We start from the raw sequence: 72,089 nt of genomic DNA on the forward strand, positions 1-72,089 counted from the left end.
TTATTTTTTTATTAATGCAGTCTAGTCTGTGTTTTAGGCAGTCAAGGTAGAAAGAGCCAAATATTTTGTCTTTGCAATTTCCAAACATTTTGCCTTGTTTTGCAAAACTACCCAATTATTTAATTTTTGTCATCAAATTTGCACACACACACACACACACACACACACACACACACACAAAAGAGACAATTGCTTTGTGTTTGCTTTAGTATTGTGAAACAGTCAGAATTCAGAATAACAGTCAGAATACCAGAATTCTGATAAATATTCTTACAAAGTAATTTTCATAATATTAAAAGTTTTAGTATATTTATTTAAAGCAAAAAACATGATAGGATAAAGCCATGTGAATCGTTAGAACTACTCTTTTGCTGTGTGAAAAATACATATATACTGACCATATACACAAAAATAATATTTGCCAAGGTGTGCCAAGGTTGCCAAAATAATTTTGGTGTGTCAAATTCAAAGATGAAGTCAGATGGAATGCTACACCCCATCTTGATTTGCCCATGAACAATTTGTACAATGTCATTAAATTAATGGTTCTCCACAAATTGCTCTTTCATTTTCAGATGAGCTAATCAAATAAAGTCATACAAAGGAGGAAAGGGACTCCACATTCCAAAGGCCTTTGAACTTTTCACAATGAATCCATGAGATTACATGCCTGATTATATCCAGGTGTTGAGTCATAACTTCAGAGGTTCAGAGCATAAAGTAATCTTCGTCTTTAAGGCCTGCTAATTTTTTTTCAAAAGCAGGTCCTTTAACACTATATGGCCTGCACTAAGTCATAAGATACGAATGCCCTTGCTCAACTTTCTCATAAATCCAGAACTAGCTTCTACATATCATCTGCAAAGGCTTTTGACTCTCTGACACACATGGCTATCTGCGTCCAGTCAGATGACTTATTTCTTGCTCTTAACACAAGTTAAGATTTTAGTCTTTGTGAGAGGTGAAGAAATGGGAGAGGGGCACAAAATTTTTTTCCAAAGTGACTTGTATAGTTCACAGAACAAAAACTTTCTTGTGTATAAAAAAGGATTATAAAGATGCATACCTCCTGCTGACATGCTTTTTCATGATTGAAAGAAAAGAACCATGTGTAAATCTCCTGCTTTCTTTTTTAAGTTGCTTTCATCTTCTGTCAGTTGGAGAGAAATTGTGCCTTGATTCCAACTTCTTCTCTCACATTGGGAGAGTTGTGGAGGGTTTTTCATAGTTAAGGGGATAATTCACCCAAAAATGAAAATTCTCTCATCATTTACTCTCCCTCATGTCATCCCAGATGTGTAAGACTTTCTGTATTCTGCAGAACACATATGAAGATTTTTAGAAGAATATCTCAGCTCTGTATGTCCATACAATGCAAGTGAAAAAAATAAAAAAATAAAACTGAAACCAAAACTTTAAAGCAACAAAAAGCACATAAAGGCAGCATAAAAGTATATGACAACAGTGGTTTATACCATGTCTTCTAAACTGATCCACTTGGTTTTGGGTGAGAACAGACCAAAATGTACAGTAACTAATTTTTCACCATAAATCTTGCTATTGCAGTCTCTATGCAACATCTTGATTTCAAGCTTGATTACATTTCCACATACCACTGAGCACCTTAAATTTACACCACACTTTTGTAGCACTCTCTACTGTTGGATATTTTTTAAGTGAAAATTGATTTTTTTTTCTAATTGCTAAATAGCAAAAACTGTAACACAAATGAGCTATGCATATGTTTCACATGATTTTACATCCATACTAAGACTGCCTCAATACACCTGTGCTGAACCAAAATCCAAATGCTGGACCTTTTTGCTGACCAAGTCACTTATAGTATAATGTTTTTGAAGTCCAACTGTACTAGACAGTACTTTATTAACTTGTACTTGTTATATAGCAGATGATCACCAACCATCCTAAGAAGTCTTCACTTTAATACCAAAATTTCAGTATTCGATATACCAATGCCAGTGAAATATCTCTCCATACCAAAAGTAATAATGTATGTATGCTCTTTTATTTAAAAAAAGGTTAAATTTTTATATAAATATTACATCAAAACAATGGCATTTAGCCACAACATTGTTTCAAGTTCTCAAGCAATTATTCAAGACAAAAGGTAATTAATAAAATTAGACCAAATAAACAAATAAAAGCCTTTCAGGTGTCTAACAGCAATATCAAGTATTCCAGTTAATTCAAGTAAATAATATATTAATACTTTAAGCTACTAAAGTTATCCAGCCAAGGGCAGAGAGCTGTTTTCTTTTTTTCTTTACAATATTGTTGTTTAAGTAAAAACATATCAGATAGTGGCAGGTCTGTATAGCATAATGCTGCATTTGCACTGCAAAGCCTAATGCATCCCGTGTTTTGACACACATCTGATTTTTTTCCCCAGCACGTTATACAATCCGACTCTGTTTACATTAATACCTCGCCAAGATGGGGATTTTGACCAGATTTTGTCCAGATTTGATGTATGCTAACCTGTCTTGAAAAGAACGTCTTGATAGACTGGACTCCTACAGTTCTCCTGGCCTCCCGCTCATTCTTTTCCATTCATTTCTGGTACCCAGAATGGTTTTGTTTTTTTCCTGATTCTTTTTAGTGTGTGTCTTTCTCAGTCTCAGCGTCAGACTCGCAAAGCAGAATCGCCATAGTGAAAAAGCTAAAACTGTTCTCAGAACAGCGCCGATGTTCTGAATGCTGATAGATAGTGTTCATTGGTTTGGGAGGCACTTTCCAGTTTGTTGGGCGTGCAGCTGTTTGGCATCCTGAGGTAATTTATATTAGTGTGAGCAAACCATCGAGACTAATCAATTTTTAGGGAGGGGAGGGGAGATGAGTGACTTTGATTTGGAGACTTATTTCACCAATATTGCATGTTTTTGTGGTTTAATTGAACTCTTAGGCATACAAGCTGTATCTATATGATCATTTAGTCATAGTATATGGGCCTATAGCGTAACTACTGGAGTTTTTGTGTCCTTCCCGTACTGTGGGTCCCTAGAATTGTCACCACCTGGCCCTGGCTGTTATCACCCAAAACCGATTACATCACTTCAGAAGATATGGATTAAATCATATGGATTAATTTTATGCTGCCTTTATGTGCTTTTTGGAGCTTCGAAGTTCTGGTCACTTGCATCATATGTACTGACAGAGCTGAGATATTCTTCTGAAAAATGTCATTTGTGTTCCACAGAATAAAGAAAGTCATACGCATCTGGGATGGCATGAGGGGGATTAAATGGTGGGAGATTCAGCATTTTGGGGTGAACTGTTCCTTTAAGCTTGTTATGTTTTACTGTGTTAAGCATGGGCCAAACAGTGCTGTAGTGGATAAAGCTTGATATCTTAAATCAAAACCAGATTGAATGACAAGACAAGACTTGAGATCATTTCATCAATGTGATAGTCCTCTGTGGATGTACAACCAAAAAATATTCATGCATCTGTGCACAGTTGTAGCCTCAAAAAAAAAAAAAAAAAGTATACAGACTGGCACATCAGCATGAAGATTATAAAACGGTGGCTATTACAGAGCTTTATTTTCGACTGTAGTTGAAGTGTACTGAAGGCGCGCTTCGCACCCCAGGGTTTCCTCGCTTTTATTTCTTTCTTCAGGCGGCAGTGTTATTTCTGGCCGTGCGCGGCGCTGCGCATCTCCTGTTCCTCTCTCACTCACTCACTCGCACACGGGCACAGGAGTGTGAGAGTCAGCCATGGAGAGGTGGAGAACCGACTGTTTTCTTTGTTATTTTTAAACTCCGAGATCCGCATCGATGACACGATTCACATCTAGCCGCGTACAACGCTATTCCCGATGCGCTCGAAAACGGAAAGTAGGTTCTCACAGGTATAGTACGGAGCACTTTTTTTCCTCCTCTTGGCTCGGGTGTAATGGGGGAGAGGGTTTGCGGTAGCGGAGAGAGAGAGAGAGAGAGCGAGAGAAAGAGTGAGAGAGAGTGAGAGAGAGAGATGAAATGTGCTGTCACTTAACGCTGCTCGTATTTGAATCCTATTCGAGGTCGTGGACGCGCTGATAAATCTGTCGCGCTCGGTTTTTGATGTTGGATTATCTGCGCGCGAGGTCGGGCGCGTGAGCATTGATCGAGATGCGCGCGTTGGAGTGTGCAAATCAGTGTTGCAAAGTTGCATACTAGTCGCTGGGCTGCGGAAGGGCCTGGTTTATGTGTGTGTATGTATGGAGTTTGTTTCTTACTTCCCCCTCCCCCATCCGCTCCTGCTGCTGCTGAGGCCGAGACATGAATGCGATGAATGTGGGGCTCACTTCAAAGCAGATCGCGAGGGCAGCGAAAGGGGTGCTGTAATGTCGTCAGGAAAGAAAAAAAACCGCACCGAGGGCGAACGCGATCTGTTTGTGCAGTCCTGGGGTTTTTACATGCTGTAGTAGTGCTTAATTGGGATGATCGGTTACATTGGTGTTTATAGCGGTTAAAGATGGCTAAGCGTGCTATGACAACGTGTTCTCACACTAGTTGAGTCGGATCAGTTCAGTGTATCAGCAGAGCAAGCTAACTAGCAGTGTCGGCTAATACACTTAAAGATGGTGGAAGTCTTTTTTTCCACCATATATTTTCACTTATTCAGGAAGGTCTCGCACCGCACGTACGTCCTTTCCTTGCTCATTATGCTCTTTGATGCGTTTGTTTTCCGTTGTGTTTATTTATTTATTTTACTTATCTGTTTTGGTTTGTAGCTTGTTAGTAGCCTCTTAATATCCGCTTAAGTAGTTATGGTTTGCAGACCTTTGCTTTAAAGCAACAGTGCAGTTGTGAATTATGGCTTTAAATCGACTTGGAGTGTGCAGAGAGGTAATGCTTATAATTTTGTGTCGAGTGTATTTTGGTGCCGGGTTAGCCCGTTTACAATCGCCATTGTAGCTTCCCTTGAAGTTTGAGCTGTTAAAGTTATTGTTTGGCTTAGACAAGGATAGCGCAAGGTTTCTTTTCCCTTTAGCTCTATTATCAACAACATCAGACGAAATGTAGTTGGCAGGCAGTCACAGGTTTTAGGGTCGGAACTTGAAAGTGTTGCATTTATGGTTGGAGTCATAAAGCTGGTCACAGGAGAGTTTTTGTGCCACGATGGGTCGCCTTTTTGCCCTCTTTTCTTTAAGATAGATATGCCTCAGACCTCTGCAAGATTTAATGGCAATGTTGAGCATTGCAGTGTTGAAACTAAATTTCACATGCACAAAAGGTGAACCAAGACCCTCTTCACTCTTTGGACCATTATTATTACAATGTAACTGACTTGTGGTAGCTCTTTAGACTCTTGACAATATTTAAATTCCTGTACTTGTCTAATCAGAAAGGTCTTGGGTGTATGGTTGGAGTAAAATGCTTCCTTTTATTAAACTTATCGACTCTAGCCAGAATGTGAATGATAAGTAATCATAATTTGGCTTGATATGTATGATCTAACGGCTGGTAACAGGTCACAGTTTTTACACAGCTTTTGAATTGATCACATAAAGGCAAGCACAAGGTGACATGTGGAATTTCATTTAAAAAGCTTAGATGACAGTTTAATCATTAGTAAGTATTTACTGATTTGCTTGAGTAAAACGAGTAGATCAGTTTTCCTTCAGTACAGATTAGAATTATAATGTCTTTGTAGCTAATACAGGTGGCCTTCTTTAAGGTTTTGTCTCGTTCATAATTTTATTCTCTTGTTATAATGTAATCATGTGTTTATAAATCAGGATGTTTACATTTAAATAGGGATGTCCAGATACCGATTCTGGTATCGGAATCGGGTCCAATACAGCGCTCATGTACTTGTGCTCATGCTCGTAAAAATGCTCTGAAACCAAAAACTATACCATCTTATGTATGAATGTCATTCGGTAAACAGCGTACAAATTAAAATCACATTATGTCCAAAGGCTGCGATGTAATAAGATAAATATATAGTTTGCATGTGCTGCTTGTTTCAAAGTGAAAGTGTGGAGTCAGTGTTGTGCCGACGCCGACTACTCGTACCTTTTGGAGCTCCTTGGCTCATACACGGAAGACACCATCATGAGCATTGAGCACGTTGTTACTAGCAGATGACAGCGAGCAGAGCGCTAATTCACTTTGTTGCGTGAGGCACATACAGACTACATATTTATTGAATGAAATAACAGCCTTTAAAAGTTTAATAATCACTTTGAGTCATGTAGTGACATGCTTTTCCGGAAGTAAGAAGCTACCATCGAAAACATACAGAAACGAAAAAATTAAAGCTTCCGGAAAAATAAAAGCTCAATGTGGCAAGCAGGGCAGGAAGATAAGTGGTTAATGAGTTTCACCTGTGTGCCACACTCAATTACAATGGAAAAAATATGTTAGAAATATGTCACTACTGTATATATATATATATATATATATATATATATATATATATATATATATATATATATATATATAATGTAAAATTCATTGTAATACTACTACTACTATTAATAAATCATTTGTAATTGTATTATATTTAAGCAATATCTCACATCTTTGGTGCTCTGTTATGCAGCACTTTATTTGACAAAAATAACTCCAGTGTTGTATTTTGGGTTGTAATGTGAGGATCTGTATAAAGCGCTTTATTTGTTAAAAATAATACAATATTATGTTGAAAATATTTTAATTTGATTAAAATCTTAATTCCTTTATTATTAATAAGACACCATTTAGATGATAAAATTGAAATAAAATGTTGATATGGAATACAGAAAAAAAAAAACTATTGGTACTGGTTCTCAAAAATGGTATCGGGACATTCCTACATTTAAAATGTGTTATTCCCAAGTTCAGTGGCTTTTCATCCTGAACAATGAGTTGTCACCTCTGCTTACCAATTTCTACTTCTTGGAATTAGCCTCACTATTTTACACAAGGTTCAGGAGGTTTTAGACTGTTTTCTGCAAAGACTGACCCTCTCCTTTGATAGTGTCAAGCCTTTATGAATGTTTTTTTTTCTTCCCTTCTCACCTTCAATACAGGAGGCATTCTTTCGCTGTGGCATTAATAGAAGTCCGGATATAAACTTTCTGCCTTGTGGGCTGTACTGGGACTGGGTGCATGGACACTGTGAGCATGAGTGTAAAGGAGAAGGGATGCTATCTGACAGACCTGGGTGGCAACTTCACTGAGGATGCCCCCAGACCCCCGGTCCCTGGAGAGGAGGGCGATCTGGTGTCCAGTGATGGACGGCAGTATGGCCACAGTTTTTACTCCTCCAAGTGCGAGAGCCTCAAGAATGAGGCCTCCATAGCGACGCCCAGAAGACCTGACCTGGATCTGGGCTATGAGCCCGAGGGTAGTGCTTCCCCAACGCCACCCTACCTGAAGTGGGCAGAGTCCTTACATTCTCTCCTGGATGACCAAGATGGCATCCACTTGTTCAGGACTTTCCTCAAACAGGAGGACTGTGCTGACATGCTGGACTTCTGGTTTGCCTGCAGCGGCTTCCGGAAGCAGGAGACTAACGAAGGCAATGAGAAGATGCTGAAACTAGCAAAAGCCATTTACAAAAAGTATATCTTGGATAACAATGGAATTGTCTCGAGACAGATCAAACCGGCCACAAAAAGCTTCATCAAGGACTGTGTGATGAAGCTTCATATTGACCCTGCCATGTTTGACCAAGCTCAAACTGAGATACAGACTATGATGGAGGAGAACACCTACCCTTTGTTTTTGAAATCCGACATCTATTTGGAATACACCAGGACAGGTGGGGAGAGTCCCAAGCTGTTCAGTGACCAGAGCTCAATGTCAGGGAACGGCAAGGTCTTGCCAGGGTACTTACCGACTCTGAATGAAGACGAGGAGTGGCGGTGTGACCAGGAACAGGAGCAGCATCCTGAAAGTGACCCCACCCCCAGCAACATGCTGACCCAGAAGCTGCTCTTGGAAACTGTGCCTCAGCGGGTGGCCAGCAGTAAAAGATATCAGGACAACCGTGAGTACAGGTAAATCCCTGCAGCTTTGAAAAGCTTCTCTCCCTTTCCCGTCTCCCTCCTTCCTCTTCCCCCCTCCTGGTGCAATCGCAGCTAGAAGAAAAAGATAAAAAGAGTATCTGAGTTAAGCACAGCCTTCCACAGGAGATGAGAGGAATGCAGTATAGGCAGAAACCTCTAAGTACCTGTGACTGTGGTAGCAAGACAGATAGTGGGTTGCAGTGGTGCCTTTACCTACTGCGAGTTGGTGCAAGTGGGTACCCTTTGTGTTCTCCATGCAGGTGCCTCTTGAATGGCAGGCTTTTGTAGTCGAATAAAGGTTTCTTCAGGAAAACCACAACATGAGTTCTCTATAATGTGCACAAAGGAAAAACTGGATTTGCAAGAAAGAAAAAATGCACACTGAAAAAATGATTTGGCATAAGTATGGATTTTACAGATGCCTTCATATACACTTATGATCTAATGCACTTTGAAGCCCACAGGTGTATAGATTTGCTCTGTATCTGAACGATAAAATGTGTTAGTAGATCTATATCTCTGTTTGTCTCATACCACCCATAGTTTGCCCGGAGAACAAGCATATTGGAATGTATGTTTCAGGGATTGTGTTTTGTAATGAATTTTTATGTTCAGACATTCCAAAGGCATTCCTCGCCACCAGTTGTGATGGCCCATTGTACTCTTTTAGTGCAGATATTTCTCGTTCACATTGTGCACCATACCAACATCATTTAATATGCAGAGACCGATTTTTAAGCCATGCTGTGAAAGTTACAGCAAATCATTTGATGCATCAGAGCCTCAAGTCCTTCCATATGAGCAAAATGGGATTTAGAGATGTGACTGCTAAATACTTTAATCCTTGTCCTGCTGGAATAGAAAGCTGTGCATGTGGGCTTCTGAACAGTCTCTGCTGAAGATTACAAAGCTTTTTCACTCGTGATTTAAAAGCAAATATCGACAGGTGCATTCGCAATTACATTTTAAAGCAACAAGCCACTTGAGGCTGTGCGTTACAGTGATTTTACCACAGGTAAATGGTAATTTTGTGCATGCGTCAATAGTTATAGCATTAGCAACTAATAGTTAAATTCAATCATAATAATTGTGAAAAATTATTCTGCCAGGAAATAATTTAAGCTAATGTCCATGCCCACATAGAATTTTTGCCCACAGAACTCTTCAGAATTGGAATGCCAGTCATTCATAAAATTCTACAAATCTGCCACCCCTTACATTGTTTTGGCAAATATTTTGGCTAATTTGATCTAGGGCTGGGCGATAGGACGATGTAGTCAGATATAGACGATATCTTACAAATGTCCTGATGACGATTGCAACAGATGATGATGAACAATATCAGGAAATGGCAAAACCATGGATCTGGGAAGTCGGCAAATACAGTATATTAAACAGAAGCCCAGGGTGTGAAACTAGCACAGGCACCTGCCAAATGCGACGAGGCTGAATCCAGTTTGCAAGCTCCTCGTCCAAACGCAGGTATTTCATGCGCAGGTAATTTTGCTGATCTACCCGGAACAGGTGGGCAACCTGTAAGACAGGGCTCCAGACTAAAAAAATTATTGGCTTCTTAACTGAAACATTAAGGAGCCAAATGGCTGTTTTCAGTCACCAAATCATATAATTGCTCTATTTAGATAGAAAGCAGAAGAAAAGGAAGACAGCTGATAACCTATTAATCAGAGGTCTAATAAACAGTATATATAGTTGAGAAGATAGATACATTTGCATTCCCCTTTTGTCTCATAAATGTTCACATTTGCGGGACTTTTAATTATAAAGAAGCCCGAAATAAACATGGGACTCCTATTTTGAAATGTCTGCGCTCCCAGTTGTGAACACACTGACGGATGATTCGCTGAGAAAGTGACTCTGATTCAGACTGCTAACCTTAGCTCCTGAGTTCACACCCTCAGTTCTTTTCGGGTGATTCATGAAGAAGACCCGGTTCAAAAGAGTCATTTGGTCACGGATCTCTCGCCATTTTAGTCGCAGTCTGGAGCCCTGTAAGATGTCTTGGAGTGACACATGACAAGAAATGCTGTTAGACACAAAGAAACACACTTTATGTAAACATGTAAAAGAGTTATCACTCTGTTTTTCTCTTTCATTCATCTGAAAACTTTTTGCAAGACTAATGTCATCTATGAGAATGCTGCAAATGATCTCCGATCATCTCAGGAGGTGCTGTGAGTTTAGTTCGTTTTATTTCCACGGAGAAGTTCGTGGCATGCATTGTGAACGCAACTCTGCAGCTTCAGTAATATTTATCTTTGTATTAAAGAAACAAAGACGAAATTGATTCAATCATAAAATAATACAAGACACGTTTACCTTGAACATAAAATTGAGTATTATTTTCTTTTCTTTAGGCAGCATAAACTGTATTACCAAAATGGAATACAAACACAAATTCGATAAGAACACACATTTGGCAGCATTATTTTGGGAACACAAGGGAATTTATTAGGCTTATTTATTATGATTATTGTTATCTTTTAATTTATGATTGTCTTTAATTCTAAATTTGTAGGCTATTAGTAATTTTCCATCTGTTGTCGTTGACTGATGCTTGTGTGATGGCAGACAGTCAATGTTTGGATTTGGGGAGGTGGTTATACAGTATAAGATTTTTTTTGATCACTTCGTTATTTTAATAGATTTTTTCGTTTCGTTTAAAGTGCGTTTTGAACTTAGAAATGTCTTGTAAGTTTTTCATGTTTCAATAAATCAATAAAGCAAAAATATTCACCGACCCTGATGATGTAATCGGATATTGCAATATTTTTTAAGGCGATTATTGATAAAATATTTTTTTACATATCACCCAGTTCTAATATGATAATGCTTTCAGTTACCAATATAAGTGTAATGCTGTCACTTCCGATTAACAAAATTTTACATGTTTAAATCTATTCCGCAGAATTCTTCAGACTTTGCCCCCCAAAAAAACAAAGCTAAAGCTTAAATTCTAAGCAGGCATGGAGGAGCAGGAGGAGGATTTACACAGCCTGATTTAGCCTCTGTAAAATGCTCAAGCATACATTGTGTTTTGCTGCTCTGATGTGCTCAACTACACTGTTAACTGCTGGCACTTCTCCCGCAAAAAGATGAAAATTGCGGAAATCTATCCCTAGAAGTTGACCCAGTTTCTCTCAACTGTCTCAGGCAAACCTTGACATCTGTTGATGATGCAGTAACCCTGTTCTGTCCAATATCTCAGCTCTTTAGATGCTCTTTCAGGTGAGGAATAAAAATGAGAAACATCCCCAGGAGGTTTACAAAAGGAAATGCATCTGTCTTTTTGAGATTGTTGTGCATTATCTTCTCCCTTTGCTACTTTGACTTGTGTCTTCTCCTGACAGTTTATGTTTAGCATTTGGAGGGCTTTGTGTGGCATTTTAATTTTTGAAAGCTGTTAAGGGGTACCTCTTTTAACAAGCTATAACATGACAAAATGATAGACTTGATATTATTAAGCCACAAAAACGGCCTCCACATTTCACCCAGCCGAATGTCTGTTCCATTGCCTCTGGACCTGATGTGTTTTTAATTAGCGGGAGCAAAGTATTTGTGAGGTTGTTTTCAAATGATTTTTTCATTAGGCCTACATGAAGTATTTGGCTGGAATTACAAAAAGACACCACGTTTATTTTTTAAACAGCCTTTTAGGTCTATGCTTTAGGGTTTCAAGCATTTAAATTTTGCAGAAGTCATATGTCTTTTATTTGCTGACAAGTAATGAGAAGTGAGGAATTTCAGAAGTTTCTTACTATGGAAAGATACTACCAGTTAGCTTTCTAATAGGACTGCAGTTATTTTTTGTAATGGGCAACCTTCAAGTCTTTGTCCCGTAATCAAATCAAATGAAGTCTATACGAGCAGTGGTCAAAGTAATAACCGTTTTTAATCTAGTCATCAATTTTGTGGAGAGGAATTTGTTCCAGTAGGAATCAATATGAAAATTATTTTTGTTATTTTCTGTTGTGATTTTGATCTCTTGCACCAAAACAATAACAAGAAAAATAGATAAACGGTTTCTGCCTTGAGATTGAACCAAGTAATCTTAAATAAATGTATCAAATAATATTTGTACTTTTCTGGCTTTAAGACCCCGTGAAATCAAAAGTATAGTTTTTTTTTTTAAATTTTAGTCTATATCTATTAGCTTTAAGGTAATCTATCACTGATTCATGAGATATGATGCAAAACATGTCCTAAACACAAGTCAAATTTATGTTAAAAATTAAGAATTTTATAACAATAGAAATAATAAAGGAAATGTGAATACTCGAGGCATTCATTACTTCATTTATACTATAATTAAATTTCTATAATTTCATTTATAATTTTTTTAAATGCATGCTCTATACTTGGAAGCACATGTAACTTAACCTGTCCTCCGCAAAAGGTAACAATTAGGACTGTCATGATTATGAAATTTGATTATGATGATTAATTGTCTCTTTTAGGGCTTTCACGATTAATTGTCATATAAATTGTCATATTTCTTAAGGTGTATGTGTGCTTCATACACCTTAAGAAGTAATTTTTACATATTTAAAGGAATGTTATGGGGTAAATACAAGTTCTATCAACAGCATTTGTGGCATAATGTTGATTACCACAAAAATGAATTGAACTGTTAAGTTGTGTAAATTGCCATTTTTTCAGTCATTTTAAGGTTTGTTGACATTACGTCATCATGGCAAAGAAGTTGTAAAACTGGCTATAACATTCCACAGAAAAGATTATTAAGCAATTTTATCACACAAAAATCATGTTTACACGTGAGTATTTAAAACATTGGCCTCACTGTCACCTTGATTTTTGCTTTTTTTTAAAGAAAAGGAGGGACGAGTCAAAATTTTGTGATAATCAACATAATGCCACAAATACTGTTGATTGATCTTAACTTGTATTGAACCCGGAATATTCATTTAACTTCAAACATATAAATCAAATAATAAAATAGGGAAAAATGAGGGGAAGTGACCCTCAATGAACACCTCAATGTTTACCTTGTTTTTAGATTTAGACCTCAAACATCAAAACCAGTCAATTAAATGTGTGTGTGTATATATATATATATATATATATATATATAATCCTGCAAGCTTTAATCACATTGGTTTCTGGCTATTCATTTTCTCCCTGCAGTGAAAATCGATTCAGTATGTAGACTATGAATTCAGTTTAATATGAGGTTCATTGGGTTATTTGCTCAGTGGGCTTATTAGGAACAATAGGGGTCAATGGAAAATAAACCTTAATAATTTAAAGTAGAGTCAAAGTAAACACGTAATATCTTTTTTTTCATGGATAAAAACACCCTATATTTTACAATGTAGAGCATGTTTGTAATTGATGTTTAAACAAATGAAATAATTATTCTGCTTTTAAGTTATGAGCAAACAGGCTTTTCAAAGGCACTGTTCCTCATAAGCTCACATGAAAACAAAGTTATATTTCTGGATTATAATTGCAGATAGAGCACTAAATCTTGTTTGTGCTCCAGAAACTTACATATTTTCATTTAATGTGGTTATCAGCAGTTTTTATTCATTTATATTCTTTTACAGCATCTATCTTTGTGAGCGTCATTCAGGCAGTGTCCTGCACTAGCTCCAGATACTCATGAAATCCATCTATTCAAATATGAAGTATTGCTGTTAAATAAAATAAATAATATCAAGTATCGTTTGATTTGTTAATCTCTTAATTGTACAATTTTTATCATTTCTCACCCGGTTTGTTAATCTGACTCCAGAAAAATGTTGTTGTTTTTTTTTTAGGTCATCAAAAACAGTGACGTTTTGGAGCAAATTCCAAAATGGCCGCCAAACAGTGGTAGCACATTGGCTCCAAATAAAAAGTAAAATGATACCAACAAATATGTGCATTTCCTCTGCAACAACAATTTGTTCTCCTGCTTTCTGTCTTTTTTATATTTCAAAATGAAACCGTAAGTGGGCTAATATGGTACGTGGGCTTAATAGGGTCACTTCCCCAATTTCCTTTTAAGGCTTTAAAAAACTTGTGAATGACATGAAAAATGATGTTTTAAATATCAAAGAAATACTTTAAATATATCTCTCCTTTTGGTCAACTTTAGTTTTAAATGACAAGAAAAATAATGTTTTAAATATAGAAATATTTCTAAATACTTCAAATATGTCTCTCCTTTTGGTCAACTTTAAGGGCCGTTGACACGACAACGTTTTCAACTAAAAACGGAAAACTTTTTATGCGTTTTGGCTGTTCGTTTACACGACAACGTCGTTATGGGGCCTGAAAATGCAAACTTTTGAAAACGGGTTTCAAAGTGCAAGTTTTTGAAAACAGTGCCGTTATTGTCTCCGTGTAAACATACAAAAATGCAAATTTTGTGAAAACGAAGATGTCATGCGCACGTGTATTACGTGTTCAGTCTATAGGCATGCACGCGAGTACTTCAAAACAACGCGCGAGACATTCAAAACTACGATGGCGGACTACAGGACTATGTTTGTGCTGCTCAAGATTTTGAGTTTATTGACGCTTCTCCAGCAAAGTGTAGATTTACTGCATCACTACTATGACCAGCGATCGCCATCTTCATTGTTTGTATTCACCGCTCTGTGGCAGAATGCTTATGTGCGCAGGCGCGTAGTGTTTCTTTACAAAGTGACATCGCTAACTACTGGCCTGGCATGCATAATACAGCGTTTTTAGTCATTTTCGCGGATCTGTGTGAACAGGGATCGTTTTGACAACGTTGTCGTCTGTACGCGAAACTTTTCAAAAACGCAATGGAAAAACTTTTCCGTTTTTAGTACATCGTTGTCATGTAAATGTAACCTTAGTTTGAAATGACAAGAAAAATTATGTTTTAAATATAACAATATTTCTAAATACTATAATCTCTTTTTGGTCAATTATTAATTTACACTGTTGCTTATTAAAATATTGCTCATAAAAATATTATATAATAAACTATATTATATTATGCAATAGTAAAATATTTCTGTCCTAATTTCTTCACTTTCACATGTTATTTTAATGCTTTTTGATTAGACCCAGGAGCCCTTATATGTCATGAAGCAATACCTTTGCAATTTAGTTTCATCATTTATCACTTCACAGAAATAGAGTAAGCATGCGTCTCCTCTGTGCCACTGTGTCATTAACACTACGTGTGTGAACCTGCTGTGAACAGGATCATTTTCCATCACACGATCGTTAAAGTGAAACCAGAGGGCTTTGCTTTCACTATCAAAGTTTATATTTGTTAGTTTATATTTTCGCGGGAGTTTGGCGCAAGCCTCTACTGACGGCGCGTGCATCAAAGCGCTTGAGAAGCATTTCACGTTCTCTTCCGGATAGGAGCTGCTCTGGTTGACTTCTGCGGTGCAGCTCAGTGACTCACAGAGTTCAACAAAATGACACAGACGCGCCGTTCATGGCATTTATACTGTATATTTGCTTAAAATTCCCTTATTTGGTCATTAAAATGTGATTGGAATTTAAGTGCATAATATTCGCGGTTATCTCAAATAAGCACAATCAGATATTTATGTAATAATCGCGACAGGCCTAGTCACAATGTTAAACTGTCAAACAAAATGTTTAAAAATGCAACAAATTCATAAATAGAAATATCAAATGAAAGGTTGGGACCTGTAAGATATCAAGCATTACATAAAGTATACTTAAACTTATAATTTTCATAATCAAATTTGTGTCCTCACTTTGCGTCAACTCCGCCAGATTGTTTTTAATCCTGAATAAATCAGACAATGTCATGGTCAGCTGTAACTCTTGAGTACCCCTTTTCCCACTTCATGCTCATTGTGGATGCAACAGTAGTACACATGGTCTGGTAAGTTTTAAATTTTTTCATATTTTAAACAAACAATGTTTAAGTCTCTGCAGTCAGAGCTTCAACATGTCAACTCCATCTTCCCATTGTGATCATTTCTGTTAAGAATTGTAAAATAATTTTGTCATTTTAGTTTAGGTTATAGATGCAGCTTCAATTGAGAAAAAACAAACAAACAAACAAAATAGCTCCTGAGTACAACACATGTTTAAGATAGAAAAATATAACATTTTGTCTGAATAGTGTGAAAACAGAAACAAAAATGATAGAATGTATTTTATCACTTAACTCCTTTACTGAACACCATTATTAGATAATTAAAGACTTTACACTCTCGTTGGATAGATCAAATTAAAACAGCATGCTTTTAGTGTGTCTGACGGAGTTGACACAAATTACAGTAAGATTTAAGTTATAAAGGGAATAAATGTAAATTTTCATTTTTATAAAAACCTGTTCCATTACATGATTTTTTAGTGGAGACCTTTGTCTGCAAATATATCCATTTAAAATTAATTTAGTATTGAAAAAAAAAAAGAAAAGATTTTTAAACATTGTCCCTTATCTCAAGAATCAGTGCTATATGCTAGTGTACTTCTAAAAGTTGACAAAACTTGTTTTCAAAAGAGATAAGCATTTAAAATCTGCAATCTCTCTCTTCTGGCTAAACAGACCCAGAAAAATGTATGACTCACAACTTACTGCATTAACTTCGTCCTATCTAATGCTTTCTAGAATGAGAACGCACCCTCCCCCTACTATTTAGTGTGTCTGGCTGTGTTCTAACTGGTGCTTATCACGACTTCGCAGGGCAATTTGTGTTGTTCCAAACAGATTTTCCAATAAGAATCACTTATAAAAGTGAGTTGTAAATGACCGTTATCACCTTTCAACCATCTGAAGCTCTCTTAATGGAGGAAAATTGTCTTTGAAGGGAATAGGGCATAGGGATGATCACTTCTGAATGGGACGCTCTAACGTGGGAGTTGGATGCGAGGAAACTCGCTGGAGTTTATTCATCTGTTTAATGAAGCATTTTTTGGAGGTTTCTTGGGATATATAGAACAAGTAAGTGTTCTTAATTCTTTGTTTGTGTATCATGATGATGTTTTACTCGCTTGATTCTCATTCATCTGCACTGACGTTCACAACTGCTCGACCCTTGTCGTAAGCAAATATCGTGATGCGCTGTGTTTGTTTGTGGGCTGGTTACATAGAAACGTATTAGTTAACATCATTTCTTGGTCCTCAAGTCAGTCAGACTCAGGGGCGGACTGGGAAGAAAATTCGGCCAGTGATTTTACACGCCGTTGCTGTCCTTTTCTGCATATCGCTGCCCCCTTCCGCATATTACGGCGCCGTTTTGTGGCGCGTTCTGCATAACACGGCGGCCCATGCAACCCCATTTTGCAGCCGGCCCACGGGGAAAAGTCCCAGTTCTCCCAATGGCCAGTCTGCCACTGGTCAGACTTGATCCTCAAGGCCGTCAGACTTTGTTAGATTGCTTTCCTGGCTGAACACCGGTGTCATGATAAATTGTGTCCGCCCATGGAATAGTGTCCCCAGGAGGTAACCGCTCAGGACACAATGGTTTTTCCGTCATAATTGCTGGTGGTCCTATAAGATTGTAAGGTGTGTAAATAAGTAAAATATTTTGTAATATTGTAGTTAAGTAATTCTGTAGCAGATAGCTTGCCAAATGGAATCTAACTGAAAAACACACAGAACAAGAAATGTTTAATTTCACAATCTATAGCTGTGGTAATATACTATTATGTGTAACAAATCAGTCATTTGTCATTAAATGTCGTATTTACAAAGTTATATTGACACATCATAGAAGGATTTTGTAGGATTTTTACTCAAGCAGTGAATATAGTACTCATTAAAAGTCCTATGAGCTAATGGAATTGCTAGGAAATGCTATGACGTCAGATTCAGTCTCTATTTTACAGGCAGACAATTCATCATGACACCGGCTCTCTCTGGCATGAGAAGCAGCAGATGTGTGTGCTTGTGTGTGTGTGTGTGTGTATTGTTTTGCTGGGTGCTGCAGTGTAAACTAAAACCTATTGGCTATTTTTACAAAAGACACGGGCTGTTCGACAAGTCCTGCCCCAACTTCATTTTTTAGTAGGAAATACGTCAACAGGCTAAAGAAGAAAAAAAAAAAAAAGAGTTTTTCAAGGCACTTCAGGGGGACTTTAAGTGTTCCTCAGTATATTTTTGAACTTATAGTCAAATAGCCATTGGGTCAATTTTGACTCGTTAATGGAAATCCTAATGATAGTTCTGTTATAATTAAGATTTTTCTGGTCATTATTACTAATTGTAGTCCTATAGACAGTATGGTGTTGGTTCTTGTAAATACAAATCTTGTAATACCACCATTTTTATGAATTTCATCGGAATGTCACTATCACACAGTATATAGGTATATTTATTTATACATTTATTTTTACTATTGACTTTGTGTTAAACGCAAATTTGCTAGTAGCTGTATCAAGGGTGGCAGTCACTCAGAAGCCAGTATATGCTCTTTTGTTTTGGCCGATTATGTGGGTCTATTAGAGGTAATGTAACGTGTAATCTGAAAGCTAGTCTCTTACCTGTACTCTCAAGCACAGAGCTGCCTTTGAGGATTTAATCTGTAGGTGTCTGTAGTCAGCTGTGATCACATTTAAAATGGGATGACAAAGAGCTCATCATTATTCCGAGTGTGGGGAGGTGCATAAATCTTGGGAGCAGCAATGCAGCCTGTATCCAGGTAATGGTTCCTTTCAAATGCACATTGTGCTTTTGTCCCAGTGGAGTTGCTTTTAGATACAGGGATTTTTAAGTGGTAATGGGCTGCAAGGGGAGTCAGTTAAATCCTAATGTGCCTACAGTATGAGTTTTTTTTTCTTTATTTTTAAATGAGAGATGTCACAGTAATTAATGTGGTTGCACATATATCCAGGCATGTGTGTGTTACTGAGGGAAAAGAAACGGATTGATTTATTTTGAATCACAGTAATGATTCAGAGATTCCAAATGCCCCCTGCCTGTTTTGGAGCCTTTGTTTAGTAAATAATCAAATGGAATGGGGAATGCTGTTCATGTGGAGAGAGCTGCTGAAGGCTGGTGAACGTCTCTGAAGGCTTTTGGCCTATCTCTAATACTGTGAATATTGACATGGCTGCTGCTTGAATCATTAGAAGACCATGAATGGGTTGAGAGTGAGGTATAGTCACTGGAGACTGCAGAAAACCTGGGTCTCTCTCTCTTTCGCCTTGTTTTCTCCATCTCTTGCTTTCTCTGTATTTGCCTGTCTCCATTTCATTTTGTCTCTCTGTTTAGACTGGTCATAAAGAGATGTTTCTGTCTCAGTTGCAGTTGGTTCAAACAGTGCCTGGCCGTTCCCAAGTGCCAGAAATTAAATGGGTCTTGTATCACACTTCTAAACAGAGTGAGAATACCACAGCAGAAATATGCAGAAAAAATGTACATACTTCCTGCTCTTAATGTGGTAAGCTTAGGTGCAACTCTCATTTATTTATATATATATATATATATATATATATATATATATATATATATATATATATTGGAATTATTACAGAAGCATTTTGTTTGTACTGTACAATAGTATACCTTATTAGACACAATTGGCACACCAGTATAGGTATGCAAACATTAAGACTGCATCTCAGTGTTGTAAATTGTTGTACAGAAAGATGCAGATTGAAGTTGCCGTTCTTCCAAGAAGGAATCTGTTTTGCAGGGTGGACTACCTTTTTCATTGCCTCTTGTTTTCATCATCTCTCCTGTATGCTCATTTTGTTTATCCTGGATTGTGTTATATGCCTCTGTTGGTATAGTGTATATTAGCAAGATAAATTCTGTGGGAAGGAATAAAAAAATGTTGTCATTAAAAAGTCAAATGTTGAAGTAAATCTTAACTTATTTGTAGTATTAAACTGGATTTATTAAGGAAGGGACTTTGTTAACATGGAATATTAATGCCAGTTTCTTTAACAAGATAATTCCGATTCATTATAGCTTTAGTGTAGCTGTTTGTTGGCCAAACAAACCACTTGTTTTTAAGTGATCTACACCTTATTTTCCCATCACACCTTTACAATATCTTAAACTAGCCAGCAAAGTTGACCAGTCTGTTACAATGGTGATTCATCAAAAACAACATCTGGGATTTAGGGTAAATAACCAGGACTCAACAAGGTTATTATACAAATTATTTGTCTGCGGCCTGGCCAAGGCTGTAGTTCAGATTATACTTGCCCTGTCAACATTTTCACTGGCTTCACCACAAAGAATTATATGTTTTATTTTTAGTAGCATATTTTAAATGCAGTCGAACAAAATATAGTCTATTTATATTTTTTACACTGTTTTCCTTTATTAAAAAATAATTTAGTACAAATAATTAGGATTTGAGGATTTTTCAGTTACAATTTTGACAAAAGCTCATCTATGTTAGCCAAAGATAACAATACCTTGGTGACATTCTTAAATAAGCAGAATTCACAACAACTATGTTATCACACAAGTACAAATGTTCATGGATGAATGGGGGCAATCTGTAAATATTAAATACTCACTGTTTCAAAAGTACAGCCACAAGATGTAAACATTATGCATATTAACATGATTATAGTGTGTTAAAATTGTTTAACTTTCTGTGTAAAGTTATATCCAATTTTACTTTGTTACAACTTTGTTGCCATAACAATGTAACACTGTAAACCCTAAAACACTGCAACGACCATAAAAACAATGATTTAATATTTACAGCTCAAATAATACACGAAAAATTGCCAACATTCACTTCCATTGTAAGTGCCTGACTGCAACCTCATTTTTTGCTTTTGTAAAGAAAAAGAGGGACAAGTCAAAATAATGTTTTGTGATGATCAACATTATGGCACGAATTCTGTCAATTGAGCTTAACTTGTATTGAATGCAGAATATTCCTTGCTTTCAAAGAGATCAGCTAAATGTGAATCATTCACCTGGCTAGATTTTAAGAACAGCTTTTAACACTTGATTAATCAGCCTAACATGTATTCATGCTGTGGTTCTCATATGAGTAGATGATGTCCTAAACTGCTTGGAATGTTTTCTTCGTCAGCATTAACTAACTGCAAACTTACTACATTTTCTGAGAACACAACTGTTTGCATGTTCCCTCTGCCCAGCATAAAGCTCATTTTGGAAATGCTTTAGGTTAATTAGATGATGAAGCTCTTTATTAGTTGTTTGCCTTCATTAATGCTTTTGATTAGTTTTGACAATATTAATGATGCCTAATTCACACCCTAAGACTTATAATTCCTTTTGTACATTACGATTAAAACAGATCAGGTAGAGCACAGAACAATAAATCAAACCTGTTAGACATTGGTCATAATTGTTGTCATTGACATTATGTTGTCTGATACTTAAAAACTGATGATTGTAAGCTTACATAGTATCTATACGTTTCACTTGAATGTCCAATATTGTTTTCTTAAACCACATCTCTTAACTGGAGTCTCATCAGTCCTATTCTTCATCAACAGACATGCATCATGGAGGGAGCCCATCAATCCATACTACGTGAACACCGGCTACGCGCTGGCTCCCGCCACCAGCGCCAACGATAGCGAGCAACAGAGCATGTCCAGCGATGCCGACACTCTCTCCCTTACTGACAGCAGTGTGTACGTATACATCTATAGATGCAAATATACGCACAACTCCTCACAAGAAACCAATCCATCCTCACTATCCCAAGCTGGTGGAACATTACATCTCATAGCTTACAGAGAATCAATTTCACTATGGTGTCCTCAAGTCAAATTGGCAGGATTTTCCAGCTCAAAGGAAATTTGCAACCAGTTCTGCAGAAGCCTAGACATTCCAGCAATCAAACGGAAGACATGCAGACAAAGCTCAATATTACTTGTCATTGGAGTGTCTTAAGCTGAGGCTGTTCTCAGAGCAGTAGCTTTTGCACACAGAATTAGTGCCATTTTCCCTCAGCTCTGCTCTAGGAACAGAAACAAATCTGCTCTCCTCTGAGGAGGACCATCTGCTCATTATCCACACCAATGAAAGCCTCTAAATGTCATTACTTATGCTAATTATAGAGCTTCAAATTGGGAGGTATGAGGCGCTGCAGGCTGTAATTTGTAGGCATTGACTTGTTTCCCTTCAAATTAACTTTCTCTGAAAACAAAGGAAATGGCCTTCACATTGTACTGTAGACAAGCAGGTTATAGGAAGAACAGGAAATGAAATATTGAAAGCAAACAAGGTCTCAAAATAAGAACTCATAAAAGAATAAACAGCATTTTGGCCTTAGGTGTAATCAGATTTGTCCAATCATTTCATGGTTCCAAAAATATTTCGCCCTTATGCAATTATTTCAAATGGTTGCTTTGAAGCAGCACGAGAGGACATGGGTGGATGGAGAAAATATTGCAATATGCAATGATTTTCTGTTGCTATCCATTTATATGCCATCTGTAATGAATTTAAAGTCTTTGAAAATTAATATTTTTAAACCAGCTAAAGCCCAAAGTATACTCTAATTTTGACGTGAATGCTTAGCATCTGCATACAGTCGAATGCTAGTCTTTCAAAGTATACTTCTTTTGACTGTGCGCATACACAGGCGGTTGGCACTTGCACGCTACAACTGCTACGTGATACTGAACTATTTAAGGGCCTAGACCTATAAAGATGTCTTTATAGTCCTTCAGACTCGAGTTAAACAGATGCTGGTATCTTCTGACCTCCTCACACACGTGCTCTTGACGTGCACATACACTGTTGTTGTTTCTACCTTCGCCTCCTGTTGTTTTTCTGGCGATTACATCTTCTAGTGCTTTTTTGTGACAGCAACTGCTCAACGGTGAGTGTTTCCACTTTGTGGAACAACTTATTAGTGCAAATAATACCCGGCGCAATGCACATTCTGCACATTCAGAAAACATTGCGGTTATAAAAATCGGGCCGCACACGCTGAGTGCGCGAGCGTTCTTCTCATGACAAAATTTGTGTCACGTGCCCTGTATGCATACGCCTAGTGTTCGTGTCTGATAGAAGTATACTTTGGGCTTAATGCAGCCAGCTCTCATTTGCCCTCAGACTGTTTTTTAGCAAATTATTTACTTTCTCCTTCACAGGAAGTGGAGTCCTGTTTTTTTTTTTTTTTTTTTTTTAAGTGTTTTGGGAGGATTTGTGGGACTGGAGAACTAGAGCAGTTCTAGGTAGAAAGACGGCAACAGAGAGTGTGCTACATTCAGAGATGGCACCAGTGATCCATGTTACAAAAAAAACATATTAAAAGCACATCAGGAAAAAAACGTGTATGAAGTGGGCTAGATTAGAGGCTGGTTTGCCATGTGGAGATGCAGGGGGTTCCGCAGCAGGACCCAAGGGGATTAAAGACTCCCTGTGCACATGTCAGAGAGAGACCCCAAGCACGCTCCGCTCTGAAGCTGCTTGTGCCGCCGCTGCCCCAGGGATTCAGTCAGACAGGGGGAGGGCATGCTCCCGTTTTTAGTTCAACAACAAAAACTTGAATGCCTGGAAACACTTTAGGCTTTGCAGTCCGAGTATGTTGATTAAAAGTGTCCTGTTCTCATACAAGGACTGCCACACAATCATTGGTACAAAGCGACAGTGCCATATTGTTCCCCATATGGCCGACATTATTTTAAAGATGCACTCAATAATATTTTTAAGTATGTCGATATATGGCGTACACTGACACCTAGTGGCCTGGATGCTGCATCTTTCAAACACAGAAGTTTTCAGTTACCAGTGCCATTGTAGAAATTCACTATGCACAGTAAGGCAGGATTGATTTAATCCATGAATGAAAGTGTCCAATAAAAGGGCACTTACTTAGATTAAGCGAGAGGTATTTAGCTGGTCATGTGATGCTAACATGGCTGCCCCCATTAGGGTGCCGGTGCTCCATGTAGAATAAAAGAGCTGTTATAAGGTTACTGGTATGACTGAACTCTTCATCTCACATGAGTGGTCATGATTTTATACATATGTTTCAAAATTACTATTCATTTCTTTAGAAGTAGAACTTTTTAAATGAGGAAAAAAAATTACTGAGTGCACCTTTAAAAGCCATACAGGGTAGAGAGGTAACAACTTTTGTCAGCAACTCCTTTTGCATTTGCAAGCTCAGTTCAACCCCTCATGTTCAGCACACATTCATCACAATTTTACTTAGAATATCAAAGAAACACATATGAAAATTTAATTATGTAGTCACCCTCGTGTCATTCCAAACCTGTATGACTTTCTTTGGGATGTTAAGGCCAAAATATACTATAGTTTTCCGCATTTTGCTACTGTGTGAGATGCAAATGTCTAATGATGGCCTCAGTCAAAAAGAGCAGTGCCTCTTCTTAAAAATGTCCCCTTATGTTTCATGGAAGAAAGAAAATCTTATGGGTTTGTAACTACATTAGGTTGAGTAAATGACAGAATTTTCACATGAGTAAAATAACACTCTAACCTGTCATGAATTATCAGGATGTGTTATGTAAGAGATGAACTTTGTTGTTCATGTATTGACACAGATTGAGAATTAAAATCCCTTTATGCTTCTCCCCATCAGAGATGGTGTCCCACCTTATAGATATCGTAAACCACATCGACGTGAGATACACGAAAGTGCCAAAGTTAATGGGCGAGTGCCACTACCTCATATTCCTGTAAGTATGCTTTGTGTTTCCAGAGCACCTTGTTGACTCTACACCACTTTTTTTCTCTCTCTACCTTTCTTTCCATCACTCCCCCCTCTCTCACTCCCCACACCTTGGTTTATTTTATTCTCTGTGCCTTGTCTCCGTCCATCATCTTAGGGTCTTTCCCTGTCATTCTCACTCTCTCTTTTATTCCCCCTGCCTTGTCTCTCCCATCGCTCCTAAAATGAATGTGCATTCTTAAGATGCACAGCGGTGGCTGGGGAGCTTTGATCATGTGCCGGCGAATAGCTGATGGAGAGTGAGCAAGCGTGAGTGTGCTGTCTAAAGCGTTCTTGATGCTCTCGTCAGCTCTGCCTGCACTGCCCCAGCAGATGTGAAGCCTCCCTTCTGATGGTTCGGCTTTCCCACTGCACCAGCTCCAGCATAATTGGAGCCTCTGAGATGGAGCCCAATTTAACAGAGCAAACATACACTTCCTCTCACTGGGGCCTTTCACTCATCCTATAGAGACTGAGAGCTGTGGAGGCAGCGATATATGTCGACGTTCCGAAGCCACTTTGCCTATTTTTCCATGTTTGCACCTAAATCTTATTACCGAAACAACAAGTCACAGATGTACAAACTTTCCTAACTCGAATCAACCTTTGATTCCTATGTCTATCTGTTTTACTCTATTTGTCTTCCTTTAACATTACATTCACATTATGTTTATGGAGTGTCTAAAACGTTGCTCCCTCTTGCCTGGATTTTTATTCTTTGCTCGCATTCCCCCTTTCTGTTTTACTTGAGTTTAAAAGGGTCTCTTATATTCTGTAAGCGTGCTCTGCAGCAGGGAGGCAGTGTTAGTAACCAAAACGCCTTGTCAAGACTTGACAGATTCTGCAGTTCCACTGGGCATGTAACCGTGTGGGCTGTGGAGGAGACTGATGAATCTTAAGCAAACAGTAGGCCAGAACAAAGAGAGCTGAAACAGACTTTAGATAAGATTTGGCCCTGTAATCAAAATTTTAACAGTTCCTTTAAGGTTTTATTGGACCTTATCCAGGCCCTGCCTGCAACTATATTTCTTCATATGTCTGTCCTCCTTCCCCACCTCTCTTTTTTTCTTCCCAGACTTTTGGAATAATACATTTCCTGGACTCCCAAAGGTTTAGAGCACAACATGGTACATAAAGTCCTTTAGGAACAATTAAGTCCTATATGCAGATTTCTCCTAAGCCGCATAAGCTGCTTAGATGCACAGTTATTATCCAACATATCAAAGATAGTGAGCTCTTTGTTGTACATTTTCAGTTCACATTGCAAGTGCGAGATGTTATGGTTAAAGACTTGGGATGCATCTCAATCAGCTCCCTAGTTCAGTAGTCAGGGCACTTATGAGGGAGCCGTCCATTTCTAGGGCTGTCTCAATTGCAAAATCGTTTGTTAAAAGAAGGTTAAAAATACTCTTTAATATTTTTATTTCTTTGTCATTTTTCACAATAACACTGTACGTTTAAATGTCTACAACGAAAAATCATGACAGTGTAATTAATACAGTGATGTTGTTAATTAATACAAGCTGTGTTTTAATGCGAGAGCTCGTAAACGTGTCGCAGATAATTGAGTCAGAAGTGTCCCAAAGTTCAGTGGATGAACACCCTTGCCAGTGCCATATATACTGATTCACGACATAGGGATCTATGGGGCTGATTGAGACGCACTGCTGGACTTGTGGATCGGTTTTTGGAGTATTTAAGACTCCATAACTATTTTGAATCTCTATAACCATTAGTCCCTTATACACAACTGTATTGGACAATAGGTATGTTTGCGTCAGATAATCCAATAACCCCACAGATAATGCGATTTGTAGCTCTGCTACAAATTTGTTGCTCTGCTTCGTCCAGCATGTACATACGTCAATCCGACCGCAATTGGCTTCGCCATTGTACACATGCTTCAAAAATCTCGGCACTTATTTCCGGCACTTCCTCAGCTGATGTCCTTCCTTTAAATATTCGATTACGCATTATGTGTACTTGGACAAAAACCTGCTGCGGCTCAATTATAACTGTGCATGGAAACTTACTGACAGTTATTTTCGTTGCTTTCATTCTCAATGGCACATTGTCCAAAAATATGTTGTCTGTTTGTCTGTTCGGCCTCTATTAATGCTCTTCTGCTTTCACTATTGTGTTTTACAGTGTCATGCAATACTGTTTTTTGTTTAGAGCTGTCTTCGCATACCTGTGTAATTGGCAGCTGTAGTATCTTGTGTTAAATGAGAATGGTGACCTTGAGGACTGACTGGCATTCTTCTCCCATCAGCGCACAAACCGGATACCAAAGGATATTCACGTTGAGCCTGAGAAGTTTGCAGCGGAGCTGATCAGCAGGCTTGAGGGGGTGCTGAGGGAACGCGAGGCGCAAGAAAAACTGGAGGAGAGGCTCAAGAGGGTTAGACTGGTAAGTGCATCCGAACACGCTAAGGAATCATCCCCTTATTACTATATATTGAGCTAGATTAGATACATTTAATCTGTTTTTTCAACTGTTTCTGTAAACCACAAAGCTACTTTTACTTTGATTGGTCTCAATCAGTAAAGCTTGTCTCACTGCTCTTTACGTGCAAGGCAATCGGATGTCTTTTGAAGACTTCCCAACTTATCAAGGGGACTCTGCTCATTTCTGTAGTCATTCTCTTCAGTGTCAGGTGAATCTTCTGCCGAGATTGAGCTACTTGCTAGTCTGCCTCAGTGTAATGACTTTGTTTGAAGTCAATCGGGGCATGAAGAAATGCTTGCACAAACCGCAAATGGGAATCTTTTTCCCGACTCAAAGCCAGGTGTTAAGTCTCAAGGCAGATTATTTATGTAGTTTGGCCTCCTGTAAGAAGAACTTCCATCACGGAACAGTGACTGTGAGTTATTAAAAGCTCGCAGGAGGAATGTCATTGTCTCTTAATTGATATTCTTATCGGTGCCTCACTAAGCTCCCTGTTCAGCACTCAGCAAACTTGTTTTAAGTTTTCTTACCCCATCAGCTATCCGGCCTTCTTTATATCCAACTCACCTTCTCTTGGTTCTTCTTCACTGAGCAGGGGCGGCAGGGATTCTGACAGTTAAATATGCCTTTGACAGCAAATGTGCCTTGACAAGGCTGAATAAACTCTGATATGCCGCTTGGTTGTAACACAGTCATTTATTATTGTAGCATTATTCAATTTAAATTCAGAGCAAGTCACAGTGTCCAGTTTTTAGAGGTCGAATAAGCCACAGAGGGCAATCATAAATTGGCTGGTTTGCGCATTGCGGTTGGATTTGTGGGCTGTTTCCCACCTCCACTCCTGGTTTTTGGCACGATCTGTGTCAAAGATCATCTAGAGCCCTGACCTGCACAGCTGCTCAGTAAAAATATAAATATTCAGAATTCCTTTATCTCCTTGGGCTTCACTACCTGGGGAGAGAATTAAAGTATTGCACACAGAGTACCCGCTGCTGTTTCAGTGGTCAAACGAGAAGACAACTAAATAAACATGCACATTTGGTGGAAATTTGAAGGCAAAATGTGCTAGCATTTCTGACAAACAAAAGTAATATGTCATGAATCATGAACTATAATTAAGAATAGTGCAAAAACATGCAAAATTGTGTAATGTGGGCTGCTCACCAGATATATTTTATAATTGGCAGCAAAGAGACCAAAAGAAGGGAACATTGTGTACAGTTTAGCCCACATCAGCATAAAACACGTTTACACATGTGACATTTAATGCATGACTGCATTGAAACAATGCAATACATTTGTAATACCTTAAAACACACATTTACACATTAACATAAAAATGATGCTTAAACATGTATTTGCTCAAACTTATTTATTAACTCCATATTCTGGGAATGACCCTTTCTGGATTGACCTGTGGCCAAAACGACAGTATGTTGATTACTATTCACATTACTGATACAGGACTCCAGACTGCGATTGAAATGGTCACAAATGCGACCAAAAACAAATGATTGCGACAATAATTTAATTCTATTTGCCACTGGTGACAGTTGGGTTGTGTGTGTTCATGCGGTTTCATCAGATATCATCTTGTGAGTCATTGAATACATTTTTGGAGCATGAACCAGTGTGTCTCGTGCCACTTTTCACCCCTTCTGTTGTGACTAGCTGGTTGCACGTAAAACAAAGACAGCAGGAGCCATGATGTCCGATTCTTGAACAAATGACTCTTTTGAACCAGTTCTTTGTAATGGATCACCTGAAAAGAACTACTACAGGTTAGCAGTTTCAATCAGATTCACATTCTCAGTGAATCAGCTGAGAAATAACGCCGTTTGTGAGATCCAGCTTTTGACACTTAGAACAATTGAGGGGCACCTACTCAACTATAACACAAGGTGCAAACATTCATTGGTGCTCAAGAAGGGAACACACTACTGTATGCATACTATACTTTATGTAAATTTCTGTTATGTAGAAAAAAAAAAAAAAAAAGATCTCTTAGATCTTGTTTCTGAACAACAAACTAAATCGAGCAATTCTGTGATTTGGCAACTAAAACCAGCCATTTGGCTCCTAAATGTTTCAGTTTAGGAGCCAATGGCTCTGAAGTCTTTTTTTTTTTTTTGTCTGGAACCCTGTGATATTATATTCAGTTATTAATATGCATGAAACAGGACGAGACTGCAAGGTGTCAGATAGGGATGTTAATGATTAATCAAAAATCGATTAATTGTCATTAATAATTTGATCGATTAAGCTTATCAATCATCGATTAATTAATTTCAGGACAAATGCGTTGAGTAATCATCCAATCAGACATTGATAAGGCTGTCTATACTGTCATCCGCTGCTAGAGGGCGCTTGATGCTGCATGCCACTTATCCAGATCATAGAAGAAGAGCCGCACAGCCACAGATCAGAGATGAAACGGGCTCAATGTAAACAATGTTGGAGCGTTTCTTTAGACCTTATTCACGCTAGCGCCATCTTTGATTTTTAATGGGAATGACAACGAGGCTGTGAGGGATAGACTTACATTCTCTTCAGTGGGTTCTGCAGTTAAAAGTGTTTTTGGATCATTCCGCTCACAAAACATTGCTAAAATATCTGTCCAAGAACATTCAGTATACAAAGAACTCCAGACAACATGAGTTGTGGAATATCAGATGTAATCAAGGAGCTTTTTACAGCTTTATACCGTTCTTGTCAAGTCCTGTTTATGCAGCGTGTTATGATTAGACTTAATCTTTTCAAATAAAAATATAAGTCCAAAGGACTGAAATATCCCACGATCCACATCGTGAAGTTTTAATGAACTCAAATATGTACAGTATACAAGTTATTTTAGCAATAGCCTAAATCATGAACAGTAATTAAACTCACAAATTTGTTCTAAACACAGCCTAAATGTATTAACATACTGAACTAAGAATATTTTAAGAGGACAATGCCAATACTTGCATTACTTAAGTGTAATAATTTAAATTAAATTTAAACTGTATGCTACATGCACATATTATTTTGCGTCCTCCACATGCGTTTTGCGATATTAACGTTAACGATTTATAGTTTAATTGATCGTTAATTTCCACGACGATCGATTATGAAAATGTCTGAAAATTGACATCCTTTGTGTCAGACAGTATGTATGCCAGACAAGTAAACTTCCCGTCACCTTTGAAGGAATGCAATGTGAATGTTGTACAAAGTAGTAACGTACCTTTAACAACGCTATCAAAGTGAATATCAGATACAGCAGCGCCACTATAACACGGGCCGCCCATCAGATTGTTTTGGTTGAATGTGACTGTCACATGACAAATATGTCATAGTTTTCAGATATATCTGTTTTCCCAGTCCACACTATAACATGTATAACATTAACATTAAATGCATTCACTCAGGAAAGTGTTTTCAAAAAACTGTTTTTACTGACAAAAATGCAGTCTCAGTGTAGACGGAAGGCCAAAACGTAGAGAAAAAAATTAGTTTACAAATGAATATGTATTAGTGTCTAAAGTGAACTTTGAAGTGACCTAAATTAAACTTTATGAAGTTTAATTACAATCAGGTTTTCATTTATAAAAACGAATTCAATTTTCATTGGCTACACTAAAATGGCAGAATGTGACTACTGCTGTATTTAGTTGCAAGACTGACATGATTTGAAAAAACTCTAAATTAATACTGTGTTGCTTGCTACTGATTAAAAAAAAAAAAAAAAAAACCTTGAAGGCCAGAACTAACCAGTGACTAACATGTTAAGCAAGTCGTTATTAAATCCTAAGAAAACACTTGTCTGGTCACTTCTAATGTGATGAGTAGAAAACTGTGATTTTCATAATTTCCTTGAATGTGAAAGTCATGTTTTGAGCCATAAGGAAATTCCACCATGGCTCTGTTTCAGGTCATTGTCTGTTTTGAATGTGACCATAACAAAGACGTATAAATAGAAGCCTAATCTGGTCAAGCCTGTGAAATGAGGACATCTGCGGGTTAAAACCTGTAACTGCACAATGATTATTCGGAGCTCATTGTTCTCTACATTAGGCTGTTTCAGGTCAGATGGCATTCCCTTTGGCATATTAAGAGGCACAATATTTTATTTTTTTTATTGAATGATATCAATGAGTTCAAACTGAATGGCTGATTTTACAGCCGGTGCTAGCCAGACATCACTTCAGTCTTTTACGATGGACTTCAGAGGATGAACTGATGCCAACTCCAACTGTAAGACATCAGATACTTTATATGCCACTGCTTGAACCTTGGATTTATGTTGGACCCCACCGAACCTCACCGAAATGACTTGTTGAACTGTGATGCACCTCATTGATCTCTGCCTGCATCACCTTTGTCTATTGATGGACTACACTCTTGAAATGGCATACATAGACTATCAATTAATTGCCAACAAAACCTTTCATCAGCTAACTAACAAAGGACAATTGCATCTATTCTGCAGTTAATCCAGGACAGACTTCAAAGACATTAGTCATTAATTAATCTTAAAGTTCATAAAAAATTTAACACTTACTCAGTTTACAAATTTTAAACCATGACTTGCACTTTACACAAATAACTAATATTGGCATTATATTCATGCTGGTTAGCCAGGGGGAACTGGTTGGTTTCTCCCAAGGTTACTTTTCTCCATTAACCAACATCTTATGGAGTTTTGCCTTCCTTGCCACAGTCGCCTTCAGCTTGTTCACAAGGGTTCTAAATACAATTATTATTTAATTATTATACACAATTTACAATCATATTTAATCAAACTACACAATGATCACTTTAAGACTTTATAAATATTACAGTTTCATTTTTTTGTTAATGAATGATTTTCTGTAAACTACTTTGAAACGATGTGTGTCATGTAAAGGGCTATACAAATAAAAATGACTTGACTTCTTAAAATGTATCTTGTCATCATTGTTAATCTGTGTCCTGTAGGAAGAGGAAGGCGATGATGCGGACATCTCCACTGCCCCCTCTCTGGCCAGTCACCGGATGCCTCCTGCTGTCCAGGTGCAGCATTATGGCGGTCGCTACTCTGAAATGAGCTACAATGGGCTGCAGCTACGGGACGCGCATGAGGAGAACCCCGAGAGCATCCTGGATGAGCATGTGCAGCGTGTCATGAAAACCCCCGGCTGTCAATCTCCGGGCACAGGCCGCCACTCTCCGAAGTCCCGCTCGCCAGATGGGCTGCCCGCGGGCAAGATGTCAGGGCTGATGATGCCACTGTCTGGTGCACAAGGTAAGCACCAGGTTCGGTTAGGTCCAAAGGGCGAGGCAGCGCACCTGCACCATCACAAACACCTTCACCATACACACTATGCTGCTGGGGGAAAGCCCAAAGAGCAAATGGAGGCGGAAGCCATGAGGATGCACGGCGGATTCGCCTGGAACATGGAGCAACACCACTATGGATCCAAGTTCCGCAACTACGCAGACGGAATGAGCATTGGTCCCAGTGCCATGGACCCCATGGGTTATGGGTATGCTCCTTGATGTTGGCTTTTGGTGTTCTTATATATTGGAGTCATTAAAGGGACAGTTCACCCAAAAATTATACTACTGTCATTGTTCTCTCATTATGTTGTCCCAAACCTGTATGAATTTATTTCTTCCATAGGACATATAAGGAGGTGTTATGCAGAATGTGGGCCTCAGTCAATCACTTTCATGGAATTTTTTTCCTTACAATGAAAAAGAATTGTCACTGAGGCTAACACTCTGCCTAGCATCTGCTGTGTTTTACAGAAGAAAGCCAGATGGGTTTGGAACAACATGAGGATGAATAAATGATTGAATTTTCTATTTTTGGATGAACTATCCCTTTTAATGAAACCATATCACTTAACAGCTTCAGTGATTATGTCATGGTCTCTTATTGTAGCAGTAAAGGTAGCACGCTGTCAAAGCGACCTATCAGAAAAGATGATGCACGAAACCATGAGCTACGAGAGCCCTTGCCCGTTGATGACATGGAGAGGAACCAGAAGATTTTGCAGTGGATGATGGAGGGAGAGAAGGAGACTGGACGCTCCAAGAGGAGTCCTTATGGGTGAGCATCCTTACTGCCAATGAACCTCTTAGTGCATTGATCTAGAAGGTTTAGTATATTAATCACTCATGGAGGTCTATTGTCAGCAGTTCACAAGAATTTTTTTAGACGTTGCTCAGAGTGTTTGGAACTGTGTTTAAAATCCTAAATCTTGTTTGTCATTTCATTTTAGTGTTCATGTTACTCAGTAATTACACATATAAATACACAATAATACAAAGGAACTACTTGTAATTGCAGTGTAATTATTTCGTCAAGCTACTTGTGCTTACATATTATTATTATTATTATTACTATACACCATTTCAAGGACGTAATCAATAACACAGGAATTAGAACGCTACTGTGCATGTCTTGCCCTGAAGCATTTCCGGTAGCTGCATTTTTATAACCCAGAACTGTCCAAATAAAATGACTAGTGCGTACATTTAGAGTTTAGAGAGAACAAATGAGATATGTGCAAAAACTGAAAATAAATGATGAGATGCCATTACTGGATCCTTTAAATAAGACTTGAGTTAACATATTTTCTCAAACAACATCAAATGTTTGCCTGAAGTGATTTATCCAGATGTGTTGATTCTGTGAGCATCTACGCGAGAGAGGCAATGGAGGTGTATCGTAGTTTAGATGCTCACAATTATTTCCTCAGTGGAAAGGTTGGAAACATTGGATCGCTCCTATTATAACCAATGAAGCAGTTAATGCTCTAAGCATGTGACTTGCAGACAAAGTAAGGTTTTTTTTTTATTGTATAAAAAAAAAAAAAAAAAAAAAACCTTCTTCATCTGTCTATTTCTTCTGCACTAGCTTTTATACTACTCAAGCTATTCTGAGAACTTGTCGGTGCAATACTGCAGACATTGTTGACTTTTGTATGAAAAAAAGTGTGTTATGTTCCTCATTTGTAAATTTGAATAAAAGTGTCTGCTTAATGACTGAATGTAAATGAATTGCGCAGCTTCATTCATTATAATGGGAGTGATCTATAGTCACTTTTAGAGCCCGTAAAGAAATACGCTGACTTCACTAGCCAGCTAAACTCTAGCTATCAAAGTTACAATTAGTTGGCAAAAATTTTGTTCACCTACCAGAGATACAGTGGGGGAAATAAGTATTGAATGCGTCAATTTTTTTCAGTAAATATATTTTTAATGAGGCTATTCACATGAAATGTTCACCAGACATCAGTATTAACTCAAGAAATCCGCAAATGTGAAGAATTCACAACATTAAAGTCCATAAATAAAGTTATGTGTAATAAAGTGGAATGACACAGGAAAAAAGTATTGAAGACGCTAAGAAATAGCAGTTCTCCAAGGCAAGGTAAGGCAAGGAACCAGCTGAAATCTGTAAGTAGTTAGAAAGTAATTATACCTCCTAGCTGTGCAAATTAATATCAGCTGGGTTAGTAAATTGACGGCTTTTCGTTACCAAGGTGTCACACAAGAAACATCTCATGATGGGTAAAAGCAAAGAGCTCTCCCAAGACCTTCACAACCTTATTGTTGCGAAACATATTGATGGAATCGGATACAGACGTATTTCAAAACTTCTGAATCTTCCAGTAAGCACCACTGGGGCCATTATCCACATGTGGAAGCAACATCACTCCGTCATCAACTGGCCACGCACTGGAGCTCCTCGCAAGATTTCTGACCAGGGAGTCAGAAGAATAGTCAGAAGAGTAGCCCAAGAGCCAGGGACCACTCGGAAAGAGCTCCAGAAACACTTGGAGGCAGCAGGTACAATTGTCACAGAGAAAACAATAGGCAATGCACTCCACCGCAATGGCCTCTATGCACACTCACCCCGCAACACTCCATTACTAAAGAAAAGGCATGTCAAAGCTCATGTAGTCTGTGTAGTCTGGTCAGACGAGAGCAAAATTGAACCTTTTGGCTGCCATACTACACACCATGTTTGGAGAGGAAATGGCACTGCACACCCTAAAAGCACTATACCACCAGTGAAGTTTGGAGGTGGAAGCATCATGGTGTGGGGCTGTTTTTCATTGCATGGTACTGGCAGACTTCATATAATTGAAGGAACGATGAATGGAGCCCTTTACTGGGAGATTCTTGAGAAGAATCTGCTGCCATCCACCAGGATGATGAAGATCAGATGTGGGTGGACCTTCCAGCAGGACAACGATCCAAAGCATACAGTAAAGGAAACTCTCAGTTGGTTTCAGAGATAAAAAATCAAGGTGTTAGAATGGCCCAGTCAATCACCTGATTTGAATCCAATTGAACATTTGTGGAAAGAGCTTAAGATCAAGGTTCACAAGAGGACCCCCAGGAATCTTCAAGATTTAAAGACAATATGTTTAGAAGAATGGGCCAAAATCACACATGAATACTGTGGCCGATTAATTTCTTCATACAGGAAGCAACTTGAAGCTGTCATTACAAACAAGGGCTTCTCCACTAAGTATTAAATAAATTTCAGTTAGCGTGTTCAATACTTTTTTCCTGTGTCATTCCACTTTATTACACATAACTTTATTTATGGACTTTAATGTTGTGAATTCTTTACATGTGCGGATTTCTTGAGTTAATACTGATGTCTGCTGAAAATTTCATGTGAATAGCCTCATACAAAATATATTTACTGAAACAATGACGCGTTCAATACTTATTTCCCCCACCGTAAGATGTGCGCTGCTACATATCATGACACAATAAATTGTCAAGCCATAAAAGTGATCTCTTCCATGTAAATCAGAGTTTTTGCTCTAACCAGCAGTGACAAATTATGAACAACAGAGCATTTTGTTGATGGCTTGGTTTCTATTTCTGCTGCATTGGGCTGGGTAGTCCCGCCAATAGTGAAATCTCATTATTTCAAAATCCCGCTCTGCATAACTGTATGTAAAGCATCAGATATCTGCTGGGTGCCATCTAGTTGCAGTTTCACCTTCAGACAAATTACTTAGAGCAACTTTGTCTATTACATAGTGTCTGGTCCTGGTGTTGGACCCATTATTGGACCTGACTGATGGTGTTAAAGCTCATTTTGGTCATGCTTATTCCTTAGGAGTATCTCAGGCTCCAAGAAGGCCCAGGGACACGAGGTGTCGAGGCCCAGCTCGGTGGAAAGGCCAGGGGCAGTGCACCCTTGGGTTACCGCCCAGCTCCGCAACAATGTGCAGCCCTCCCATCCCTTCATCCAGGATCCAACCATGCCCCCCAACCCTGCCCCCAACCCCCTTACCCAACTGGAGGAGGCGCGAAGGCGGCTTGAAGAGGAAAGGAAGAAGTCTGGAACTTTGCAGGCCAAGCAGAGGTGAGAAGTTGCATCCACTGAAAATGAGAGCTACCAAACAGTATCGACTCAGTATCGGCATGATAATTTATATTTGATACATGGTGGCCTGTTTTGTTATTGTATAGCAATAATCACAGGCTATTTGCCTCCAACAGGAACGTGGTAACATTTTAACACAATATCAGTGTGACCTAATCAATAGCAGCTGATTAATGCAAGGCTGGCTCCTATTTCCCCCTCTTCCCTTTTCTAGTCGACATGTTTCAACACACATTATGGCTAGCTTAGGTGCATGTGTGTATTAAGGTGTTTTGAGTCTGCAATAGCAGCTGGTGTGTCTAACACGGGGTTGTTCCTCAGGTATGTGATGGAGGTGATCCAGAGGGGTCGCGCCGCTGTCAGGCCCGCTCTGTTTCCCTCGCTCAGTGTGGTGCCCGCTGTTTCCGACACGGAGCTCTCCGAGTCCGAGTATGTGCCACTGTCCTAGCATTCCCCCTCCCTTCATACTTCTCCATAGACCATAACACTCCCCTTTACATCCCATGCTACTAGTACATTGCACCCACATGTGTACGCCAAGCCTGCAGCAGGTCTGTGGAGCATGTGCCTTCATGTAGTTCTTTTTTTTTTTGGTTAGGAATGTAGAGCTACACTTCCTCCTTTCCCGTGCTTAGTTTAAGAAGTAGTTCATCCAAAAATAAATTCTGAATAATGAATTCTGTTCTTATGTACTCACAAATGTGGTGTTCCAAACCCTTATGCTATTATTTTCATGAAACACAAAAATACATTTGAAAAAGCTACAAAAAAAACAAAAAAAAGCACTGCCAAAGTATTTGATACGACTTATGTACTAAATTCCAAGACTTCTGAAGCCATACGATAGCTTTGTGATGAAGAGACTGTAAATCTAACTCCATATGCAGCTCTCAAATCAAATATGGCACCTATGAGCAGATTTGATGTCATGACATCTGGTCACTCATGAAACACTCTAGAATGAATGAGGTTTGTGCCATATTTTATTTGAAAGCTCCATACTGTGTTGCATCAGTGATATGATACGAGAGTGAATAATGACTTAAATTTCAATCTATTCATCACACAAAGCTATTGTATGGTTTCAAAAGGCTTGGAATATAATGAATGAGTCTACTTTTATGGTTCTTTTTCTTGACAATAAATGGTCATCTTTTACTGTCACATTATGCAAAAAAGCTGTGTGAAAATCATTGAGAAAAATGACAGCATACGTGTTTGGAATGACATGAGGGCGAGTAAATAAATAACAAAGTTTTATTTTTGGGTAAACTATTCCCTTAAAAGAGTATACAGTAGATTCACCAATCTAGTTTACATGAGGGAAGTATTGCGTGCCTGTTACTGCATGGTTAACTTGCATCTTTACGTCTTTTTTAAGTCAATGAGTGAGTATTTCGGTACAATAATTTATGCTGAGTCATAAAAGCCTTTATTGTAAAAGATTGTGTTGATAAATAGGTTTATAGTGCATTTTCAACATGTTGTCCACTGAGTTCAGCGTGAGCTCCATGGTTAAAGTGCGCTTTCGCTGCCTCATCTCATCTCTCACTCTGGCTGCAGTATGGAGCACTGCACGCGCGGCTCATGTGCCCAATTTAAACTGCAACCTGAAGACACAGACTGTGTCCGAAAACTGGGAAATGCTGCTTTCAGAGGTTGTATAAGGATGGATGAAGTTAGGGTGAAATAAGGTGTTTTTGAAACTGTTCAGAGAGCTCCATTCATCCACAAACACTGTCATTTAAACCATTAATTGATTAGGCAGCTGCCTACATTTTCAGATGCAGCCAAAGTTTGTATAAAACAGCCCAAAGAACTGATCCCGGCATCCTCCGTCAGCGTTGTTGTTGCTATTGAATCGCATGCAAATAACATCACAAGAACAATGGTTGATACTATATGGCGAATGCAACAGTCTCCTAGTGTGTCCCGTTCCTTGTAAGAGTTCTGATCTAGAAAGTTACTAAGGGAAAAGTACCAGGACTGTAGGTGGGAAAGGGCCTAAACACTCTGGTTTAGCACTGTTACGGTTGCAGTGAAGTGTCAAGTGGCAGTATTGTTTAGACTCGTAATTTATCCAAAGGCAACCTTGCTTGTGTTAAATTCTGATCGGTGGAGGAGAGTGAGGGTCCATTGATGTGTACTGTCTGCCTGCTCCTCATGTACATATGCAGTTTAGTCACATCAAAGCATCAGTGTGGAGGAGATGAAAGCTGCGCTGCCAGACAGTGCCATCTTTTTTTTCTGAGAAGTGGGCAGCATTTGTCAGGCATCTGTAGTGTGGAGCAACAGCTCCATTTTAGTTGGCAACATGAAGCCAACCCTTTGCCACCCACCAGCACTCTTGCCCACATTAAGCCCTACAGAGCATGTACAAGAGTCTTTAAAATAACACTGTTTCAGACATCCTTAGGGGACTTTGTCTCTCTCATTTTGCCACTAGACTTAAGAAAACAAACCATTTTGTCCCATCTTCCTCTAAATATTCTGCATTAATTAAGCAAATAATGTTTTTGAAGTACCTTTTGGTTCATTGCAGGCACAAAAATATGAAGAAGCAGCCCTGTGAGAACATCACTGTGGCCTATTACTTCTGCGGAGAGCCCATCCCGTACAGGACGTCCGTCAAAGGGAGGATTGTCACGCTGGGACAGTTCAAGGAGCTGTTAACCAAGAAAGGGAGCTACAGGTAAGCCCCTGCCCCCACTTTCTACATCATTGTTTTTAGCATTAGTAGGATATTGGGACCATAGTGTTCATTTGGTCATATTCTTAAACACATTTTTTTTTCCAGCATCAAATGACGGTATGTAATGCTAGGTGATAGTGAAGACTATGCCATTTCTTGTTGGGCAGTTTTCTGTCCTATGTTGACATTTCCTATTGAAACAGGAAGTTTGAGCGAGACATGTGGAAAGACTCCTCGTCCCTTTTTATTTTAAATTAGCCAATAGGCTTTAGTTATGTCACAGCCATGAACCATGATTTGGTGGTTGGTTGCAGAGGGAGAGGCCTTCTCATTCTAGAGAAAATTTGATTGGACAAAAATCTGTGCAGTGCAACACAAGTTATTCATATTTTTGTGGTCTGTTTTCTGAAAGACTGTTATATCTGCTAAAAGTGAAATTTAAGAGTACAATAGCAAATAGATGGCCTCAAAGCAAGCACAAATGGACTAAATTCTGATTTTATGGGGTCATGTAGTGTTGCAATTTAGATTATATGTCTCTGTATAACTGCACAGAATTGCTTGACTTTACAGCTTTGGTGAGATGAATATTAAGTACCATTCACCTTCACTATCTCTCCCTTACCACATCTCAGGTATTATTTCAAGAAAGTGAGTGATGAGTTTGACTGCGGTGTGGTGTTCGAGGAGGTACGTGAGGATGATGCAGTCCTGCCCATCTTCGAGGAGAAGATCATCGGAAAAGTTGAGAAGATTGACTGAGACTGTCGGGAGGGATACGGGAAGGAGAGAAGGGAGGGGGGAAAGGAGGTGCACTGGGAGACGAGGGCTGCAAAGGAGCTGCAGGATGTGGAGAATAGGAGGGAGCGATGTGCAGGTGCTGAAATTGATACAGTGTATGTGGCTGTGCAGGAGAGAGAGGTGCAGAAAAGGGAGGGCTGGGGAAGGTCGCTGCGGCAAGTACACTATTTACTCTGAGGCTTCTACCTCTGCACAACGGCTTTTAAAGTCAAACAGCTGCTCAGTGCTGAAGTTCACGGAGTCCACTGAGAGCTCTTGGACTCACCGATAAATTCTCTCACTTTTGGTATATTTCTAACTCGGAAATTGTAATGTAGCAATGTAAAGTTAGACTAGAAAAAAGTACTATGAATATGTTTACTAAAGCTGCATATTTTTATATGACGTATCAGAAGGAACATATCCTTTCTAATTTAACAACTCTTGTAATTTTATATGTACTGGTACCAGATGTGTACAGACTGTCTGTTTAAAAGCAAAAAGAGAAAGTTTTATATCTATTTAAATATTTAAAAAAGGCAAAAAAAGATAAATCAGTTCACCCATACCACAGCTGCAACATTGACCTGACTTAAAAAGGTGTTAATTTTCACAAGGCTCTGGTTGTGAGAAGCAGAAACCATAGCGACACTTTATAGAGTGCTTTTAACTCATAAACACATTTTATTGATCAGTCCACCTTGTAGAGGGGAGTCAGCCAGCCAGAGCTGCACTTTTCACAGCATTATGCATTGATGTCAAAGGAGATGTCGAATAGCTTTGAGCTGAGGTCCTATACAATGATGCCTTTACATTGTGCGTGGATGGATGATTGCTCTGTGGCTTTGAATCCGATACAATCCATTGTCTTGGGCCTCCTCGTTTAGCTGTAGTGCTGTCATCGATGTCATGTCATGCATAATAATCCCTCCCCTCTTCACACACTGTATGATAAAAGGGCCCGTGCAGATGAACAGACGAAGGACAAGCACACAAACATCTTCAGACATTTGAGTTGCAGAACAATAGCTTTGTAGTTTATATCCAAAATCTACTGAGCCCCTTGAGAACAGGGAGAGAATTTATTTTCCGAAAATAGTTTTGCATTCCCTCACAAAAAGTATGCTTTCCCTCTTAATAGTTTGCATTCCTTTGTGATATGTTTTGCATTCCCTCGCAATTATTTTAGATCCCTTTGCAATACCTTTATCTATCCCTTATAAAAATTAACCATGGTTTTACTTCATTGACCATATTGTTTTATCGTAAAACCATAGTAGCCACAAATATGACTACAGATACCATATTTTAAAAGGGATAGTTCACCCAAAAATGCAGGATAGATTTTTTTTTTTACAAGAATATTTTAGCTCTGTAGGTCTGTACAATGCAAGTGAATGGTGACCAGATCTTTGAAGTTCCAAAAACCACATAAAGGCAGCATAAAAGTAATTAATACGACTCCAGTAGTTTAATCATTGTCTTCTGAAGTGATCCAGTCAATTTTGGGGGAGAACAGACCAAAATATAACTCCTTTTTTTCTGTACATCTTGCTATTGCAATCTCTAGGCACAATCATGATTTTAAGCTCGAATACACTTACTAGTGCTTGATCCATGCGAAGAGCACTAGATGGGGCTATAGGAAGTGTAACCGAGCTTGAAATCATGATCGCTAAGGAGACTGCTGATGTTAAGGTTTATTGTGAAAAAGGAGTTAAATTTTTGTCTGTTCTCACCCAAAACTGATTAGATCGCTTCTGAAGACATAGATTAAACCACCAGAGACTTATGGACTGCTTTTTATGCTGCCTTTATGTGCTTTATTTTTTAGCTTCAAAATTTTGGTGACCATTCACTTGCATTGTAAGACCTACAGAGCTAAGATATTCTTCTAAAAATCGTATGTGTTCTGCAGAAGAAAAAGTCATACACATCTAGGATGGCATGAGGATGATTGAGAGAATTTGTATTTTTGGGTGAACTATTACTTTAACCATTATAATTAAGGTAAAACTGTAGTAATAATTATAATCATTCTGCCACAATACATTACTGTAGTAAATATTCACTATTGTAACACCATGGTTAATTTATGGTACAAGTACAGTGGTTTTTAAAACCATTAGTTTCTGTAGTAAAACCATTGTAAATGTTGTGGTTACTATGGTTTTACTCCAAATATCAAACACCATACATGGTTTCTGAAGTAAAGCAAAATGGTTAATTTTGGTAAGGACAGGATAAAGGTAGCCTAAGGAAACCCTAAATAATTGTGAGAAAATGCAGAACTTTGTGAGGGAATACAAAACTTATTGCGAGGGAATGCGAATTATAGCAAGGACAAAACTTATTGTGAGGGATGTTGAAACTTTCGAAAACAAAGTCCTTCCCTGTCCTCTAAGGGGCTCCCTAAAAATCTGTAACAAGGAATGGCAGGAAGGGTTTTCTGTCGCTTTCCAGGTGTTTACATATTTTTCACCCCTGTGTTCGAGAGGTGGTCCATAGCGGTTTGGGGATGTGTTTAAGAACATAGAATTGAGACAATTTAAGAGGGCTACATGGAGATCTTGTTGTAGAATGCACATGCATGTGATCCTGGGGTCCTATGTCTACCGAGTGCCATTGGACAATATAACGATCATGTTTACACTTACCTTAATGTATTACAGAGAAGAATCAGATAGAGAATTGTAGACTTTTAGCTTAACATGGCTAAATTTGGTGCCTGGCAAGAATGAATTGTTTTTAAAAATGTAGTTTTAGCCTAACGTGGTCTGCCTTGACGAGATCATGAAACACCAAAGAAAACAATATATTAAAGGAGTTGAGTTATATCTAATTGCATTGTTCGTTTTTAGCAACAAATATAAAGCTCCTGCATAGAGTTTTCAGGCTGTGTATTGTAACGAAAGCTGGTGCTGATCTTCGAAGTGTATTAACCGCTAGGATGGGGCTGACAAGACAGAGCCAGATGTGGTGCTGAAGAAATGTTAGAATGCTTATTATTGTACTGGCATCCCATCGTCCCAAGTGTTTATTTTAGTGTTTATTTTTAAATTCCCATCATAATTTAATATAAGCTACAAATCATCATCAAAGTCTGTAAAAAAAAAAATGTTTTATTTTTCCCTATTAATTAGAATGATTTTAATTCTCAGTCAACTTGAACAATATGGGTACTTAATATGGAATATTTCTCATGTTTGTTTTGAATATTTTTTTTTAAATTATGGCATAATTGTCACAGTGCTTTTTTCAATGGGGATGTAAAAAGTTAACTACTGTGAAAAGCCTGGATGTGAGCTGCTCTCACTGAATGATGGATTATCTGTACATAGACATCACAGAGTGCCTTTTCTGACCATGCTCATCTCTGATCCACTGTCTGCTCTTCTCAGTCCTTGTGTCCAGTACCAGGGACTTGCATTATGTTTTAAGTTTCTAAAGAATTATTTTTGTTTGTTTGTTAGTTTCCTATGTGATGAGCATCACCACACTTAAAGTCTTTCTATGTAAATATGTAAATTTTTATGCGTCTTCAACTACAACCAGCAACCCAGTTTGGATATTTAGTGCCCTGGTTCTGCTTAAGTGTGCCGAGTTGTACAGTTGTACAGTTGTACAGTTGTCATTTTATGGTACTTTGGACAATAAAGACATGTAATGAAAGAAATGTGGATGTCTTTTTCTTTTCTTTTTTTTCTTCTTTTTTTTAATGATGGATGCCTTTTTAGCCTGAAAGCATTTGATGATTTTTAAATAATCTGTATTTTTGGGTTATATCAAATTAAAAGTTTGTGAATCCTGCGTTATTCTTCAACAAAGACTAATCAGAAGATGGCGCTCTTGTTCCCTAGCAACAGTTTCATGAGCTTCCTCAATATCACCTGAAGCCCATGTTTTTGAGACTCCACATAACCATTGAAAAAAGAATTATGACATATAACAGAATCTGTTCATTTAATTGTGAGTCCATCTTATCTGCTGTTACTTTTACCACAACAACTCTGAAATATGATATGTGTAAATATATAAAATAAGGATAGGTTCTTTGTGGCTGTCCTGTATGTCCAGACACTGCTGGGATTCTGAGCTTTGAGTGCTTTCTCAGAATGGCTTAGGAGGGCCTCTTTTGTACATGGCATTGAAATGGGTTTTTTAAGAATGTCCTCAGAAAGAAGCCACAAAAGCGCATTGCTGGATGGACTCCCATTTTCATTTGAAAAATGAAGGTACCATTGAATTGACCGGTTGCCATTTCAATCCAAGAAGAAGAAAGGTGCATGTTTAGACTTGAAAATGGTTTATCCTACTCCCTAACATGTGTTTTAGTTTTGTTTCTTTGAGGGGCTGGGGGCGCTGTTACATGTAATGTTTTCTTTGCTTTCATGTGAGAAAGTACCTTGAGGATGCTTGCTGATAAAGCTCACTCTCTCATATTGAACTGCTGTAATTAATTCTACAGCACAGTGTTGGACTCGGGTTTTGAAAACCAAACTACTTAATTGAAAAGGAAAGATCATTAGGGTGTTCTGCTGCAGCATGTAAAACAAGCCAGACTTTCATTAATGGATGGCACATCTCTGAGATATACATGTGTATTGTTTTTCTCAACTTTGGCATTGGTGGCCCCTGTGACCTCTGCAATCAAAGCTGGTGAGTAAATGTGTGATTTAAGGTCCTCACTCCTCAAACACTGATCTGATGCTGTGGTTCACACCTCTGATTAAAGACAGATCACACCACCTCCACACAGCCTTACCAGCCCTGTCTCAGTTTCATCAGTAATGATGACCCACTGTGGCAGGTATAATGTGCTTTTGGCCAAGTTCTCTGGCTCCCTGTAGCTGTGTGTCAGAGTGATGAGTTGTGCTCCGTGTGTTCATTTTGTGGAAACCTTGACCACCAAAAATGAGTTTTCCCACTTGAGCTAACAAAGCTGTCAAAGATGCGGAAATAGGGCTGGGTAAAAATATCTCTATATTTTTCAGCCATTTGATGATATTCATATACCTATTTGCTCTGAAATGGCTTAAAAGGGTGATTTTCTTTCAATCAGAGGAACCATCATTTCGACCAAACAACTGCTATAGCCAAGGAGATTCAAAAAAATAAATGCAAATATATTGTTGATGAGAAGTCAGCAGAGAATGGCAAGACTGGTTCGAACTGACAAAGTCTATGGTAACTCAGATAACCGCTCTCTACAATTGTGGTGAGAAGAATTTATTAACCTTAATGTTAATGTCTGTCTATTCAGTAACATGGGACATGTGAATGAATGGTAATTAACAATGAACAATAGTATATTTAAATGAAACATTAACCTAGATTAATGCTCTAAAGTAGTCATTGTAAGTTCAATATACCAAATGCATTAACCAATGTTTAAGAACTGAACCTTATTGTAAAGTGTTACCAAAAAGTTGCATATGTAATCAGACGTAAGACGCAAACAGAAATTGCAACTTTATAAATGTGCTGGTTGTTTTTCAACAGAGGATTACCAATTACAGAGTGTAAATGCCATTTTTAGCGGTCTCAGGTCAGGCGCCCAGCGAAACCGGAAGTGGTTATGCCCACACTCTGTAAACCAGAAATCAATCATGGCGTCTTATGCAACTAGCCAATTAGAGCATCAATGACTGACAGGTGAAAACACCCCCATTTCACCGTCTCCGACCTGCAGATACGACAGTTGCATTTCACCCTCTAGTGACAGTTATGTTTTATTTATAATTTGCTTGTTATGGATAATATTCGTTGCGAGGGAGAATATATTAGCGGATCGCGATGTTAGAGCATTTACTTGCCCCGTGTTCAGTCTATCAGTGCAGCACAACAATCACCAAAGGAAGCGGAAATACTGTCCACAAGTTGTAATGTAAGTAGGAAAAGCTGTAATATCTGCTTGTTTAGGGTGACAATACGTCCTTACCCCCGAAAGGGACTTTAAAAAAGTAAGACTGGGATTTCTAAATCGCCTTAAATGCCCGGGATTTGCTTGTTTTCATATTGAAGTGCTCTCTGTAGTCAGTTTAATTCATTGTCCTCAAGTCGCACCCGTATCAGTTTAATTTGACCCAACTTTGCTATGTCTCTCTCTCTCCGGGCGCCCGGTGCACGTGTGATTAGAGGGAGAGCGCGCGCTCTTATTCAAGTAGCCTAGAGAACAAGTCACGTTTTAATGAAAACATAAAACAAGCTACTCTGAACAAACACTTCGATGTTCACAATAAATAAGTCTAAATGTCTGTTTGTATTTTACCTCAGTTTCAGTGAACTTGTTTACATTCAGCTAATCTGTTCGCTGATGAAGTTTGTTAGAGGTGGATACTGTTTGATATACAGTAGATATACATACCTTGCCTGGGCTTTCAAGAAACAGGAAAAATTCCCGACTTTGAATAAATAAATAATTACATGTGTTGTGTTTCATTGCAGGGATGTACATGCAGATTTCAGATATAAAATCGGTGATTGAATGACTAATGTTTACTCGCTGAAATTAGATGATTTCCTATTAAGTCAACTGGGACATTGGAATGTTTGGGCATAGCAATATGGCGGCGCAGTGGGCTCACTGTTATGACGTCATGAGCAATCCAGTTCTCTCTCTCTCTCTCTCTCTCTCTCTCTCATATATATCTATCTATCAGTGGCGGTTGCACTGTTTTTCTCTGTCTGATTTAGAACAGGCTGTAGATCTAACGTACCTCAGATCAAATTCACTGAACTTTTTTATTCTTCCAGTCAAAATTTGCACTGCAAAAAATATATTACAGCTGTAACTAATCAATTCTGGCAAGTGACCATGGTATAATTGGGATAATCCATAGCTAGGTGTGCATTAAATGATTTTAAATGCACTTGGGTGGTTCTTCGCCTCCACGTAGTGCATTTAAAATCGTTTAATGCACACCTAGCCGTGGATTATCCCTTACATATCTTAATATATAATATAATATAGACATGTTTTATGTTTTCCACACAGTTTTTCACTAAATTGTTTTCATTGGTTGGTAACACTTTACAGTAAAGTTCCATTTGTTAACATTAGTTAATGCATTAGGCATGAAAAAACTATTACCAATATATCTGTTCAACATTTGTTAATCTTTGTTAATGTTAGTTCATAAAAAATTACATTTTCATTGTTAGTTCAACTTCATGCTAGTTTATAGTGCATTAATGTTAACAAATACAACTTTTGATTTTAAAAATATATTGGTATACAGTATATTGAAAATAACATTAAGATAAATGTTGTAAAAGAATTTATCACTGTTAGTTCATGTTAACAAATGGAACCTTATTGTAAAGTGTTACCTTTTAATTTATATGCAACAGTATTACAATATATGTAATAAACACCAGTACTGACCAACATGCAGACCTATTTTTTTTTTTTTTTTTTTAACTAAAACAATTTAATAAATGGTAAATGCCTAATGGGGAAATTTGTGCACATTTCTGAGTGATGCTTTTTTTATTTTTTAAATCGATTCAAGTTCACAGAACTGATACATGTAAATTAAATGGTAACACTTTACAATAAGGTTCCTTTTGTTAACATTAGTTAACATGAGCTAACAATGAACAATACTTTGACAGCATTCGTTAATCTTAGTTCATTTCAACATACACTGGTGGCCAGAAGTTTGGAATAATGTACAGATTTTGGTCTTATGGAAATAAATTGGTACTTTTATTCACCAAAGTGGCATTCAACTGATCACAATGTATAGTCAGGACATTAATAACGTTTACTATTACTATAGTAAAACTACTATTACAATTTGAATTCTTTTTATTTTTTTAAACTACTTCAAAGAGTTCTCATCAAAAAATCCTCCACATGCGGCAATGACAGCTTTGCAGATCCTTGGCATTCTAGCTGTCAGTTTGTCCAGATACTCAGGTGACATTTCACCCAACGCTTCCTGTAGCACTTGCCATAGATGTGGCTGTCTTGTCGGTCACTTCTCACGCACCTTACAGTCTAGCTGATCCCACAAAATCTCAATGGCGTTAAGATCCATAACACTCTTTTCCAATTATCTGTTGTACAATGTCTGTGTTTCTTTGCCCACTCTAACCTTTTCTTTTTGTTTTTCTGTTTCAAGAGTGGCTTTTTCTTTGCAATTCTTCCCATAAGGCCTACACCCCTGAGTCTTCTCTTTACTGTCATACATGAAACTGGTGTTGAACGGGTAGAATTCAATGAATCTGTCAGCTGAGGACATGTGAGGCGTCTATTTCTCAAACTAGAGACTCTGATGTACTTATCCTCTTGTTTAGTTGTACATCTGGCCTTCCACATCTCTTTCGGTCCTTGTTAGAGCCAGTTGTGCTTTGTCTTTGAAGAATGTAGTGTACACCTTTGTATGAAATCTTCCTTTTTTTTTTTCTTTTTTTTTTTTTTTTGTGGCAATTTCAAGCATTGTATAAACTTCATTGCTCAAAACAATGATTGACTGACGAGTTTCTAGAGAAAGCTGTTTCTTTTTTGCCATTTTTGACCTAATATTGATCTTAAGACATGCCAGTCTATTTCATACTGTGGCAACTCAAAAACAAACACAAAGACAACATTAAGCTTCATTTAACAAACCAAATAGCTTTCAACTGTGTTTGATATAATGTTAAGTGTTTTTTTTTAGTGCCAAATTATCAATTTAGCATGATTACTCAAGGATGAGGTGTTGGAGTGATGCTGCTGGAAATGGGGCCTGTCTAGATTTGATAAAAAACGACTTTTTTTCAAATAGTGATGGCGCTGTTTTTTACATCAGTAATGTCCTGACTATACTTTGTGATCAGCTGAATGCCTCTTTGGTGAATTACAGTACCAATTTCTTTCCGAAACAGCAAAATCTGTACATTATTCCAAAATGTTGGCTGCCAGTGTATATTGATACATTTTTTTAAATCAAAAGTTGTAGTGTACATGTTGACATTAGTTAAAGCACTACGAACTAACACGAACTAACAACGAACAGTTGTATTTTTAACTAACATTAACAAAGATTAATAAATGCTGTAAAAAAGGTTAATTGTTTGTCCATGATACCTAATACATTAACTAATGTTAATGAAAGGAACCTTATTGTAAAGTGTTACCAATTAAACTTACCAAATCTAACACAATTTTTGCAATTTAAGTTTAAATCAGAGATAGTCACGATGTTGCAAAATGTAATACTGCCAGCGAAATCATTGTGTATATATCATGAATATTTGATATACCCTATACAGAAGTATAGACCCTTCACAAATAAACAAAAGGGGCATATAATGGTCACAGTTCTGCAGAAAATCTTCGTGTCTAGTGCAAAGAAATAAATTAGGAACAGGCCACAATTTTTTTCAGGCTATTTCTAACTTTATACTAGTACTGTCAAAATTAACGCGTTCATTTTTGCGATTAATTTGAAATATTTAACGTGTTAAAAATAAAATGAACGTAAGTAAAAAGAGAGTAAAACAGAAGAATGACACTACGCTGAGGCATGTGCTGATCATTTTCTCGGTGTCGCAAAAGAATGGAAAATAGAGGAAAAGTTAACCGTACTTGGCACTGTAACATGGTTGCTGCCACGAGACTACAGTGCATCTGGAAAGTATTCACAGCGCTTTTGAACACCTGCCATGCACGGCCCACATTTAGCAAAGAACTGTCACTGTTTCCATTCACGGCTGTGGGTTTGAAAGCGTTCTAGCCAAATGTCGCAAGATTGTCGGGTACTTTAAGCTAGTTAGGAAATCACTTCGGTGGTGCGGGAATCGGCTTTCCAAATGTTTGAAAGTCCCTATGGATGTTTTCACATTTGAGTCTTCTTTACATCTGTGCATGCTTGTACGTTATTTTTCCACTGAGCGGGCTTTTTCAAGCGCAAGATAGCCGCCTCAGGTGAGTCAAGTCCCGTTTTTCACCGGACCATGTCGACGTTTATTTATTTTTTTTACATAACTGTTATTGGTTAACGTTCTTTACCGAACAGCTGTCATATTAGATCAATGGCTAATACATGACTGCACGGCGTGAAATACGCGTGACTTTTCAGCGCATTTTTTTCTCTCTCATAGATTTGGCTTAGTCTACCTGTTAATTATTTTCAACAATGTCCTGACTGTTTTAATATGTTAAGTAACTTTTACTTGGTGATTTCCATTTAGAACAGGCTTTTAGAGTTGTTCCATTGATCCTGCACTATTCATATAATTGTTTCAATAAATATGTATATTAAATATTCACTAATGTTGATTCAGTGAATGCGTGTCATGTTCTATATTTAATGTACAATGATCATAATTCAAGGCGAGCACGTCGCAGATAAATGCCCCTTTTCAGTAGAATTTAGCATCGGGTTTGGAATAGATTAAGTATTTTAAATGGGTCGCATACATTTTTTTTTTTTTAAACTGTTTTCTGAAGGTTTGTTTCTCTTTAGACTAGTCGACTAGTCGATTACAAAACTTCTGTTTAAACGACAGTCAAATTAGTCGTAGCGCTCATCCCTACTTTAAGCATAGTCCATCAAACGCTCAGGAATTAAGTGAACAGCAAGTTGCATGTGGACAGAAGCAAGAATCACTCATTCAGGATTTACAAGATGGAATTCGACCCTAGAAATGGTCAAGCGAATCCTGCGAAACAAATCTCCACTGACCACTACCCTGGCTCAGCAAAAGAACAATGTTGCCATGTTGACTGCACAGGAGCTTGCCAAACTGCAAAAGCTGGAGGAACTACTTGAACCTTGCAAGTAAGTTAATATGTCTTTCTTTTCTCTGTCTCTTGTTCTGCTCTCTCTCTCTCTCTCTCTCTCTCTCTCTCTCCCCCCCCCCCCCCCCCCCCCCCCCCCCGATGTGTGTGTGTGTTTGTGTACATGTAACATACAGGCAGGGAAGTAGTGAGTTTCTGTGTAATTAATACCAATTTACTGACATGTTTACAACATCTCGTGTTTTCCATTGCAGATATGTGACTGAACTGCTGGGGGGAGAGCATTATGTCTCCTGATCAGTGGTGTTGCCAGCCTTGTGCCACTTGTTCAGAATTATGGAGTCCACAGACGATGATCCAGTCTATGTAGTGAAATTCAAAAAAGACTTTACCACAGACCTAGCTAAATGGAAGGACAGCACCAACCTCACATGGCTGAAGATCACTACTGCACTTGACCCAAGGTTTAAAGACCAGAAGTGTCTTCCCAAAGATGAAAGGAATGAGGTGTGGACTTCAGTAAGCAATCTGGTAATGACAGAAAATCCTGAAAAACAACCATCTGAAGAGACAACAGAAAAACAGCTGCCAAAGAAGAGAAGGATGTCTGTCTTGGTGGTTTCTTCTGATACAGATACAGATGAAGAGGAAGAGTCCATAGAACAATGTCTGAACCACTACAAAGTAGAGCCCAAACTGGACATGGAGGGGTGTCCACTACAGTGGTGGACAAAGAGAAAAGCAACACATGCCAGGCTGGCACCCATTGCACGCAAGTATCTGTCAACCCCTGCAACCACAGTGCCTTGTGAGAGGTTGTTCTCGCTCTCAGATCACATCATTCAAAAGAAGAGAGCTTCATTGTCCCCTGATAATGTAAACAGACTGGTCTGTCTCAGTAACTGGCTGAATGTAAAGGAGGACTAAGCCGAATTGTTTCTAGTTAATATTCTGAACTCTCAGCAATATTATTTTATATTGAGTAGAGTTGTGTGTTCTTTTCCTGTTATTGTTTTCATATTTGCAAGGCCTATTGTGGACCTTTTTGCAATTCACTTGAACATTGAAAACATTTTAGTTTTTTATTGGCCTTGATAGTTTTGAAATTCAAACTATTCAAACTTTAACATATAGGCCTGTGTTTTGTTATTTCTGTAAGAAATATGCCTTTCAAGCCAACAGTCAGTTTTGAGGGATTGATGGTTTATTGGAAATCTGTTGTTCACAGTGTTCCAAATAAATAAAAAAAAGCTAATAAACAATAGTGTTTGAATTTAAATATAGTTTCTTTGTGTTGATTTTACATTAATTACCATTTTACATTTAAATATCCATTATTACAAGCTTCGGTCTTAAGAAAAAAAAAGAAGCAATTAATCGCGATTAATGCAAAAAAAAAAAGAAAAAAAATTTGATTAATTAGTTAATTTTTTTTAATCGATTGACAGCCTTATTTATTATATGTAATTTTTATGGCAGACATTATAGCCATAGAAAATACTTTGCCAGCCTTTTTAATAAATGTACAATATGAGACCATAAAAATTATTAAAGTAGCAGAACAAAATAAATATCTGTGTTCCTATAAAATCCCAAAGTATCTTATGAGTATAATCATGATAAATAAAGCCTGCTCCCAAAGTACAACATTTGAGCTGGATTGGGCAAACATCAGTGGATTCTGCAGTCTCCATGATTACCACAGCTCTGAAATGCACCTAGGTTTCGTACAGCTCCAATAATGAAATCACAAAAGTGAATATTAAGGACAACGCTCTTGAAAAAACTTTCTAATGGACATTGATATTACCTTTTACAGTGAGAACAAGTAAAATGACACTGCATGATTTAGTTAAGATAATGTGTAAAAGATAGCACCAACATTAGCATGCTTGAACAGTTTCATTTTAGTATGTTCCACTGGGAAACTACAGGTAATTTATTTATACAGGAACACTGCCATATATTTTATCCTTGTGAAGATTGAGATTTGTTTGTTTTTTATTCAAACAGTTAAAATGTCAAGTTTTTATTTACTTTTTTATCCTTCTTTCCACACGTACTGCTGTTCAAGACATCAAGACATTTTATATATATATATATATATATATATATATAATTTCATATACATCTCTGCAGTTGCTTCATTACCAGGTTTAATATGGAGACCATAATTGGGGAAATGTTTGTGTGCAAGCTTGAGTCTTTTAACATTTGCGTGTTTCTACTGGCTATATGCCTATTTATGCAAATATGCATATGACCAAACTCCATGTCACACTAACAGATTAGCCTTGTTAACAGGAAGGAGTTTTGCGATCATAGTGAGCGTGATGGATTATAGCGTGATAGAAGGTCACTTAAGTACTTTGGAGCTAAACCATTCAAAGCTTTGTAAGTAATTAACAGAATTTCCAAATTAATACGAAACTTAACAATATATTTATCGCCAATTTAACAGCGATATAATTGGGCTGATATGATCCTATTTCTTTCTAGTGCTAGTTAGCACTCTAACTGCTGCATTTCGAACCAACTGAAGTTTATTTATTAAACCTGCAGGACATCCACCTAGTAATGCATTACAAAAATCTAGTCTTGAGGTCATGAACCCATGAATTAGTTTTTTTGCATCAGAAACAAATAGCATGTGCCGTAACTTAGCAATATTTCTGAGGTGGAAGAATGCAATTCTACAAATATTGGAAATTTGTTTTTCAAAGATTAGATCGCTATCAAATATAACACCTAAATATTTTGCTGTAGAAATTGATATACATTACATCCATCAAGAGACAGATTATATTTTAGCATCTTATTTGTTTAGGTTTTTGTTCCAATAATTAGAACTTATGTTTTATTGGAATTGAGTTGAAGGAAATTTCTAGCCATCCATTTTTTGATATCATTTATACACTGTTAATTTGGAAAACTGTGAAATTTCGTCGGGTTTCGAAGAAATATTAAGTTGGGTATCGTCGGCATAACAGTGAAAACTAATTCCATGGTTCCTGACAATGTCTCCCAGGGGGAGTATATATTGGGAGAAAAGCATTGGCCCTAAAACTGATCCCTGTGGCACTCCATACTTTAATTTGATCGGACAGTTCCTCATTTACACAGACAAAGTGGTAGCAATCAGAGAGATAGGACCTAAATCAAGCTAATGCCTATCCACAAATGCCAACATAATTTTCAAGCCTATCCAAGAGAATGTCATGATCTATTAGGGCTGCAAAAATCAGCCCTAATAGATCATGCAAAAATAGATTATAGCAAAAATCATAATTGTCAATTTTTGCCCTTGATATTGTAATCGCGATTATTAATGTCGATTAAAATATTAAATTACCGTGACGTCACAAAGTAAGCAACCCTGTGGTTCTTCAGAGTAGCAGATTTCAATGGTGGATATGAGCTGTGCTCCAGTTTCTTTTAAGCAAATTTTAAGCATTATATTGTATTGTATTTTATATTGTAATAATGTTTGTTAAAGTAAGGCAAATAAAAATTATTTTAAATTTATATCTATGGTATAGAATAAATACAATTTTTGCTAAATTACTGCTTAAATTATTAGTCCATGTACAGTAAATAATATGACATTCAATATTCAAACTTATTAACAGCCAATTTAAATCGACCAAGTTACTGCATTCAGTAAGCCCTTTGGTGGTGAGACAGGGGACCATTCATCCCATTAGATCTTCAATGGTGATCTTGTTCATGTACGATCATCGTTAGATCATTTTTGGCCTCAGTGTTCACACTTTGGAAATTAAAAATAGACATTTGCTATCGGAATTTGTGCAATTCGTGAAAATGTTTAATCTACTAATACCAGCAGTGTGGAAAATGGTCTTATTAGAGCATACGCGATAACAATGATGGCGATTCCTGAAATATGCTATTCATGCCATATTCTTTATGTTCACTACACCTCCGAATCACACTTAGAACAGTTAAGCTGAATTACTTTGTTGCTATTTTGTACAAATCAAATTCACATTGGCCTACTTATTAACATGACAAAACAAAACTGTTATTACATTTTTATAAATTGTACACAGAAATCGAGTAACGCGACAAACTCTCCCATTACAATGACTGCTGTCACTCACTGCAGGTTTACACTCTTTGAGACCTACATTTCGACGCGAGCTCAATAATGCTCAGCACAAAGTTCTGCACTCTCACGAATGCTCTCATTAAAAACAAAGCTGTCTAATCAGCATAATAAATCAGTTATTTACACCGCGTCTGTGCCTTGATAGAACAGGATTGTTTTAGTTTTGTCGTGTTGCTTATTTGCAGTGTATTTAACATCTACATTCAAAGCGAGCTGTGGAATATGTAATGAATCCAAAATAATTCCAAAGTGCTTTTCGCTCTTGTTCTACAGCTTCTTTTCAAGTGTCAGGTGATGTTTCTTCAGTATTAATTTTCGTGTGCCACGCGAACAGAGCTAGAATGTAAAGCAAGCATCTGGGCATTCAGATGGTTTAAAACTTGCGTATTAGGATCAGTTGTCATTACAGATAGGATGGAGGACTAATCTAAGCGGCTCTGATTTGGCCATTGCCATTTCACTGCTCAACGGACATGTTAGTTATTGGTTAGAATACTCAACCGCTGCAAAAACACGTTGTAAATAGAAACCATTGATGCAACAGGAGCAGACTTAAATTGAACGCTGTAATTGTCAGTTTTCATGATTACATAATCGTGGCGGCTGTGATTAGTTTTTCGATTAATTGTGCAGCCCTATGATCTATGGTGTCGGTGGCAGCACTAAGATCTAAGAGCACTAGAAGAGAAATGCAGCCATGATCAGATGATAAGAGCAAGTCATTTGTAACTCTGATAAGTGCAGTCTCTGTAGTATAATGGAGCCTAAATCCTGACTGAAATTCTTCATATATACAATTTCTCTGTAAAAATGAACATAGTTGGAAGGACACTACCTTTTCTAGTATATTCAACATAAATTTTAAATCTTTCTATAATTAGCCAATTCTTTTACTGTGCAAGTAAATGAGCCTATGTACTCCATGCTGCCCTGTGGTGGAGTTCCTTGGACGCCCTGTTGCTCAGTGGTTTGGCATTTACTGTAAGAGTGGAGGATAAGGATGTTATCCCTCCCTCGGCGGCCACCACATCTGTGTCCCCCGTCATAGCCGCCACAGTCAACGAGCCAGCGTTCACACCTGCCACGGTCAAAGAACCAATTCCTGAAGCCTCTGCCATCCCAGAGCTAGCGCCTGAAGCCTCATCTGTCCCAGAGCCAGCACAGAGGCAATTTCCACAGCAGTGCTCCTGGCCGTCTGGAAGAGGAGGAGGAGAAGGGCTCCTGCTCACCATTAGCTGCCAGCGCTCATGGCCACAGAGGCTGTTCCCCTGTCACTGCCAGTGCCCATGTCCACGGAGCTCGTTTCCCTGTCACTGCCAGTGCTCACGGAGGCCGTTCCCCTGTCACTGCCAGTGCCCACGGCCATGGAGGCTGTTCCCCTGTCACTGCTTGTGCTCACGGCCACGGAGGCCATTCCCCATCACTGCCAGTGTCCACGCCACGAAGGTGGTTCCCCTGTCACTGTCAGTGCCCACGGCCATGGAGCTTGTTTCTCTGTCACTGCCAGTGCTCACGGAGGCCGTTCCCCTGTCACTGCCTGTGCTCACGGCCATGGAGGCCGTTCCCATCACTGTCAGTGCCCACAGCCACGGAGGCCGTCCCCGTCACTGCCAGTTCCCACGGTCACGGAGGTTGTTCCCCTGTCACTGCCTGTGCTCACGACCACGGAGGCCGTTCCCCTGTCACTGCCAGTGCTCACGGCCACGGAGGCCGTTCCCCTGTCACTGCCAGTGCTCACGGCCACTGAGGCCGTTCCCCTGTCACTGCCAGTGCTCATGGCCACTGAGGCCGTTCCCCTGTCACTGCCAGTGCTCATGGCCACTGAGGCCGTTCCCCTGTCACTGCCAGTGCTCATGGCCACTGAGGCCGTTCCCCTGTCACTGCCAGTGATCATGGCCACTGAGGCTGTTCCCCTGTCACTGCCAGTGCCCATGGCCACGGAGGCTGTTCCCCTGTCACTGCCAGTGCCCATGACCACAAAGGTCATTTTCCTGTCGCTGCCTGTGCTCATGGCCATGGAGGCCGTTCCCCAGTCACTGTCAATGCTCTCAGCCACGGAGGCTGTTGACGAGCCTGTCCAGTTCCCTGAGGCTGTTGACGAGCCTGTCCAGTTCCCTGAGGCTGTCAACGAGCCTGTCCAGTTCCCTGAGGCTGTCGACGAGCCTGTCCAGTTCCCTGTGTCCGTTGACGAGCCTGTCCAGCCCCCAGTGACCTCCGAGTCTTCCATGGCTCTGCCCTTCGAGTCTTCCATGGGCCTCCACCTCCTGAAACTGCACCCCCTGGGCCTCCACCTCCTGTGGCTCCACCCACTAGGCCTCCACCTCCTGTGGCTCCGCCCCCTGGGCTTCCACTTCCTGTTCCTCCCATGAACTATTTTTGTTTTTTATGTGTTAAGGAGCTTCAGCAGCCGCTCCTTAGATGTGAGGCTCTGTAATATTTGAGACATTTCCCCTGGCGGCCACTAGAGGTTGCTACGAGGTTTAAGACTTTTAGTTTGAAGTTTGATTTTTGTTGTGCCTCTGTTCTCTGTGTTCCCTTTGATTCATTCCAGCTGTGTCTTGTTACCCTTGTTAGTCCTTAGTATATAGCCCTAATGTTTTCCCTGTCATTTGTCTTGCATTATTTGATGTCTTTGTAGTTTGGTGAGGTCTTGCTTGTTTTGCTTAGTTTTTGTTTGCTTAGCTCAGCTCTCGTTTCAATTAGACCTTTATGGCTTTTGATTTTCATTTACTTAATAAACGTGCTGCATTTGGGTTCTAAACTCCTACTTGCCAGACCCTCATCATTACACTACTAGATCTGAAAGAAAATCAGCAAATTCAGAATATGGCCCTGGTGGTCTATATACTGTTGTACTTCCTTTTATGGTGTTTTAACAGACAGTGTTTTGAGGAGCACAGTGTAATTAAATAGCTCTGATCATGTGACTAATTCCACCACTCATGCGAAAAATTTACAATTACAAGTCATTTACAACTAACAACTCTGTGTACAATACATCAGCAACTCCTTTTAGACCCCTTTCACCCCGTTCGGTGGGATTATATTGGCTAATGGCAATGTAGATTACCTGCAGGGTTCCAGCATCTTCTGCTGTTCTGCAGTTGCTAGTGCACTATCAAACGCACTCTTATGCAGAGACACTGTGACAGAACCTTGGAGACTGTGTGCAGCAGGGTTTCCGTTAGCTGGAAATGTCCTACAAATTCAAAAATTATTTGCGCTACACTGCCACGGAGGACTTTCCTGGCGGTTTGCGAAGTTCAAAAGCAGCCTGCGTTATTCCCGTCTCTAGTGCCAGTTTAAAACTCTTCCTTTAGTGCATCGGTTGATTAACAGGTGAGTAGATCCTGAAATTCATGCACAAATTCAACGGGAGAGTTAATTCATGATAACGTAAACAAACAACATAAAAGAACGTCTCGCACCCGTTTGGTGTGATTCAGTCAGAAGTGGACAAGCGAGACAAATGTGCGTGCTTAGAGATGATTGAGTGGATTTTTTCCAATGTATCTGGAAACTTTATCATTCCTGGACACATTGACCAGCACTAAAACTCATTACTCAACTGGTGCGCAGAGCAAGGCAGGTGTTCAAATGGCTGCTGCGATCATGTTACGAGCACTTTCTGTGTTTTTTGTGTGCTATTATGCTTCTTTTTTTTTTACCACATGTTTTTGGATTTCACGGGAGAGACTCTGGTATAATGACGCATTAATCATTAGGCCTATGTCAGTGTATTATTGCATGATACAGCGCAAAAAGTAAAAGAAGAAAGCGCTTAAAACGTGCACCGTTTCTCTTAATTATGCTTGCATTTAATCTAAGCTCAAACATGATATTACAAGCAGAATTCGAAGTAATATAGTGTAATACTTGAATTAACAGAGCTACAAATGTGCATCCTTAGAGATGAGATGAGCGGATTTTTTCCAATGTTCGTTGACCAGCACTAAAACTCTGGTGCGCAGAGCAAGGCAGGTGTTCAAATGGCCGCTGCAATCATGTTACGAGCACTTTCTAATTGTGTTTTTTGTGTGCTTCATTCTAAATGTTCCCCTGCTTTGCATCACTGTTTTACATGGGACGCGGTCACCGCTCTTTCCCTATTTCCCTATTCAAAACAGAGGCGACAGTCGAAGCGGTGCCGCGTTCCAAGGTCATTCACGAGAATCCTGCTGCTTGGTTGTGCACGACTGCTTGAGGCGCACACCACGCAATATACGCTATATCGATTTTTGAATGTCACTGACCAATCAAACAACACTTGTGGATTTGAGCGATCTCTTCTCATTAAATTGCTAACTAGTTTGTGAAATACATACTGGAAAGTTAATAAAAATTACCCCATCATTTTATATAACTAATATAACGTTAACCCTGTCCCTGACAACCATGTCACTCATGTTTATCACATCTGTTGGCTGTTAGCCAGCTATAGTTTGTCAGTGCAGTCAGTAATGTAGCAGATTGAAAGGTAAACATCATAGCATCTTTTTGCAGCTCAGTAGACGGTGCAGTGGTGGATTGTGTGTGGTGAGTGTTGATTTCACGCTATGTTGTTACCTAGTTGGTGAGAAACAATGCTGGAAAGTAAATAAAGTCCATCTTTTACTCTCCGTGACAGCGAGCTTATAGCTAACTAGCTAATCACGGAGTGAAAGCTAATGAGTAAACATGTATAATGTTTTGTTCAGGATTCACAGATTTGTACCCCCTTCTTCCGAACAATTCCAGTCATTGCATATATAAAATGTAATATTTAAAAGTCTGGTTTTTCAGACATTAAAATAGGATACGTAATAAAAGTAGATTTAATAAATAGTATATTTGCCCTGTGTAAATAATTATATATAGGAACTGTATCTAAAATAAATGAGGGGTGATACATACTAATACAACAGGCTGGAAAAATAGACATTTATTCATTTTAATATCCTATATATATATATTTTGAATGTGTTGAAACTTGACACTGGGCGACGCACCCTAAAAACGGCACCGTTAGAACGGTTTCATGCTGAAGAGCCGCTTAAAAGTACGTTTTTTTCTCTCTCGTAAATGTAAATGAGTGTAAATTTCAACACCATCATATATGACGAAAGAACTGATGCCTGTCAACCAAAACATGAACTCACTGATGTCATTAAATATCAGTCTGCTTTTTTATTCCATAAGTTACTCCTGGTCGGAGGCTACCATATATATTTAGTTTATAAGTAGGGTTACCTCCTAAATATAATGGTGTAAAATAAATTTAATGGTGCAACGCTCAAATATTTAGTAGAGTGTAAACTGTGACTTAGTGCCCATTTACGCCACAACTAGGCTAAGTTGTAATGTGCGTATAACTGGTGCAACCGGCCCCTGATGTTTATTTAGCTATTTATTTTATTTTTATTTATTCTTTATTTTACTGGTCAGCATTTGACTGATACTAAACAGTACTGTTGTTTATTTAGCTATTTATTTTATTTTTATTTATTCATTATTTTACTGGTCAGCATTTGACTGATACTAAACAGTACTGTTTATTTAGCTATGTATTGTATTTTGATTCTTTATTTAAATGGTCAGCAATTGACTGACACTAAACATACAGTACTGATGTTTATTTAGCTATTTATTGTATTTGTATCTATTCTTTATTTAAATGGTCAGCAATTGACTGATACTAAACATAGAGTACTAATGTTAATTAAGCTATTTATTTTATTTTTTATTTATTCTTTATTTTAATGGTGGGCAATTGACACTAAACATACAGTACTGATTTTTATTTAGCTATTTATTGTATTTTTATTTATTCTTTATTTAAATGGTCAGCAGTTGACTGATACTAAACATACAGTGCATCTGGAAAGTATTCACAGCGCTTCACTTTTTCCACATTTTGTTATGTTACAGCCTTATTCCAAAATGGATTAAATTCATTATTTTCCTCAAAATTCTACAAACAATACCCCATAATGACAATGTGAAAGAAGTTTGTTTGAAATCTTTGCAAATGTATTAAAAATAAAAAACAGTATTCACAGCCTTTGCCATGACACTCAAAATTGAGCTCAGGTGCATCCTGTTTCCACTGATCATCCTTGAGATGTTTCTACAACTTGATTGGAGTCCACCTGTGGTAAATTCAGTTGATTGGACATGATTTGGAAAGGCACACACCTGTCTATATAAGGTCCCACTGTTAACAGTGCATGTCAGAGCACAAACCAAACCATGAAGTCCAAGGAATTGTCTATAGACCTTTGAGACAGGATTGTATCGAGGCACAGATCTGGGGATGGGTACAGAAAAATTTCTGCAGCATTGAAGGTCCCAATGTGCACAGTGGCCTCCATCATTCATAAATGAAAGAAGTTTGGAACCACCAGGACTCTTCCTAGAGCTGGCTGCCTGGCCAAACTGAGCGATCGGGGGAGAAGGGCCTTAGTCAGGGAGGTGACCAAGAACCTGATGGTCACTCTGACAGAGCTCCAGTGTTTCTCTGTGGAGAGAGGAGAACCTTCCAGAAGAACAACCATCTCTGCAGCACTCCACCAATCAGGCCTGTATGGTAGAGTGGCCAGACGGAAGCCACTCCTCAGTAAAAGGCACATGACAGCCTGCCTGGAGTTTGCCAAAAGGCACCTGAATGACTCTCAGACCATGAGAAACAAAATTCTCTGGTCTCTTTGGCCTGAATGGCAAGCGTCATGTCTTGAGGAAACCAGGCACCGCTCATCACCTGGCCAATACCATCCCTACAGTGAAGCATGGTGGTGGCAGCATCATGCTGTGGGGATGTTTTTCAGTGGCAGGAACTGGGAGACTAGTCAGGATCGAGGGAAAGATGAATGCAGCAATGTACAGAGACATCCTTGATGAAAACCTGCTCCAGAGCGCTCTGGACCTCAGACTAGGGTGAAGGTTCATCTTCCAACAGGACAACGACCCTTAGCACACAGTCAAGATAACAAAGGAGCGGCTACGGGACAACTCTGTGAATGTCTTTGAGTGGCCCAGCCAGAGCCCAGACTTGAACCCGATTGAACGTCTCTGGAGAGATCTGAAAATGGCTGTGCACTGACGCTCCCCATCCAACCTGATGGAGCTTGAGAGGTCCTGCAAAGAAGAATGGGAGAAACAGCCCAAAAATAGGTGTGCCAAGCTTGTAGCATCATACTCAAAAAGACTTGAGGCTGTAATTGGTGCCAAAGGTGCTTCAACAAAGTATTGAGCAAAGGCTGTGAATATTTATGTACATGTGATTTTTTTTCTTCCGTTTTTTTATTTTTAATAAATTTGCAAAGATTTCAAACAAACATCTTTCACATTGTCATTATGGGGTATTGTTTGTAGAATTTTGAGGAAAATAATGAATTTAATCCATTTTGGAATAAGGCTGTAACATAACAAAATGTGGAAAAAGAGAAGCACTGTGAATACTTTCCGGATACAGTACTGATTTTTATTTTATTTATTTTATTCTTTTTTTAATTGGTCAGCAACTGATTTTTATTTATTCTTTATTTTCTCAGTGTTCATTTCTAGAATTTGTTGACAATGTATAGTAATAATGTAAAATGTTCTTTGATAAAAATATTTGTTTAAGAAAGCAGCCTTCTGAGTACCTTTGCATAGTCATATCGGTGCAAAATCGGTGCACAATCCACATAGAAAAGGTCTGTTTTCATTCCAGCTCAAAAATTAGCTATATCGGTCACCATATCGGTAATCAGTGAATTTTCCCTCTCTAAAATCGGTATCGTATCAGTCTCAAAAATCCCATATCGGTCGGGCTCTAATGTTAATATAGCCATTTTATTCTACAATTGATTCTGGTGGTCAAGCATGTGACTTGCTGTGTCTGTGGAATGTGGGGCACCTCGAATATGGTAAGCTGAGTCTCCTGTGTTAAGGCTAAAGAAAATATGGTGAAGTCTCATCATAGTGGTGTCCAGTGACACATATGGAATATATTAGCCATGCCTTGGGAGATCATATGTATAAAGGGGGACAAACCCATTTTGCGGGAGTTGCTCTGCAGACTAACTCGGCTTTGCTATCTCTGATAATAAAGTCTACCTTCTTGCATCAAAACCCCAAGACTTTGAGAGTGATTCTTCACAGAGGATGCAGAAGCCACAACAAATTGGCAACCTAGATGGGACTGGAAGGAGCAGAAGAGTGAAAGACCACAGCGGGCTGGCTAAACAGGCAACACAAAAGGTGGCCACCTAAAGGTAAGCATTTTTTGCTTATATAATTAGTTTGTGTTGCTTGCCAGAGTTTGCCCGTGGTGGTAAGGACACTCAAAAAGCTTCTCCAATTTTTAAAAGAAAAAAGAATAAAAGGGTTCTGATTCCAGAAGAAATAATTGCATGCAATGATCTGTTTTTACTGTTAAGAGGGCCTTGACGGATATCAGTAAATGAAAGCAGATAAAGTTTAAAGAAGCCGGGTAGGCAAGAATCACAGGTTTTTGACCGGGTAGGCAGAAATCTTGCAGGGCATTGCCCTGCTGTGTTGAGGAAGTGAATCACAGGTTTGACCGGGTAGGCAAAAAGTGTATCACTGAAGAGCAGAACATACATGTCACTCAGGGGTGTGTAGAATAGGAAAAGTGTATGCACAGTTGTGCTCAAAAGTTTGCATACCGTGGCAGAAATTGTAAAATGTTGGCATTGATTTTGAAAATATGACTGATCATGCAAAAAAACCCTGTCTTTTATTTAAGGATAGTGATCATATGAAGCCATTTATTATAACATAGTTGTTTGGCTCCTTTTTAAATCATAATGATAACAGAAATCACCCAAATGGCCCTGATCAAAAGTTTACATACCCTTGAATGTTTGGCCTTGTTACAGACACACAAGGTGACACACACAGGTTTAAATGGCAATTAAAAGTTAATTTCCCACACCTGTGGCTTTTTAAATTGCAATGAGTGTCTGTGAATAAATAGTTAATGAGTTTGTTAGCTCTCACGTGGATGCACTGAGCAGGCTAGATACTGAGCCATGGGGAGCAAAAAAGAACTGTCAAAAGACCTGCGTAACAAGGTAATGGAACTTTATAAAGATGGAAAAGGATATAAAAAGATATCCAAAGCCTTGAAAATGCCAGTCAGTACTGTTCAATCACTTATTAAGAAGTGGAAAATTCAGGGATCTCTTGTTACCAAGCCAAGGTCAGGTAGACCAAGAAAGATTTCAGCCACAACTGCCAGAGGAATTGTTTGGGATACAAAGAAAAACCCACAGGTAACCTCAGGAGAAATACAGGCTGCTCTGGAAAAAGAAGGTGTGGTTGTTTCAAGGAGCACAATACTTGAACAAAAATGAGCTGCATGGTCGAGTTGCCAGAAAGAAGCCTTTACTGCACCAATGCCACAAAAAGCCTGGTTACAATATGCCCGACAACACCTTGACACGCCTCACAGCTTCTGGCACACTGTAATTTGGAGTGACGAGACCACAATAGAGCTTTATGGTCACAACCATATGCTATATTGGAGAGGGGTCAACAAGGCCTATAGTGAAAAGAATACCATCCCCACTGTGAAGCATGGTGGTGGCTCACTGATGTTTTGGGGGTGTGTGAGCTCTAAAGGCACGGGTAATCTTGTGAAAATTTATGGCAAGATGAATGTATGTTATCAGAAAATACTGGCAGACAATTTGCATTCTTCTGCATGAAAGCTGCACATGGGACGCCCTTGGACTTTCCAGCACGACAATGACCCTAATATCGACCCAAAGGCCAAGTTGACCCTCCAGTGGTGACAGCAGAAAAAGGTGAAGGTTCTGGAGTGGCCATCACAGTCTCCTGACCTTAATATCATTGAGCCACTCTGAGGAGATCTCAAACGTGCGGTTCATGCAAGACAACCAAAGACTTTGCATGACCTGGAGGCATTTTGCCAAGACGAATGGTCAGCTATACCACCTGCAAGAATTTGGGGCCTCATAGGCAACTATTACAAAAGACTGCATGCTGTCATTGATGCTAAAGGGGGCAATACACAGTATTAAGAACTAAGGGTATGCAGACTTTTGAACAGGGGTCATTTCATTTTTTTCTTTGTTGCCATGTTTTGTTTTATGATTGTGCCATTCTGTTATAACCTACAGTTGAATATGAATCCCATAAGGAATAAAATAAATGTGTTTTGCCTGCTCACTCATATTTTCTTTAAAAATGGTACATATATTACCAATTCTCCAAGGGTATGCAAACTTTTGAGCACAACTGTATATATGTGTATTTGTCTGTGTCATTGTGTGTGTCTGTGTGAGTATATCTGTGACTGTGGCTGTATGAGAAAATAAACTCTGTATCTTGTGGACAGTGGGTACCTCCTGGACCGTTACATGAGTGTGACTAAACAGAGGGGCACAGTTATTGTCACATTTAAGAGGAGTGGATGAGAGAATGAACCCTAAATAATAATAGGGGCAAAGGATGAGAGAATAAGCCTTAAATAATAAAAGGACAAAGAATGAGAGTATGAGCCAAAAAAACGGAACATGTATGAAAATAGGTATATATGAGAATTTGAGCCCCACAAAATAATAAAGGGACTTGTATGAATGTTGTGTATTAAAAAGTGAAGGTGAAAGAATTAGAAAAATTGTTTCAAGATATTGGCTTTGCAGATTATTGTAGTAGGAAATAAATTAAAATAGTAAGATAATACGTTCATCCTCTAAATGTAATGATTTATCTAAATGAAGGGTGATAAAATAATTTTTCATTCATGGAATGCCAAGTAAAAATAACAGTGAAAGAAATAAAGACTCAGCTTATCTAAGAAAAAGTAGCTGTTATTGTGGTTTGGCACTATTTGGATACAGAGTGATCCTAAAAGTAAATTGACTACACATAGTAAATTTGAACACGTATGTGGTATAATAATTATTACAATTTAAATGCATGTTATAGGAGAAGATATGGGAAATTGGTTTATAAATAAATTAAAATAATTTAATTTCTTTTGGAAGATCATATTATTTTAACAAATAAAAATTGTTACAAAAGTTGATACATTGATACATTTTTCCTAAAGATAGGGTTTGTTGTATTATAAGAAAAATCATGGCCGCCACTCCTGTGGAGATATTAGGATTAAAATATCCATTGTGTAAAGAATTTATAAGCTTTCAAGCAAATGGCAAAAGAGAACCAAAGATTTGATGACAAAATGGCCAAAGGAAGGGACATTTAATGTAGCGTTGTGCGAGGAAATGGAAACGTTGATAAAAAATTATAAAACTAAAGATAAGAGTAAAAAAAATACAATAAAAAGTGAGAAACAAAGAGGGAAAAAGAGAGAAAAGTGCTAGCACTGTTCAAAACAGAAGGAGAAAATTATCTGAAAAATATAAGACAGGCAAGAAAATACTGAAGGATGCAGAAAAAGTAGGTCCTTGTTAAACCACCTCCATATGTGCCCTCAGAAGGTCAGTTCCCAATACTCAAGGGAACTGTAGAAGTTTTAGGAGAAATGCAGATGGAGGGTCATGTGGAGTTGGAAAACAAACGGTGAGACCGAAGAAGAAACAGGATAGAAAAAGTGAAAGAAACTTGCCATTAGATTGTTATGAACAGGCAAGGACAGCGTTAGAGAAAATAAAAGTACAGTATAAAAAATAAAAAGTATGTGAAGAAGAACCTTTAGGGCAAGTGAGAAGAGATCAAGAGGAGATTGAAGCAGAAGCGCAAGTAATAGAAACACAAATAGATAGGAACATTAGAGAAACAGAAAAATTAATACAAGACACAGATAAGTTGGTGAGAAATAGAAGTAGACTATTGGACAGTAGGGAGAGAGAAAGTGAAGAGGAGTCATCATTTGATGGAGGAAGGTGGGCACAGGGAAGAGAAAGAGGAAGGCTTAGACCACTGGCACAGCAACTCTCCATTTTAATTAAAGGTGCACAGGGACAGTATGTAACAGAAAACCCAATCACATATGTCCAGAGACAACTAAAATGATGGAAGCAACAATGACTACATTGTTTAGAAATGCTGTAATAGATGCCATGCCACAAGCTGTAAAGAGCAAGCTGGAGGACGTGGTCAGCTTAACCTCCAAAACACACAAGGAATTTTGCGACCATGTGACTCATGCAGTGGAGCAATACAGAAAAAATGAACAGAAGCTCAAGAACCAAAGAAAAAGCTACAGAGAAAACTGACTCAGTTACAACTTGAAGAACTAACAAATAAGCATAAGAAAAAGATTCACGCTACAGTAAAGAAAGAAGAATCAGAGCAAATGACAGTAATGGCTCCTGTAAATGCTCCATCACCAACTATCCAGCTAAATCCACCTACAGCAATCCCTACAAATACACACCAGATCCCTGCACCCATTGTCAATGTCTGTGCTCAACAGCCAGGGATGATGGGATGGAAAAGAAAACCATCACAAGGGGGATAGAGAGGAAGAGGCAGGCATAAAAACTTTCCTCTGGGAGTGTGCTGGGGATGTGGACAGCCTGGACATAACAAGAGCGATTGCCCCATAAATACATGGCAACAGCCACCTGGGGGTGGAAGGGGGGGAGTTGGCAACAGCCCTTTCAGGGTCCATCTCAAGGCCCAGTAAACCCTTGGGGAGGTCCAAATCAAGGATATTAGGGATGCCTAGAGAATCCTACAGGGGAGAGTCAGCTTCCAATTTTAAAAAGCAATGCTGATCAAGAACCTATGCTGCAGGTTAAAATAGAGGGAAAAAGCACACCCATGCTAGTAGACACAGGAGTAAATTCAAATTATGCCTCACATCTCCCCTTGTCTGGAAAATTTGCAAAGACAGTAGGATTCTTGGGACAAATGCAGCTAATTCCTATGACTGCTCCAGTGTGTCTATAAACTAAAAACAAGAGTGCAACCATACCTATCCTGGTATCAAATCTGACTCCTGTTAATTTGTAAATTGGGGCTTCAAATTCGGTGTTCTCCAGAGGGAGTGTATATAGGCTTACAGGGAATAAGAACTCAAATGATGATTTCTGAGCCAAGAGCAAATGTGTACTGGATAGGACAGATAGAACATGATGTGAGACAGACAATTAATAAATGGGGAAAATTTACTGAAGCACAGATTCCTGAAGCACAGTTGCCAAAATCAGAATTTCACTGTACGATGATATATGATCCTGAGAGAGATGCAAAAATAGAAAAGAAATGGCAGGAAGGAACTGAAGGACAAAAAAAATCGAAATTACCTCGCAATACATCATAATAGGCAAACAAGGTGCAGCTTTGAATATAACTGAGAGTGAATTTGTAAAAAATTGGTTTAATGTAACAGATTCTGCTCTACATGTATCCTTATATGCAGGGAAAAATTGGAAAGAAAAAGATTTAGGACCAATGATGAAAAAGGCTATACAGTGCCAATGGGAACCAACAGTAAATTCTGCTGACAAAAATTACATCAACATTTTGTGTGAGACTATATTGATGGGTACTCCTCAGGAAGTAGTCATTAATATAAAAATACAAATGCAGATGATAACAACACCCAAATTGGTAGAGACTATTGATGCTGAACTATTTAAGGAAGTGGAGCGTCAGGTACCAAATGAGTTATGGTCTCAGCATGACACAGATGTAGGACTGGTAAATTCAGCCAGCCCAATAAGAATACAACTTAAGCCAGGTGCACGCCTGCCAAGAAAATCACAATACCCTTTGCGGCCTGAGGCTCAAACAGGCATAAAAGACACTACTGAAGGTCTAGTGAAAGCAAGAGTATCAATGAAATAGTAGAGGATTGGCCAGCTGATGTTCCAAACCCGCACACACTGCTGACAAATGTCCCTCCTGATGCCAAATACTTTACTGTGATTGATTTATGCTCAGCCATTTTCAGTGTTCTGGTGGCAGAGGAAAGTAGACACTTGTTTGCATTCACATATGCTGGTAAACAGTATACCTATACTAGAATGCCGCAGGGATTTAAACACTCACCACATATATTCAATCAGGTTCTCAAGGCTGATTTAGAAGACCTAATGATAGACAATACTCTGCTACAGTATGTAGATGATTTGATGATTTGTTCCACATCATTGGAACAATGCCATAGAGATTCTATTAAAGTACTTACTAAATTAGCTCAAGCAGGTCACAAGGCATCCAAAACAAAACTACAGTATTGCCAACAGCAGGTTGAATATTTAGGACAATTGATCTCATATGGCACAAAAGCTATAGCGCCAAATCATAAGTAAAACACCATCGCCTCAAACAGTAGGACAGATGATGACTTTCCTAGGAATGAGTGGCTTCAGTTCTGATTGGATAGAGGAATATGCAGTAAAAACAGCTCAACTGAGAGAAATCATGAAACAAGCAGGACCACTAAAATGGAATACAGATGCATTGCTATCATTTGAGTCTATAAAGAAAGAACTACAAAGGGCACCTGCCCTCTTTAATCCTGACTACACTATACCGTTTCACCTGTATGTGGCAATCAGAGCTGATGGTTATGCATCAGCTGTATTGATGCAAGAGACCTGCAGTTGTAGGAAAAAACAACACATAACTTACTATAGCACTAAGCTGGACAACGTAGCGCAAGGTTACCCACCATGTTATCAACAAGGCCTTGCAGCAGTACGTTATGCATATGAGAAAGCATCTACATTAACCATGGGATACCCAGTAACCATTTATATGCATCACAAAATTGTGGAGTTACTAGAACAAGGAAAATTTGTTCTGACTCAAGCCCGCATTCTAGCATATTCATCATTACCTACGTATCCAGATGTTACCATTAAGTGATGTAATACAGTTAATCCAGCTGAATTGATTCCTTTGGCTTATGAAGGTGAGCCACATGATTGTGTAGCTAATTAATTGGCATTCACTAGGCTACGGCCAGATCTTGAGTCTATGCCAATCTCTGAGGCAGAAGTCACTTACTTTGTGGATGGTTCTAGTTTTAGAGATTATTTGGGAAATCATACAGGATATTCAATTGTAAAGAAAGACATGGAGGAATTTGTGCCTGTAATATCCCAACAGTGTGTACAACCTTGTTCTGCTCAATTAGCAGAATTAAAAGCTCTCACAACTGCGTGTCAATTAGCAAAGGGACAAACAGCAAATATTTTCACTGATTCAGCTTATGCGCATGGTGTATGTCATCTGTTTGGAGCAGTGTGGAAGCAGAGAGGCTTCAAAAAGAGTGATGGAACTCCCATTCAACATGCTGAACAGATAGGTCAATTAATTTATGCTATGATGCTACCAAAACGATTAGCAGTCATCAAATGTCAGGATCAAAAAAAAAAGGAAATGACTATGTCATTAAGGGTAACAACAAAACAGATTTGGAAGCTAAAAATACATCAAGATGTCAGATAGCAATATTAGCTCCAGTAGTTCTTATAGAACCACAACCTCAGTTGGATGATATTATTCGAATTCAGCAACAATCAGGTACTTATGAACACTCCATGTGGCACCAAAGAGGAGCCACGAAAGACACACAAGATATTTGGTGCTCACATGAAGGACAGATCATTGCACCAACCTCACTTTTAAGCATTCTCATTCCAGATGCTCATGGTTTTGACCATGCGCAAGGGGCGAAGTGATAAGGAAAATTAAACAGCAGGGATATTGGTCTCCATACTTACATGCAATGATAGACGATTTTCTGTCCACATATGAAGTTTGTGCCAAAACAATGTTAGGAAAGGAACAGTGACACCAATAGGCCACATACCAATACCAGAAGGACCATTCAAGCACCTGGTGATGGATTATATGGACATGATAAAGCAAGTACAAGGAAAAAGGTATATGCTTGTGGTAATAGACAGATTTAGCAGATGGGTAGAAGCAATACCATCAGCAGATGAGGGGGCAGGAACAGTAATTAAATTTCTAACAAGAGAAGTAATCCCTAGATTTAGAATACCATCAGAAATAAGTTCAGATAATGGATCAGCATTCATTCAAAAAACTATAAAACAAGTATTGCAGCAATTGAGAATAAAACAGAGACTAGGGTGTGTTTATCACCCACAATCACAAGGGATGGTAGAAAGGGTAAATGGTACCCTCAAGGCCAAACTTAACAAAATATGTGATAGTAATAAACAACTGGATTGATGCTTTACCTCTTGCACTAATGAGCTATCGCATGCAAACTAACAGAAGCATGCACTTAACACCGCATGAGATGCTCACGGGTTGACCCATGCCTGTGCCATATTGCAGAGGTCCCTACAAAGGACCCCCTCTAGAACAATTGCAAATGGAAATTAGGTCTTATATGAAGAAACTAACTGCAATACATAAAGCTATTTATTTACAGGAAAAGAGAAAGGAGCCCAAAGAGGAGACAGAGACATCATGTCCAGTCGTCCCAGGTGACCAAGTATATTTGAGGGTATTCAGGAGAAAGTGGAATGAGCCCAGGAGAGAGGGACCCTACAAAGTGATGACAGCTACTCCAACAGCAGTCCAAGTAGAAGGAAGCACCACCTGGTATCATCTAAACCACTGCACAAGGGTTCCCAGAGTAAGGAAGGAAAGAGAAGGATGAAAGAGTGCAGAATGTCAGAAGCTCAGAAAGAGATGCACAAACAGCTAAGCAAAGCAGAAAGAATCAAGAGAGTGGAAAGAATGAGTCTAATAGCATGTCTGATGATCATCACATATCTACTGCGTCTGATACTACAAGCTCAAGCCACAATCAATACCACCCAAGCTTCTCTACTACAAGCCCAAGCTACAGCCAACACCACAACTCAAAATTTCAACCAGACTTCCCAACAATTGATTTTTCAGCCCTCGGTCAGACCCAGTAACAACTCAATAATAACCCCAACAGAACAAGAATTGAATAAAGAACAAAAGATATCAAAACAACGTAGAAACATTGATAATGATATCAATAGTAATGGGAAAATTAAAAAATTAGATATTTTATGGGAAACAGGGCAAAATAATGAATGGTACGAATGGGCAACATTTACAGCAAGTGAGGCAGGTATGGAAAATTGCCGACTGTGTTCCAAATCACCCATGGTATAAGGTAATAGTAGTTCCAAATCCACATGACTATAGAAAATGTGCTGAATTTAATAGAAACATTTGTCATCTAAAAAAGCATTTTAGACCCTATTGCTCAGCTTAGTGTTTGGTTTTTTGGGTAATTCTATACTTAAGGATAAATTTAATAAACCACATTGGGGAGATTGGTGTAGATATGGGCATATAAATGAAAATATTAAAATAAAATAAGGAAAGGTAGAAATCACAAAATGG

The 72,089-nt window shown here is 38.5% G+C and overlaps 1 protein-coding gene across 6 annotated transcripts; it reads left to right on the forward strand.

Moving 5' to 3' along the window:
- Positions 1 to 3,717: 3,717 nt before the first annotated feature.
- On the forward strand, positions 3,718 to 43,617 carry LOC127450669 (axin-1). 6 transcript variants are annotated; one of them, XM_051714949.1, is made up of 12 exons: positions 4,228 to 5,238; positions 5,483 to 5,576; positions 7,022 to 7,993; positions 21,428 to 21,568; positions 24,496 to 24,592; positions 26,897 to 27,034; positions 32,033 to 32,580; positions 32,982 to 33,149; positions 36,189 to 36,437; positions 36,780 to 36,887; positions 39,001 to 39,150; positions 39,786 to 43,617. In XM_051714949.1, exons 3-12 carry the CDS (start codon positions 7,101 to 7,103, stop codon positions 39,910 to 39,912), a joined length of 2,619 nt encoding a protein of 872 aa, XP_051570909.1. In that variant the 5' UTR covers positions 4,228 to 5,238; positions 5,483 to 5,576; positions 7,022 to 7,100; the 3' UTR covers positions 39,913 to 43,617. The 6 variants fall into 6 exon arrangements, with proteins under 6 accessions (XP_051570906.1, XP_051570911.1, XP_051570912.1 ...); XM_051714946.1 differs by lacking the exons at positions 4,228 to 5,238; positions 5,483 to 5,576 and adding an exon at positions 3,718 to 3,871; XM_051714951.1 differs by lacking the exons at positions 4,228 to 5,238; positions 5,483 to 5,576 and adding an exon at positions 3,718 to 3,871 and having other exon boundaries at positions 32,985 to 33,149.
- Positions 43,618 to 72,089: the final 28,472 nt, after the last annotated feature.

This window comes from Myxocyprinus asiaticus, chromosome 13 (genome assembly GCF_019703515.2).
Source record: "Myxocyprinus asiaticus isolate MX2 ecotype Aquarium Trade chromosome 13, UBuf_Myxa_2, whole genome shotgun sequence".
In the NCBI taxonomy this organism is placed as follows: domain Eukaryota; kingdom Metazoa; phylum Chordata; class Actinopteri; order Cypriniformes; family Catostomidae; genus Myxocyprinus; species Myxocyprinus asiaticus.

What these genes read in the sequence shown, in the direction of transcription:
- LOC127450669 (XM_051714946.1), top strand. Translation starts at nt 7,101, where the DNA reads ATGGACACTGTGAGCATGAGTGTAAAGGAGAAGGGATGCTATCTGACA. An exon ending in ATGGACCCCATGGGTTATGG is followed by an intron (nt 32,581 to 32,981) that starts GTATGCTCCTTG and finishes CTCTTATTGTAG; the next exon opens with CAGTAAAGGTAGCACGCTGT. An exon ending in TCCAAGAGGAGTCCTTATGG is followed by an intron (nt 33,150 to 36,188) that starts GTGAGCATCCTT and finishes CTTATTCCTTAG; the next exon opens with GAGTATCTCAGGCTCCAAGA.